At 44.3% G+C, this 72,089-nt stretch overlaps 1 protein-coding gene across 1 annotated transcript; it reads right to left on the reverse strand.

Annotated features, from left to right (window-relative positions):
* Positions 1-2,221: 2,221 nt before the first annotated feature.
* CYP4X1 (cytochrome P450 family 4 subfamily X member 1) lies at positions 2,222-56,907 on the reverse strand. The gene is made up of 12 exons (XM_002715659.5): positions 56,103-56,907; positions 39,028-39,169; positions 37,870-37,914; positions 36,414-36,541; positions 34,454-34,581; positions 34,205-34,359; positions 17,054-17,160; positions 16,178-16,368; positions 7,285-7,418; positions 6,091-6,155; positions 3,480-3,562; positions 2,222-2,997 (listed from the first exon to the last, which is right to left on the reverse strand). Exons 1-12 carry the CDS (start codon positions 56,277-56,279, stop codon positions 2,802-2,804), a joined length of 1,551 nt encoding a protein of 516 aa, XP_002715705.1. The 5' UTR covers positions 56,280-56,907; the 3' UTR covers positions 2,222-2,801.
* Positions 56,908-72,089: the final 15,182 nt, after the last annotated feature.

Genomic DNA, 72,089 nt, shown 5'->3' on the forward strand with positions numbered 1-72,089 from the left:
CGCTGGTGGGCGAAGTCCTCTGAAGTCCTCCTCTGCACTTAAAAACAAGTCTGCCTGTCTCAGTGGCCTCAGATGAGTGATGAGTCTGGAAATCATTAAGACATGCCTGGTTGGGTTCCCCAGAGGTGGTGGGTACCAGGAAAACATGCAGAAGGTCCTTTATAATATTCTAATGAAGGCTTTCTCAGCCAAGACTCAAAGCCTAGAAACCCTAAAGAAAGGTTTATGTGGGGTCTACGCTGTGTCACAGCAGGTCAAGCTACCCCCTATAGTGCTGGCACCCCACATGGGCACCAGTTCGAGTCCAGGAAGCTCTACTTCCCATCCAGCTCTCTGCTATGGCCTGGGAAGGTGGTAGAAGATGACCCAAGTCCTTGAGTTCCTGCACCCACGTGGGAGACCTACAAGAAGCTCCTGGCTTTGGATCAGCCCAGTTCTGGCAGTTACGGCTGTTTAGGGAGTGAATCAGTAGATGAAAGATCTGTGTGTGTGTGTGTGTGTGTGTGTGTCTGTAACTCTGCCTTTCAAATAAAATAATTAAATCCTTTAAAAAAGGATAAAGATTTATGTATCTTACTTCATAAACATTTAAAAGTTCCATATGGTAAAAGCCATCATATGGGCTGGTGCTGTGGGCAGTAGGTTAAACTTTCACCTACAAGGGCTGCCATCCCACATGGGCACCAGTTCAAGTCCTGGCTGTTCTGCTTCCAATCGGTTCCCATCTAAAGTGCCTGGGAAAGCAGCACAAGATGGCCCAAATGCTTAGGCTCCTGCCACCCACGTGGGAGACCCCGATGAAGGTCCTAGCTCTTGGCTTTGGCCTGGCCCAGCACTGGCCGTTCACCTCTCTCTCTCTCTCTCTCTCTCTGCTTCTCTTCTCTCTGTGTAACTGTGACTTTCAAGTAAAATAAATCTTAAAAAAAAATGCAAAACTAATTTTATGAGTAGAATTGATTTAAGGCCGGTGCTGCGGCTCACTAGGCTAATCCTCTGCCTGCAGCGCCGGCACCCCAGGTTCTAGTCCCAGTTGGGGCGCCGGATTCTGTCCCGGTTGCCCCTCTTCCAGGCCAGCTCTCTGCTGTGGCCAGGGAAGTGCAGTGGAGGATGGCCCAAGTGCTTGGGCCCTGCACCCCATGGGAGACCAGGAGGAAGTGCTTGGCTCCTGGCTTTGGATCAGCGTGGTGCACCAGCCGCAGTGGCCATTGGAGGGTGAACCAATGGTAAAGGAAGACCTTTCTTTCTGTCTTTCTCTCTCACTGTCTAACTCTGCCTGTCAAAAAAAAAAAAAAAAAAAAAAAAAAAACAAACCCAAAGAGACAAAACAAAACCAACTTTGGGAGCCAGCTCTGTGGCATAGCGGGTAAAGCTGCCACCTGCAGTGTCGGCATCCCATATGGGTGCTGGTTCGAGTCCCGGCTGCTCCACTTCCAATCCAGCTCTCTGTTATGGCCTGGGAAAGCAGAGGAAGATGGCCCAAGTTCTTCGACCCCTGCACCCGTGTGGGAGACCTGGAAGAGGTTCCTGGATCCTGCCTTTGGATTGGCCCAACTCCATCAGTTGCGGCCATCTGAGGAGTGAACCAGCGGATGGAAGACCTTTTCCCCTCTCTTTCTCTGCCTCTCTTTCTCCCTCTGTGTAACTCTAACTTTCAAATAAATAAATAAATCTTTTAAAAAATAATCAGTGCTTCCCCTTCTCTCGTTAAAAAAAAGGAAAACTGGCATATTTGTAGTTTTTCTTGAAAAAGATCAATGTATTTATTTCTGTAGTAAATGTTTGCAGTTCACCAAAGGAATTTACATATATTTATGTATTAAGAACTGAAATAAAGACAACTTCGTAAATAGAATGAGGAACACTTAAAGTAAAAGAATGGGAAAAATAACAAATAAAAGTTATATATATAAATATTCGAAGATTATTTATTTTATATATTATTATTTATTATTTATTATATATTATATTATTATATACTATTGTATATATTACTTATATACAATATACTTGTATAAAGAATTCATATCAATCCACAAGAAAAAAGAGAATCCAATACAAAAACAAACATAGACAATGTACACACATGAATCACAGAGGAAAAAAAAAGATAAAAATGGCCCAGGAAACAGCCTTTGAAATAATAAAGAACTTAAATATCCACTGGGAAAAATAATGAAGTACATCATAGTACATCCATATTAAAGAATACCATGGAGCCACCTTAAGGAATGAGGTGGGTTTTTATTTAGTGAAAAACCAAGAACAATGCAGATATAATGCCTTTATAAGAACACATACATACATATGTACACATGGAACATTCTGGAAAAAGTCTGAAAGAATGCACACGAAAATATTCTGTTTTAGGAAAAGCATTGGTTTTGGGAGAGACTTGGTCAGAGTATGGAATGTAGGCTTGGTGAAGTGGGATTTTCAGCCTTCTAAGTGCTTTTCTAATATTGCAAATAGTTTACGGTGAACTTACACACCTCCCCCCCCCCCACCTGTGGGACTCTGAAAACTACTTTAAAAGCAACAGAAAATACACTGAAGTCACCTGACAAAGTGCTTGGTATATGGCACTAACAGTAGTCAGACTCCAACAGAAAAAATCCAAAACTCTCCCACAGTCACACGGAAACAGACACGGGCATCACTCCACGTTACTTAAAAGTGTGTTTGCATAACAGGCTGCTCCCAAGGTGCCCTTGCCTCCCCACCCCCACTCTCCCAGGACACTTTGGTTGCCCTGCATTTGCCTGGGCTATTAGCTGTGAATTTAACTTGAAAACAAAATGCATTTAATCACCATACCCTGGGATTGGACATGCAGGGAGTTTCTGCAGGCGCAAGTGGATCCCATTCTTAGGTTTGAGGATGACGTGGTTGGAGGAGGCCAGAGGCGTGGGGGAAGCTGGGGCCACTTTGAACCGGAGCAAAATCAAGGCGATGGCCACCTTCAACTCGAGCATGGCGAACTGCTGCCCGATGCAGTTCCTGCAGAGAGCGGGGGAAGGAAGAGATGTTTGCAGAGGGGATGCTTGTCAGATTCCTTAATAAGTTACCGGAGCAACAAGGGAGAACCCAGCAAAGCGGCGTTTTCATACTCAATGCCGTGGGAACTTCGGGACTTTTGATCAGCACTGTTTCCTGTGAGGCTCCAGTGTGCTGTCCTCCCCACGAGGCAGCACTGAAGCCACTCAGAGAGTGGCTCCTCCCGCACTGAGCCGGTGGTGAGCAACCACATCCACCCCTGGGTCACTGCTGAGGCCAGCTACACGGTGTGTGGCAGGGAAAGGATGTCCTTTGCGACTTCAGCTGACCCTATAAGGGGCTCGGATAGGCACTGAGTCCATCTCACGGTCAGGGGAGAAGGTGGGGTTCCAGGGCAGAGTTTAGAGGACAGAGAGGCTGAAGGGAGCATGCTGGTCCCTAACCAGACACTTCTGTGTATTCTGAACAGCTTCAGGCGTTCTCACCGTGAACCAGCTGAGAATGGCAAGAAGGCATGAGGATGTCTCTGAGCAGAATTCTCCTTAGAGAACCTCGAAGGGTCGAACACCTGAAATGACAGCAGAGCGCCACCGCCAACTCCCAGACAGCACTGAACACATTTCTTCAGCGACTACCTAGTGCTGACCAACAGACGTACAATATGGATCATGTGTGAAGTTTAAAGTGTTCTGGTAAACACATTTTTTAAAATAAAAGGCAAAACTGGGGCTGGCGCTGTGACATTGTGGATAAAGTCGCCGCCTGTGATGCCGGCATCCCATATGGGCACCAGTTCAAGACCCGGCTGCTCCACTTCCTATCCAGCTCTCTGCTGTGGCCTGGGAAAGCAGTAGAAGATGGCCCAAGTCCTTGGGCCCTGCACCCACGTGGGAGACCTGGAAGAAGCTCCTGGCTCCTGGCTTCAGATCAGCGCAGCTCCAGCTGTCGCAGCCAATTGGGGAGTGAACCATCAGATGGAAGATCTCTCTCTCTCTCTCTCTCTCTCTCTCTGCCTCTCCTCCTCTCTCTGTGTAACTGTGACTTTCGAGTAAAATAAATAAATCTTTTTTAAAAAAGGCAAAACTAATTTTATGAGTAGAATTGATTTAACCAAAACTTGTTCTGACATGCAATCAAAATAAATAGTTATTGAGGAGGTATTTCACTTTTTGTCTGGTGTTGTGTCTTCAGAATTCAGTGCATCCGTTACACGGACAGCACATCTCAGCTCCGAGAAGGCACATTTCAAGTGCTCAGCAACAGTTTTGGCTAACCGCCGCTCCACTGGACACCGCGCCTCCTGACCTGCAGACCCTGGCTGGCCTCCTAATGGGCTTGTCTGCTATTCAGACTAAGTAGGAGGGAGGCAAAAAGCCTGCCGTGGTAACTGGTCTGGTCTTCACCTTGGAGGTGAGAGTGCATCCACTTGGAAGTGAGGCTGAGATGAGTGGGAGGTCAGTTGTTACTGGGACAAGTGTAACAGAGCTTGACCTCACAGGCCTCTGTGAAAGAAGGCTGGGAGTGTTTCGAGGTTCAGGAACTCAAGTAAATTAAAATCATATTGTTGTGAAACTCACAGGAAAAAAGAAAAAAGGAAGAGGAGGAAGTGTGGACTATCTTCTCAGACTTGTTCTATGAAATACATGAAATCTGTTCTCTTTATAGTAATAAAAATAAAAAAAGAAACAGTACCTCTTGGAAGTAAAGATAAGAAACTAAGAGTGTGCTGAGCCAATTTCCCTGTGGGACCAGCACACTGAAGGCGCCAAACTCTAAGAAGCTGCCATGGAGATGTGAGAAGCGCCTCAAGTACTTTTCGTGTTTGCCACCAAGCTAGACTTTAACTGGATGTCAAATTTGTAGTCTACATGCGCCCACTTGACAGATATTTCTTCTTCTGATGAATGTAATAGCTAAACTTCAGGTGACTTTCCTGCTGTTGAACTAAATAAGTATTTCAAAAAAATGATAAAGCAATAGGCAATGTGTAGTAAGAAACAAACAAACACTGAATCGAAGATCTCAGGCTTGCTTCAATCTTTTTTTGCCTGTCTAGATGTTCTCTCCTTTCTCCCTCCCTCTTCAGGGCTCCAGGAAGCTGGCGCCCATGGCTTCCTGTTGGGTTTGGTCAGTAAGAGGCATTGACAGGGCATCTGGAGAGAGGGAGAGTTGAGGGCTTCTGTTCCCCGGGCTCCTTGCCACTGGCTGCATCAGTGTGATCGTGTCTCTCCACAGCTTTCCCCAGAAGCACCCTCCTTCCAGGCTCTGTACCCTTCCCTCCCATGCCTGCCAGGCCACAAGGACCAAGCACTTCTGGTAGGGATTTGCTCCACTTTTCCTCAAACCCATTCATATCTTTGTTAATAGTTCCTTTATAAAATATTCAAACTGCCCAACTTGAGCACGTCATGGATTTCTGCCTGGGAATCTTTTCCATCCAGCAAAAGCGAGTTACCTGGAGTACACAATTAACAGATCACAATCTGACATCCAGCTAAGGGCAGGACCACAGACTGTGGGGGCTGAGAACAGACTGTGTGGCATCAGTGGACCTGTTCATTCAAAGGTAAAGACAGAACAGGAACAGAAGAGGATAACTTCATTTGAGTGCAAAAGGTTTTAAAAATTATCTATCTATCTATCTATCTATCTATCTATCTACCTATCTACCTATCTAATCTAGGCATCCATCTATTTATTTATTTTGAAAGGCAGAGACAGAGAATCTTCTATCTGCTGGTTCACTCCCCAAACACCTGCAACAGCTGGGGCTGGGCCAGGCTGAAGCCAGGAGCCAGGAACTCAATTTGAATCTCCTATGTAGGTGGCAGGGATCCTTGCTGCTTCCCAGGGTGTCCAACAGCAGGAAGCTGGATCCGAAATGGAGCTGGGACTTGAACTTCAACCAGGGATATGGGAATATGCCCCATATGATCTTTTATTGGTTTGTGCTTATTTTTGTTTTCTTTGTATCATTTGCCTTAACTGAGGGGCCACTTGCAGGCTCGCTTGCCAGAAGGTGAACAGCACAAAACTCGCTCTTCGAAGTGTGTGTGCGTGTATGTGTGTGTGTGTGTGTGTGTGAGAGAGCCACACCTTTGGGTTCTTCCAGACAGCAGGGTTGTGGTGAAGACCCCAGATGCTGAGGACCACGATCATTCCTGAGAAAGGAGGGAAAGAAAAGAGGTTTGCACTGGCATCTTAGTTTTCAAAACAGCGATTTAATTGGATTACATGGTTCCACTTTAAGGAGCAGTTGGTGCCATGTCAGAATCATAAACTATGCTTATGGCTTCTATTATCTTTGGAAATTACTTAAATCTCTGTTATGGCCTCTAAATCTCCCCCTGAGACAGTTTGGGTGCAAAGAACCAGAGTTGAATTCCATCATGTGGCTCCAATGGCAAGTTCCTGTCACTGCTGTTGATACGTGGACGGTATGAAATTTCTGGAAATGTCCATGTGGTTCAGCATGGAAGGGAGGAGAATGTGAGGATTACTGGGCTAACAGAAGCTGTTCTGATGAAGTGAGTCTGGGTCTGTCAACGGAGTTGCAGTGACAGCGGCAGCTGTCGGCTACAACAGCACTGTTGGCTGTTTCCTAAGGCCGGCATCAGCGGACCACTGCTCAGACACCTGTGCCGTTCTGGGCCACCTTAGGTTCCTTGCACCGGCCTCCGACAGCTCTGCCCACATCGGCCAACCTCAACTGCACAGTGTGCTCCCCCAGTGGGTTTCTGGCTCATCACAAATGTTTAAAAGGGTTTCAGAAACTGTCAAACACTGCACATGTGTCTGTTAAGATCACGCTCAAGGGGAAAACCAGGTAAGGTGTTTGAAGGGCTCTGTGTGAACTATGGAGTGGTGCACGCTTGTGAGAGTGACTACGGTGATGAGGACAAAGACCCCACCCTGGTGTACGCCCCTCTTTCTCCTTCCTGGGTCTCCCGGATAGAGATAAACTTGCTCAGCTCCCTCAGCTCCCATGAGGTTTCAAACTTGGTCAGACAACGATGACCTCAGCACCAATGTCCCCCAGGGGAAGAAACGCGGGGCTGGGGTTCCGGGGGTGTGACTTCCGGGCTTAGTTTTGCTGCACCTGGCTATGCGTCTTTGGGAAAGTCATTGCAATTCACATTTTCTGAGCTCTTAAGGTGCCCAAACCTAAGCCAGCTGTCCTCAGGATTATCTTTGACTTCTCTGACAGCTCAGGAACCTTGCAGTGTTTGTCACTGTGGTCCCTAGGAGCCCACTGTCTTCAGGAAGTGCTTAGGAAGAGAGGGCAGAGACCTGCAGGCAGCGCGCGGCCGTCCGGGAAGGTGAGGGGCTTGCTGAGTTCTCTGGAAACGGCCGGGACTGGAGGAAACAGGCGGAACGTCTCGCTGATGCACATTGAGGTGAAGCACAGCTCGTCCAGCTGCTCCCTGGGGGACAGGGAGGGGACTCAGAGGCCACATCCAGTTTGTCAACACGGATCTGTCCTTCTATTTGATCTTTTTTGGGTAAATATCAGCCAGGTGTTAACTCTACTTTGCCATCAGTTTATGTAACAGAATATTAAAACGAGACTCTTTATGCCGCGGGTCAGAGACAGAGGTCCCAGAGAAGAGGATGCAAACAGGTGACAAACATCCTGATTGCAAAGTTAAACTGCCAGCACAGGGTCTCTAAGGCGGTGACTGCACTTCCTAGTTCAGCATCCGGAGCAAGAACGCACAGGGATGGCTGAGGATAGAGGAGAGAGGCTTAAGAATTACAAGAGAAAAAAAACCCTGGAAGAGAGTTGTTGGCATGGTGGAAGCTGTGGAGATTGGAGAGTGCTTCCCCATCTCCATCAAAGGGAGCCTTCAAGAGGATCAATCAGATGGGGAGGTGCTCCCTGGACTGTGGGGAGCTCCGGACGGACACAAGAGGCTGTGGCTCAGAACACAGAGAGAGGCAGGAGACAGCAGCTGAGCCAGGCGGAAAAGCGCAAGTGTGTTCTCGGAACCAAACGGACCAGTGGGAGAGGTCTGGAACCGACCTGAGAAAGATTCTGCTTAAAGCCCAGAACTCCTCCGTCCCGTAACTCACCAGCGGTGAGTTCTCGTGATGGCGTTCCACGAACCCCGGAGAGTCAGGGGAGCAAGGGATCCCCATCAAGTCCTCTGGGCACGGCCACAGTCACACCAGCCCCTGTCTCCTTGCCCCTGCTCCTCCGGGAACCGTGTCAGGACTGGTTTGGAAGAGCAGCTGCTAGGTGGACGAGAAGGTCAGCAAGATTAGCCAAGCAGAAGCCCTCAACCAGCCATGCAGGCTCCCGGGCCCCAGGAAGCACCAAGCAGGGACTGAAGGGGGAGCTCCAAGAGGACGAGTGTTGGAAGGTCTTGTTATGTCTCTGGGCCAGTTCACTGATGTGAGCCCTGTTGTGATGCAAGCGGATGGGAACTCTATGAGATCCACTCAGGATTTTCTCCAGAGACGAAAAGGGCTGGTCCTGTGGCGCACGTCTGAAGTGTTAGCAGAGGAATACAGTCGCTTTTTTTTTTTTTTTTAAATTAGCATCCTGGCTAGTCAGGTTGGTTCACTAAAATGACTGCATTTATCTGGTCTCATTGCTTTATTGTGTTTGTATTTGCTTTTCTGATGACTTATTTTGAATGTAGGCTTTGGTCACGTGGTAATGTGAAATTTTAATTTTGAACTCTTTCCTCTGCAAGCTCAGGATAAGACAGAGTAATTCTACTTGCCCTGCAACTTTGTATAATTAATAAAAACAATTTTTTTCCGTATCAGTCATGGTGCAAGAAAACAAAAAGAAAAGTTGAAAAACTCTTTAGCTTCCTCACTGTTTGGAGTGTGTTGTTTTATTGTTATTGGGGAGCAGAGTGAAGTTTCAGAATTCCATGTACAAATTAAATTATATGTGACTATAAGTGTGTATTACAGAGTAAAAACTCTTCCCTATAATATTATTGGCAGTTCTCTCATTAAAATAAATGGTAGTAAGTAGATCCTCTGGGCTTAGTTTTCTCACCTGACAAGGATTGCTTTATTGTTTTCACATTTAGAACAAGCAGACATGGGACAGTCAATATTTGAGTTGTATAGATATCCACTCTAATCAAGGGTAAAGTATCAAATTCGCATTAGGAGGTGATGTCCAGTGTCTCCAAATTCAGTAAACAATTAAAAAACAATGACTTGTCAAGATGGGAGAATAGGAGGTTCCCCACTTGGAATCCCCTCTAATAATAAATTCGCAGCCATACACAGATGGCGTATCTTGTGAGAGGCACTACCTGATCTGAAAGTCTACTACAAAGCTATGGTAATCAAGACAGCATGGTGCTTTCACAAAACAGACACATGAACCATGGAATAGGACAGAGGCCAGAAGCACATCCACACCTTTGTGGCCACTTAATCTCAACAGAGGTGCCAAGAACACAATGGGTGTTAATCTCTTCAGCGAATGGTGTAGAGAAAACTGGACATCCATGTGTAGAAGGACAGACTGGACCCCGCTCTCACTCCATATACAAAAGCAACTCAAAATGCAGTAAAGACTTAAACATAAGAACTGAAGCAGTGGGGGCCGGCACTGTGGTGTAGCGGGTAAAAGCTGCCGCCTGCAATACCAGCATACAATATGGGCACCAGTTTAAGACCTGGCTGCTCCACTTCTGATCCAGCTCTCTGCTGTGGCCTGGGAAAGCAGTAGAAGATGGCCCAAGTCCTTGGGCCCCTGCACCCATGTGGGAGACCCAGAGGAAGTTCCTGGCTCCTGGCTTTGGATCAGCGCAGCTCCAGCTTTTGTGGCTATCTGGGGAGTGAACCATTGGATGGAAGACCTCTCTCTCTCTCTCTCTGTGCCTCTCCTTCTCTCTCTGTGTAACCAACTTTCAAGTAAATAAATAAATCTTTAAAAACAAACAAACAAAAAATCTGGAGCAGTAAAAACTACTAGCAAAAGAAAAGACATGGGAGAAAATTTCTTGATATTGATCTTGACAAAGATTTTTTTTTGATACAATATCCAAAGCACAGGCAACAAAAGCAAAAATATAGAAATGTACTGATGGTATCAAATTTAAAATCTATGCACAAGGGGCCCAAGCACTTGGGCCATCTTCCCCTGCTTTCACAGGCCATCAGCAGGGAGCTGGATTGGAAGCGGAGCAGCCAGGACTCACTGTTGCCCATATGGGATGCCGGCACTGCAGGCAGATGCTTAATCTTCTATGCCACAGCGCCGGCCCATGGTATCTACTCCTGAGTATAACAACTTACATAGTTTGAGAGAGCGAGAGATGCTTTGGGACTGGTGCTGGTGTGTTCTTGGCATCATTGTTTACTGGATAATGTTTATAGGTTAAAAAAGACAAGATAAACTAATAAAGGGATAATTACAGGAGTAAATCAATTCAAATTCAGATAATCCTTGTGTATATTACCTAAATAGTGGTGTAGATGTGTTTTAATAATTCATTTATCTCATAAATTGGATGACTCTATTGCCTCAATTTTACAAGTTGCTCATGATAGCAAGAAAAAAAATCTATTTACATGAAAACTACTTGCTAGAATTCAGGCCTTCATGGCTTCAGAAAACCAATTGATCCATAGAAAATTTAGATATATTTGTTCTCTTCAGAATATTTAAAGCAATTCATATTGAAGTTTATTTTTATATTTTCATAAAGTATGCTATAAGATTTGAAGTGATAGTTTTCACTGTTAATGCACTGAATCATTTAAAATTCCTAAAATAGAGTTATCTTTTACACTTGCTTACAATGCAGAAACAGGCTTAGATCAGTGAGGGGGTGTAGGTGTGACTCCCCAACAGGGGTGGTGAACCTTTGTCTGCTAATATTTTATAATATCATTCATGGGCCATACAAAATTACTGGCTTAAAAATTAGCTTACTATAGGCTTATTGAATTTCAAATCACACCCGCAGTAGTCTAAGTAGGGCCAGATCAAATGATTTCATGAACATTATAGGGTATGCAGGGTGAATACTCCCCACCCTCACAAGGGATAAGCTATTTTGAGGGAGAAAATTTGTAGTGATGAAATAGTTCTATATCTTGAATGCTATTGTGTTTATACAAGCTAATACATGTGGGAAAGTGAACAATACACACAATTTATGCCACTCTCAGTTCTTTTCGTTTGATATTATTACATATCTATGTGAGACTTAATTAATGAAGCAAAGTGAGTGACGTGTGCACAGTTCCTCTTCATAAACCTTTGCCACTTCCTGTGAGTCTATAATAATTTCAAAGTAGTCTTAAAAATAACGCTTAATTTATAAGACACACTAGTTTAGGGGAAAATGAGGACACCAGACCCCAGAATGTTAATTGATGCATTTTTCTTTATAAGTGAATAATTCTTACTTGATTTTTTTTCAGATTGTTAATTAACAGGGTAATGAGTTATTGTAAGCACAGCTTTTTTGTCTTTCCTAAAAACATAATAATCACATTTGAGATCCTGTATGTTCTTGCAAGTATTAAAAGTCTTCTGAATTAATTAATAAGTCCAATTCAGAAATAAAAAAAGGCTATGTACAGCAAAGGAAACAATTCACAGAGTGAAGAGGTAGCCTACCAAATGGAAAAAATATTTGCCGATCATGTATCTGATAAGGAGTTAATATCAAAGTACATAAGGAACTCATCCATCTGCATAGCAGAAAACAACTGCAGTAACAAATGGCCGAGTGTGGACATCTGGCCTAGCAGTGAAGACTCCCGTAAATGGGGTGCCTGGATTGAGTTCTGGATCTGCCCCTGACTTAAGCTTCCTGCCAGTGTAGACCCTAGGAGGCAGCAAACGATGACCTCCTGGCTCGGGCCCTGGCCTACCCTGCAGCCATTGTGTACATTTAGGGAATGAACCAGTAGATGGCAGCTCTGTTTGTTTGTCTCTCTGCCTCTCAAATAAATAAATAAAATTTTTAAATGAGCAAAGGACCCAGACAGACATTTCTCAAAAGGAAGCATACAAATAGCCACAGATATGTGAACATAGGATCAACATCACTACCCATAGGGACATGCAAATCAAAATCACAGTGAGATATACATTAAAATGTGTTAGGATGACTATTATCTAAAGGAAAAAGATAACAAGTATTGATGAGGATGTGAAGAAAAGGGAACCCTTGCATGCTGTTCATGAGAATGTAAATTAGTGCAGCCTTTGTGGTCAACAGTATTGCACTTCCCCCAAAAATTCATAAATACAGGGTGAGAGGTGTGTGGGGAGTGTTACGTTTCAATATTCTGCATATGGATGTCTAGCTTCCCCAGTACCATTCATTAAGGAGACTGTCTCTCTCCTGCGTTGATGTAGATCATTAGCCAGGATAGATTCATTTCTGGGTTCTCCATCTTGTTCCACTTTGTTTTTATACCAGTATCAGGTGGCTTTGTTTACAAGTATTTTTTGTATGCCTTGATATCTGGTATTACACTGCCCCCAGCTTTGTTCCTTTAACTCAGGATTGTTTTGGCCATTCAGGGACTTTGGTGCTTCCAAAAGAATTTTAGGCTTTCCCCCCCTTGTTTTGTGAAGAATGTCATTAGCATTTTTATGAAGATTAAGTTGGATCTGTAAATTGCTTAAGATAATATGTGCATTTTAATAATATTCTTTCAATACATGAACATGGAGGTTTTGTATTATCTTCAGTTTCTTCCTTAATGTCTTATAACTTTCACTGTAGAGATCTTTCACATCCTTGGTTAAATTGATTTCAAAATATTTTATTTTTGTGTAGTTATTGTGAATGGGATTGTTCTTATAATTTCTTTCTCAGTGAGTTTATCATTGGTGTATAAAAATGCTATTGACTTTTGGCGTGGATTTTGTATCCTGCAAACTTTACTGAATTCATTTACCAACTCAAATCATCCCTTGGCAGAGCCCTTAGGTTTCTCTCTCTGTAGAACCATGTCATCTGCAGGTCGGGATAATGTGGTTTTCTCCTTTTCCATTTGTATGCCTTTCATCTCTCTCTCTTGCCTAAGCGTTCTAATGTAAGACCTGGAACTGTGAAAGCACTAGAAGAAAACTCTGAGATGTTGGTTTAGGCAATGACTTACTGAACAGGATCCCAAAAGCCCAGGCAGCCAAAGTGAAACTAGACAAATGGGACCATATCAAACTAAGAAGCTTCCACACAGCACGGGAGACAATGAGTAGGGGGAAGGGACAACTGATGTAGTGGGAGACAATATTTGCAAGTTATTCATCTGGCAAAGAATTAATATCCAGAATATATAAGGAGCTAAAAAAAGTCAACAACAAAACCCCAAACAATTAACTTAAGAAATGGACAAAGGAGCTGAGTAGACATTTCTGAAAAGATGACACACAAATGGCCAACAAATACATGAAAAAATAGTCAATATTACTAGCCATCAGGGAAATGCAAATCAAAACAACAGTGAGGTATCACCTCATTTTAGTTAGGATGGTTATTATAAAACAATAACAAATGCTAGTGACAATGTGGAGAAAAGAGAACTCTTATGCACTGTTGCTGGGAATGTAATTTAGCATAGCCATTAAGGGGAACAGTATGGAGTTTCCTCAAAAAACCAAACAACAAATCTACCGTATGACCCAGCTATCTCAAAAATGGGTATAGATGTGAAGGAAATGAAATCAGCATACTAGACAGTCACCTGCATTCCCATTTTCACTGCAGTGTCATTCACAATAGCCAAGATATGAAAACAACCAAGGTGTCCATCATCAGGTAGATGGATAAAGAAAACGTGATGTGTGTGTGTGTGTGTGTGTGTAAAGGAATATTATTCAGTCATGAAAAAGAATGAAATTATGACATTTGCAGCAAAATGGATAGATCTGGAGATCATTATGGAAATTGAAATAAGCTATACACAGAAAGATAAATACCATATATTCTCTCTGATATGTGGGAATTAAAAAACAGTAAATCTGAATTTAGGATTGTGATTACAGGAGGTAGGAAGAATGGGATGAAGGATAGAAGCGGGTTGGGTAATAGGTACCAAAACACCATCAAATGAAAAAAAAAACCACCATCAAATGGAAAAGTCCCAGTGTTCCACAGCACAGTGGGGTGGCTGTGACGCATAACCATGTATCATAAAGAATGGGAAGAGAGGAGCTGGTAGGATCTGAACACAGAGGAAAATAAGGAGATGGAAAGACCAGTTGTCTGATTTGATCAGTTTATGCCTATATATTATACTGTGTATAAAATATTGCACTATATATTATAAAATAAAATATTAATTTTAATAAAAATGTAAATATAAAATATTAATAAAATAGTTTAAAAGAAGAATCTAGAATTGCTATTTGATTCAGCAAGCTCTAATCTGGGTATATACTGTAAAGAAATCAAATCATTAGCTCATAAAGACATTAGGACTTCCATGTTCACTGTGGTGTTATTTATTCACAGGAAGCAAGATGAAAATAACCTGTGTCCATGGAAGGACAGACGGACAGACAGACTGCGGTTATGTGCACAATGGGATGCATTCACGCTCAGGAAAAGATTACGCCGTCCATCAGCACCTGACTGGACGTGGAGGCCACAGCGGTGAGGTGAGTCAGATGCGGGGAAGAACACATTATGAGAACTCACTTACCTGTGGAATCTGACAAAAGGGTCAAGAATAAACCAGTCATCGCCTGGGCAGGAGTGTAGGAGGAGTGGGGAGTGTGGACCGGAGGATGCAGAGGAGTAAACAAGTGGGCTGAACAAGTCTGGAGGCCAAATGCGCAGCACGAGGCCTGTGGTTAACACAGTCAACTGCGAGGGATTTCTCTAAATACATGGATTTTAGCTGCTGTCACCACACACAAAACAGGTAACTCTGTAAGGTGATAGATTTGTAAGTTTGCTTCTCTACAGTCATCATTTTACTATCTGCATCCATTGCATAACATCATGTTATATACATTAACATTTATTTCTAAAATTAAGCAAAAAGCAAATATAACAGACTCTATAAGTATGAGTGCATACTTGTTTTCCCTGTCTTTTCTCAGCTTCTTTAAAATTTAAATTGTATAAGAAGTTAATAATAGAACTACTGTGGGATATAGCAATTCCACTCTGGACATATGAAAAGACTTTTTGCATATTATGCAAAACTATTCATGGATTTTAATTTTTTTTCACACCAAAATAAACCTATCTTTTGATTTCATGTTTCGTGAACTTTTGGAAGTACCCTCATCTGTCCAAGAGGGAATGAAATTAGTATGTTGAAGAGATATCTCCACTCTCATGTTCATCATGGAATTATTCAAAAAGTCAAGATATTGAGTCAACCTAAGTGTTCATCATGAGATGAACATGTGAGGGACATACATACACACAATGGAACACTTCTTAATCTTTAAAAAGAAAGATATTCTGTTATTTATGACAACATGGATGAACTTGAAGGATACTATGCTGAGTGAATAAGCCAGGCACAGAAAGACAAAGACCACTTGATCCTCCTTACTTGTGGAACCTTAAAAAGTTGAACTTACAGAACAGTACGATGCTGCTCACCAGGGGCTGGGGTGGGACAACAGATTGGAAAGATGCTGACCAAAGGGTGTAAAATTTCAGTTAGGAGAATATGTTCAAGAGCCCTATTGCATAATATCTGATTATCAATAATTATCAATTATATCAATTATCAATAATTAGTTGTACATTTGAAAATTTCTTGGAGGGTAGATTTTTAACTTCCTTACCACAAAAAATAAGTATGCTGAGGCCATTGATTGATTTCTTCATTCTACATATATGCACTGGACACACACACACACACACACACACACAATTTGTCAGTGAAAAATATGAAAGATGACTGAACACTGAAATGGTGCAGCTGCTTGCACAGCCCTTAGGAGACGAGCCCACCAGTGAAGCTGTAGACGCAGCCTTGGGACCACGTCCTCATTTCCAACACACCAGAGCTCAGGTGATTAGAAAATCAATGACCGTTTGTGGATGAGCGAGCTTCTTTTGCAAGAGACACAGGGATAATTTGAGGCTCTCCAGATACAGAAACATCATCTACCTTTTCTGCTCCCAAGAGCAAGCATCTTCAGGCATGACGGTCACCAAGGTACCAGGAAAAAGACTGTCTCACCAAAAGCAAAATCCCATGTGGATCTTACCAGGTGGTGGAAGACCCGTTCCCCAGGACGTCCCTGATCTCCTCCCGGCATCTTTCCTGGTGCTCAGGGTTCAAAGCCAGGCAGTAGAGAAACCAGGAGAGGCTCGCGGCCGTGGTACTGTGCCCTGCCAATATGAATGTATTCATCTCAGACTGCAGGTCAGCGTCCGAGAAGCTGTCTTCATTCTCGCGCTAGAACAGACAGCAGAGAAATCTGTCTGGAATATTGGTGATAATGTTTGTGGAGGTCCAGTCAAAACAATGGTGCAAGGCAGAAAATTAGTTTCAAGTGAGTTTGTGTATCTATCTGATTACCTCCAAGTCCTGCCAAATCAGCAGTTTAACTTGCATCAGCTCCTTCCCAGTGACAGAGTTCTGGAACTCCATCTTCACCCCAGTCTACATGGAGCCAACTCATCAATTCAAAGAACTAATAAATTTGGTCAACCAGGTTTTTTGGGTATATCGAGACAGAGATTTATTTTAAGGAATTGGATCACATGATTGTGAAATCCGTCAAGGCCAAAAGGCTGGACAAGAAAGAATTGATATTGCAAGTCAGGAAAGAGTTGGTACTGCAAATCAGGGAAGAGTTGGTACTGCAAATCAGGAAAGAGTTGATATTGCAAATCAGGAAACAGTTGGTACTGCAACTCGTATTGCAATCTTTGAGTCCAGAATCTGCAGGGCAGGCCAGTAGGTGGAAACCCAGGAAGGACTTTTCCCTTTCTTTTTTCCAAGTCTGGCTTTAATTCCTTGGGGAGCTGTTCATTATTTTCTTTGTTCTGCTTTTGTCTCCTCCCCATATTCCTACACACTCATCTACCCACAGAATTAACCGGTTACTGGAGCCGACTCACAGTGTTGGAAGTCTTACCTGGGCAGAAAGGACAATATCCAGGAAATCCTGGTACTCCGTCTTCCCAGCGCTAGCCTGCTTCACCCCACCCTGGAGGGATTTCCTTCTGTCTTGGAGGACCTGTTCTGGGTAGGATGATAGTTCTCCATTACCAAAGTGATAAAGAAGTCAGTCAAACTCAAATAAATGAAAAAGAAAGCCGTGGCCCAGGAGTAGCTTCAAATCTTGTCTGAGTTCCAGAGGCCAGAGTAGGTACTAAAACACTTAGTTTTCACAGATGGCTCATTTTCTCACCAAAATGAACAGCTTTTAATCCAAAGCTCCAAAACAAAAACAACAGATGGAAAACATAGGTTATATCACAAGGCAAGCTGATTATGATTACAAATTTATATGCAACTGACCAATCATTCTCTTCTTCCTCAGTCTAATACCTTCATGAAAAAGTTACAAAAAGGCCGGTGCCGCGGCTCAATAGGCTAATCCTCCGCCTTGCAGTGCCAGCACACCGGGTTCTAGTCCCGGTCAGGGTGCCGGATTCTGTCCTAGTTGCCCCTCTTCCAGGCCAGCTCTCTGCTATGGCCAGGGAGTGCAGTGGAGGATGGTCCGAGTGCTTGGGCCCTGCACCCCATGGGAGACCAGGATAAGTACCTGGCTCCTGCCATCGGATCAGCGCGGTGCGCCGGCCGCAGTGCGCCGGCTGCGGTGGCCATTGGAGGGTGAACCAATGGCAAAGGAAGACCTTTCTCTCTGTCTCTCTCTCTCACTGTCCACTCTGCCTGTCAAAAAAATAAAAAATAAAAAAAGAAAAAATTATAAAAAGACATGGAAGACAGGGCAAAATGCCAATACATGTATAATTAAAGGGCTGGAAGAAAAAAGAAATGAACAAAAGTTTGGGACAGAACTAATATTTAAAACATAATCCAAGAAAACCATCTAGAAATAAGACAAAACTAAATACATCTCCAAGCCTGGAAAAATGGAATGGCCAATTCTAATATGTATCCTAGTAAAACTATTAGACAGTAAAGACAAAGAAAAAAAGTTCCTTGGGGCAGGTGTTGTGGCACAGTAGGGTTAAAGCCCTGGCCTGAAGTGTTGGTATCCCCTTCGGGCGCTGGTTTGAGTCCTGGCTGCTTTACTTCCAATCCAGCTCTCTGCTAATGCGCTTGGGAAAGCAGCAGAAGATGGCTCAAGTCCTTGGGCCCTTGTACCCGTGTGGGAGACCCAGAAGAAGATCCTGGCTCCTGCTTCAGATCAGCTCAGTTCCAGCTGTAGTGGCCATTTGGGGAGTGAACCAGTGGAAGGAAGACCTCTGTCTCTGTCTCTACCTCTCTCTGTAACTCTGTCTTTCAAATAAATAAAATAAATCTTTAAAAAAAGAATTTCCTCAGACTCCAGACAAAAAGACCAAATGACTTGTAAGGGTAAAAAAAAAAAATTGGGCTACAGACACAGAAACACAAATATCACATGTTTTCTCTCATATGTGGAAGCTAAAATTGTTGATCTATATTTAGAAGAAAGATGAAATGAATTTACATAGAAGAAAGAAAGATATCAGGGAGTTCCTCACACACACACACACACCCCACAAAGGACAAGGAAAAGAGACAGGAACAGAAGAAATATGTGAAGTAGTAAATGACTGACAGCTTTCCACAATTATTTTTAAAGATTATTTTATTTATTTGAAAGACAGAGTTACAGAGAGAGGTAGAGACAGGGAGAGAGAGGTTTTCCATCCACTGGTTCACTCCCCAGATGGCTGCAATGGCTGGAGCTGCGCTGACTGAAGCCAGGATCCAGGAGCTTCTTCCAGGTCTCCCACATGGGTGCAGGGCCCAAGGTCTTGAGCCATCCTCTACTGCTTTCCCAGGCCACAGCAGAGAGCTGGATTGGAAGAGGAACAGCTGGGACTAGAACCAGCGCCCATGTAAGATGCTGGTGTTTTAGGCCAGGGCTTTAACTCGCTGCGCCACAGCACCGGCCCCAGCTTTCCACAATTAATGGTAACCGCATTAACGCACAATGCCATAGTGCTGGCCCCTGCTGAATCTTTTTCTGGTTTTGGAATTTAGGTGATGTTGGCCTCATGGAAGGAGTTTGGGAGGGCTCCTTCCCTTTTAATTGTTCAGAATAATTAGAAAAGAATTGGAATTAGTTCTTTAAAGGTTTGCTAGAATTCAGCAGTGAAGGCATCCAGTTCTGGATGGCAGGCTCTTTATTACTGATTCAGTCTCCATCTTGGTTATTTATTTATTTAGGTTTTCTATGTCTTCATGATTCAGTTTTGGTGATTGGCGATTGTACGTGTTCAGAAATCTATCCCTTTCTTCTAGATTTTCCAATTTGCTTGCATATAGCTGTTTGTAACAAGTCCTGATGATTATGGTATATAAATTTTGTTTTTTTATTCAAACAGCTCTTCATTTTTTGTTTTTTGTTTTTTTTTTTAAATTTTTTTTTGGTTTCAATTTTGTTTATTTCCTCTCTGATTTTATTTTTTTCCTCTACTAATTTTGGGTTTGGCTTGTTCTTGTTTTCCTAGGTCCTTGAGACACATTGCTAGATCATTTATTTGATACCTCTCCAATTTTTTGATGTAAGCACTAATTGCTATAAAATTCCACCTTAACACTGCTTTGCTACATTCCATAGTTTTGATATATTGTATTTTTATCATCATTCTTTTCTAGGAACTTTTTGATTTCTTCTGTGACACACTGTTCATTCAGGAGCATGTTGTTCAGTCTCTGTTTGGTCATTTGATAGTATCCCATAAATCTCAAACACGGTATTCAGTTTTTCTATTTTCTTCTTCTTCCTTTTTTTTTTTTTTTGTCTCACTGAGATAGTTCCAAGGATTACTCCTTTAGCCTGCATCAGTCTGTTATTAAAGCTTTCCATTGTATTTAATATTTGACTAATTTAATTCTTCATTTCTTTTTTTAAAAAAGATTTATTTTATTTACTAGAAAGTCAGAGTTACGGGGGAGGGGGGAGAGAGAGAGAGAGAGAGAGAATCTTTCATCCACTACTTCACTTGCAAGGTTAGGCCAGGCTAAAGCCAGTAGCTAGAAGCACCATCTTAGTCTCCATGTGTGTGGCAGGGACCCAAGTATCTACTGACTCAGGCACATTAGCAGGAAGCTGGGTCAGAAGTGGAGGTGGGACTTTACTCACTCTAAGGGATGTGGGCATCCCAAGTGGTGGCTTAACCTGCTGCACCACAATGCCTGCTCCTAAACTTCCCTCTTAGTAATGCTTTTTCTGTAGCTCATAGATTTTGCTATATTGTTTCCATTTTCATTTATTTCAAGAATTTTTAAAATTCCATTCTTATTTCTTCCTAGATCCATCAGTTGTTCAGATTAAGTTGTTTAATTTCCATATATTTATGTAGTGTCTGAAGTTTCTCTTTTTATTGATTTCTAGAAGCTAGAAAAATACTTTTCTTGTGGCCAGAAAAAATAGTTGATATGATTTCTATTTTCAAAAATACGTTGAGACTTGTTTTTTGTTTTATCATCTGATCGACATTGGAGAATTCCTCAAGTGTTGTGGAGAAGAATGTGTACCCTGCAGCAGCTGGACAGAATGTTCTGTAGATGTCAATTTGGTTCAATTGGTCTAGGGTACAGTTTGTGTTGTTTCTTTGTTGACTTTCTGTCTGGATGATCTATTTTTTTTTTTTTTTTACAGGCAGAGTGGACAGTGAGAGAAAGGTCTTCCTTTTGCCGTTGGTTCACCTTCCAATGGCCGCCGCGGCCAGTGCGCTGTGGCCAGCGCACCGTGCTGATCCGAAGGCAGGAGCCAGGTGCTTCTCCTGGTCTCCCATGGGGTGCAGGGCCCAAGCACCTGGGCCATCCTCCACTGGACTCCCTGGCCACAGCAGAGAGCTGGACTGGAAGAGGGGCAACTGGGACAGAATCCGGCGCCCCGACCGGGACTAGAACCCGGTGTGCCAGCGCCGCAAGGCGGAGGATTAGCCTATTGAGCCGCGGCGCCGGCCTGGATGATCTATTAATTGCTGAAAGTGGAGTGTTAATATTTCCTACTACTACTGTATTGGAGTCTTACCTCCCAAACTCAGTCTATTAATATTTGCTTACATATTTGGACATTCTGATAATTGGTGCATATACATTTATAAATGTAATTTCCTCATGTTGAATTGAACCCTTGATTGTCATATAATGATCTTCTTTGTTTCTTTTCACTACTTTTGATTATAAACTTATTTCATTTGAAAAGTATGTCTATTCCTTCTTTATTTGGGGTTCTGTTTATTTGTTGTACCTTATTCTATTCTTTCAACTTCAGGCTATGCATGTTCTTAAAGGGGAAGAGAGTTTCTTGTAAGCAGCATATATTAGGGTTTTGCTTTTTAATCAGTTCAGTAACTCTTTTAATTGGAGACTTTAATCCATTTACATTCAAGGTAATTGCAATAGTAAAGTCTTACTACTGTAGATTTTTTCCCCCTCCCTCCCTCCCTCCCTCCCTCCCTCCCTCCCTCCCTCCCTTCCTTCCTTCCTTCCTTCCTTCCTTTTCTTCCTTTCTCCCTCTTCTACTTTTCCTTTGTGGTTAATTGATTTTCTTCCTTTTTTTAAATTTATTTATTTATTTTCAAAGATTTATTTTATTTATTTGAAAAGCAGAGTTACAGAGAGAGGTAGAGACACAGAGAGACATCATTCATCCATGGGTTCATTTCCCAAATGGCCGCAATGGCCGGAGCTGTGCAGATCTGAAGCCAGGAGCCAGGAGCCTCCTCTGGTTCTCCCACGTGGGTGCAGGGGCCCAAGGATTTGAGCCATCTTCCACTGCTTTCCCAGGCCACAGCAGGAGTTGGATAGGAAGTGGAGTAGCCAGGACTCAAACTGGTGCCCATATGGGATGCTGGCACTGCAGGCGGTGGCCTTACCTGGTATGCCACGGTGCCCGCCCCATATTTTGAATTTTTGATCTCCCATTTGCATCTTTCCACATCAAGTGTCTTGTAACATAATAATGTAGATATTAGTTTAGTTATTTTGTGTTTCAATCATCATACTAAAGCTGTGCATGGTTTACATACTATGTTTAACAATGAATTTTGCACCTTCTAGCATATTCTTTTTCTTTGCTAGCAACTCTTTCAGTTTAAAGAACTCCTCTTAAAATTTCATGTAAGACAGGACCGGTGGTGGTTAATTATTTTAGTTTTCTGATCTGGGGATGTCTTCATCCCCTCCCCCCCTTTATTTTTTGACAGGCAGAGTTAGACACACACACACACACACAGAGACAGAGACAGAGACATAGAGACAGAGAAGCAGAGAGAAAGGTCTTACTTCTGTTGGTTCACTCCCCAAATGGCCGCTACGGCCTGCGTGCTGCGCCATTCCTCTGGTTCTCCCACGTGGGTGCAGGGGCCCAAGGATTTGAGCCATCTTCCACTGCCTTCCCAGGCCACAGCAGAGAGCTGGATTGGAAGAGGAGCAACCGGGACAGAACCAGTGCCCCAACCGGGACTAGAACCCAGAGTACCAGCACCGCAGGCCGAGGATTAGCCTAGTAAGTCATGGTGCCGGCCTCACCTCCCTTTCATTTCTAAAGGATAGCATCACAGGTGCACTGTTCTTGGCTGACAATGTTTTCTCTCATCACATGAAAGTCTCACCTACTGACATGTAAGATTTTTGCTGAGAAACCTGGAGTCAGGCAAATTGGAGCCCCTTTGTGTGTTACTTGCTTCATTTTTATTACAGCTTTGAGAATCTCTTTGTGTCTAGCCTTCGGTAGCTTGATTATTTTATGTCATGGGGTAGACTTGGCTTATTTGAATCTGAATGGTGACCTCTGACCTTCTCATTTCTGAACAGTTATATCATTCTCCAGTTTTTATTATCTCTTTGGATATTTTTTATATTTTATAAATATATATTTTATATATTATATTTTTTATACCTCTCTGGCATTCTCAAGTTCCTCTTGAACCCCAATAATTCAGATATGTGCCCTTTTGATGCTGTCCTTAAGTTTCTGTAGCATTCTTTGTTCACTGGAATCTCTTCTCCACCAGTGTATTGCATAGTCTTCTCCTCCGGTCACTAATTCTTTCTCCTGTTTGATCTATTCTGCTATTGATGCCTTGGATCATGTTTTCTGTTTTGCTTAGTGAATCCTTCTGTTAAGGGATTTCTGATTGATTTTTTTCTGGTTGATTTTTTTTAACTTTTATTTAATGAATATAAATTTCCAAAGTACAACTTATGGATTACAATGGCTTCCCCCCCATACCATCCCTCCCACCCACAACCCTCCCCTTTCCCACTCCCTCTCCCCTTCCATTCACATCAAGATTCATTTTCAATTATCTTAATATACAGAAGATCAGATTAGTATACATTAAGTAAGGATTTCAACAGTTTGCTCCCACACAGAAACATAAAGTGAAAAATAATAGATGATTTTTTAAAATGATGATGAAATCAGATCAGACCTATTGTCATGTTTAATCCCAGTGAGAGTCAAGTTAGGAATTGATAATTTCTTTTTTTTTTTTTTTTTACAGAAGATCAATTTAGTATGCATTAAGTAAAGATTTCAACAGTTTGCACCCCCATAGAAACACAAAGTGAAATATATTGTTTGAGTACTCGTTATAGCATTAAATCTCAATGTACAGCACATTAAGGACAGAGATCCTACATGAGGAGTAAGTGCACAGTGACTCCTGTTGTTGACTTTACAAATTGACACTCCTGTCTATGGCATCAGTAATCTCCCTATGCTCAGTCATGAGTTTCCAAGGTTATGGAAGCCCTCTGAGTTCTCCGACTCTTATCTTGTTCAGACAAGGTCATAGTCAAAGTGGAGGTTCTCTCCTCCCTTCAGAGAAAGGTACCTCCTTCTTTGAAGACCTGTTCTTTCCACTGGGATCTCACTCACAGAGATCTTTTTGCCAGAGTGTCTTGGCTTTCCATGCCTGAAATACTCTCATGGGCTTTTCAGCCAGATCGGAATGCCTTTAGGGCTGATTCTGAGGCCAGAGTGCTATTTAGGACATCTGCCATTCTATGAGTCTGCTGAGTATCTTGCTTCCCATGTTGGATCACTCTCCCCTTTATTTATTCTATCGGTTAGTGTTAGCAGGTACTAGACTTGTTTATGTGCTCCCTTTGACTCTTAGTCCTTTCATTATGATCAATTGTGAACTGAAATTGATCACTTGGACTAGTGAGATGGCATTGGTACATGCCACCTTGATGGGATTGAATTGGAATCCCCTGGTATGTTTCTAACTCTACCATTTGGGGCAAGTCAGCTTGAGCATGTCCCAAATTATACATCTCTTCCCTCTCTTATTCCCACTCTTATGTTTAACAGGGATCACATTTCAGTTAATTTTCAACACTTAAGAATAACTGTGTGATAATTACAGAATTAAACCAGTCATATTAAGTAGAACAGACAAAAAAAACTACTAAGAGGGATAATGTATTAAGTTGTTCATTAACAGTCAGGGCTATGCTGATCAAGTCACCGTTTCTCATAGTGTCCATTTCACTTCAACAGGTTTCCTTTTTGGTGTTCAGTCAGTTGTCACCGATCAGGGAGAACATATGGTATTTGTCCCTATGGGACTGGCTTACTTCACTCAGCATGATGTGTTCCAGATTCCTCCATTTTGTTGCAAATGACTGGATTTCGTTGTTTCTTGCTGCGGTATAGTATTCTAAAGAGTATATATCCCATAATTTCTTTATCCAGTCTACCGTTGATGGGCATTTAGGTTGGTTCCAGGTCTTGGCTATTGTGAATTGTGCTGCGATAAACATTAGGGTGCAGACCGCTTTTTTGTTTGCCAATTTAAACTCCTTTGGGTAAATTCCAAGGAGTGGGATGGCTGGGTCGAATGGTAGGGTTATAGTCAGGTTTCTGAGGAATCTCCAGACTGACTTCCATAGTGGCTTGACCAGATTGCATTCCCACCAACAGTGGGTTAGTGTCCCTTTTTCCCCACATCCTCGCCAGCATCTGTTGTTGGTAGATTTCTGCATGTGAGCCATTCTAATCGGGGTGAGGTGAAACCTCATTGTGGTTTTGATTTGCATTTCCCTGATTGCTAGCGACCTTGAACATGTTTTCATGTGCCTGTTGGCCATTTGGATTTCCTCTTTTGAAAAATGTCTATTGAGGTCCTTGGCCCATCTCTTAAGTGGGTTGTTGGTTTTGTTTGTGTGGAGTTTCTTGATCTCTTTGTAGATTCTGGTTATTAACCCTTTATCTGTTGCATAGTTTGCAAATATTTTTTCCCATTCTGTCGGTTGTCTCTTCACTCTCCTGACTGTTTCTTTTGCAGTACAGAAACTTCTCAATTTGATGCAATCCCAATAGTTGATTTTGGCTTTAACTGCCTGTGCCTCCCGGGTCTTTTCCAGAAATTCTTTGCCTGTGCCAATATCTTGAAGGGTTTCTCCAATGTTCTCTAATAACTTAATGGTGTCAGGTCGTAGATTTAGGTCTTTAATCCACGTTGAGTGGATTTTTGTGTAAGGTGTAAGGTAGGGGTCTTGCTTCATGCTTCTGCACGTGGAAATCCAGTTTTCCCAGCACCATTTATTGAATAGACTGTTCTTGCTCCAGGAATTGGTTTTAGCTCCTTGATCAAATATAAGTTGGCTGTAGATGTTTGGGTTGATTTCTGGTGTTTCAATTCTGTTCCATTGGTCTATCCATCTGTTTCTGTACCAGTACCATGCTGTTTTGATTACAACTGCCCTGTAGTATGTCCTGAAATCTGGTATTGTGATGCCTCCGGCTTTGTTTTTGTTGTACAAGATTGCTTTAGCTATTCGAGGTCTCTTTTGCCTCCATATGAATTTCAGCATCATTTTTTCTAGATCTGAGAAGAATGTCTTTGGTATCTTGATTGGTATTGCCTTGAATCTATAAATTGCTTTTGGGAGAATGGACATTTTGATGATGTTGATTCTTCCAATCCATGAGCATGGAAGATTTTTCCATTTTTCGGTATCCTCTTCTATTTCTTTCTTTAAGATTTTGTAATTCTCATCGTAGAGATCTTTAACGTCCTTGGTTAAGTTTATTCCAAGGTATTTGATTGTTTTTGTAGCTATTGTGAATGGGATTGATCTTAGCAGTTCATTCTCAGTCATGGCATTGCTTGTGTATACAAAGGCTGTTGATTTTTGTGCACTGATTTTATATCCTGCCACTTTGCCAAACTCCTCTATGAGTTCCAATAGTCTCTTAGTAGAGTTCTTTGGATCCCCTAAGTAAAGAATCATATCGTCTGCAAAGAGGGATAGTTTGACTTCTTCCTTCTCAATTTGTATTCCTTTGATTTCTTTTTCTTGTCTGATGGCTCTGGCTAAAACTTCCAGAATTATGTTAAATAGCAGTGGTGAGAGTGGGCATCCCTGCCTGGTGCCAGATCTCAGTGGAAATGCTTCCAACTTTTCCCCATTCAATATGATGCTGGCCGTGGGTTTTTTATAAATTGCTTTGATTATATTGAGGAATGTTCCTTCTATATCCAATTTGCTTAGAGTTTTCATCATGAAAGGGTGTTGAATTTTATCAAATGCTTTCTCTGCATCTATTGAGATAATCATATGGTTTTTCTTTTGCAGTCTGTTAATGTGGTGAATCACATTGATTGATTTGCGAATGTTGAACCATCCCTGCATACCAGGGATGAATCCCACTTGGTCTGGGTGGATGATTTTCCTGATGTGTTGTTGTACTCTATTGGCCAGAATTTTATTGAGGATTTTTGCGTCTATGTTCATCAGGGATATTGGTCTGTAATTTTCTTTCAGTGCTGCATCTTTCTCTGGCTTAGGGATTAAGGTGATGCTGGCTTCCTAGAAAGAATTTGGGAGGATTTCCTCTTTTTTGATTGTTCTGAATAGTTTGAGAAGAAATGGGATTAGTTCTTCTTTAAATGTCTGGTAGAATTCAGCAGTGAATCCATCTGGTCCTGGGCTTTTCTTTGTTGGGAGGGCCTTTATTACTGTTTCAATTTCTGTTTCAGTTATGGGTCTATTTAGGTTTTCTATGTCTTCATGGTTCAATTTAGGTAGATTGCATGTGTCCAGGAATCTATCCATTTCTGATAGATCTTCCTGTTTGCTGGCATACAGGTCCTTGTAGTAATTTCTGATGATTCTTTTTATTTCTGTGGTGTCTGTTGTTACATTTCCTTTTTCATCTCTGATTTTATTGATTTGGGTCTTTTCTCTTCTTTTTTTAGTTAGTTGGGCCAATGGGGTGTCAATTTTGTTTATTTTTTCAAAAAACCAGCTTCTCGCTTGGCTGATTTTTTGTAATTTTTTTTTTATTCAATCCTGTTGATTTCTTCTCTGATTTTAATTATTTCTCTTCTCCTACTAGATTTGGGTTTGGTTTGCTGCAGTGTTTCTAGGTCCTTGAGATGCGCTGAAAGCTCATTTATTTGGTACCTTTCCAATTTCTTGATATAGGCACCTATTGCTATAAATTTGCCTCTCAATACTGCTTTTGCTGTATCCCATAAGTTTTGATATTTTGTGTTGTTGTCTTCATTTACTTTCAGAAAGTTTTTGATTTTTCTTTTGATTTCTTGAATGACCCAGTGTTCATTCAGGAGCATGTTGTTCAGTCTCCATGTGTTTGCATACTTTCTGGGGTTTCCTGAGTTGCTAATTTCCAGTTTCATTCCGCTGTGGTCTGAGAAGCTGCATGGTATGATTCTAATTCTTTTAAATTTGCTGAGACTTGCTTTATGGCCTAGTATGTGATCAATCCTAGAGAAGGTTCCATGCACTGCTGAGAAGAATGTGAAGTCTTTAGACGTAGGATTGAAAGTTCTGTAGATATCTGTTAGATCCATTTGGGCAATAGTGTCAATTAAATCTGCTGTTTCCTTGTTGATCTTCTGTCCGGATGATCTGTCTATTTCTGAGAGTGGAGTATTGAAGTCCCCCAGTACTATTGTATTGGAATCTAAATCTCCCTTTAAGTCCCTTCACATATCTTTTAAATAGACCGGTGCCCTGTAATTAGGTGCATATACATTTATAATAGTTACATCTTCCTGTTGCATTGAACCCTTAATCATTATATAGTGCCCCTCTTTGTCTCTCTTAACAGTTTTTGTATTAAAGTTTGTTTTGTCTGATATTAATATGGCTACACCTTCTTTTTTTTGGTTTCTGTTGGCATGGAATATCTTTTTCCAACCTTTCACTTTCAGTCTGCATGCCTCTTTGTTAGAGAGATGTGTTTCTTGTAGGCAACAAATAGTTGGGTTGTGTTCTTTGAGCCAATCAGCCAATCGGTGTCTTTTAACTGAAAAGTTAAGACCATTAATGTTTAATGTGACTATTGATACATAGTGACTTTGCCCTGCCATTTTCCCGGAGATATTTTCTAGTATATGCTTTGAGCTTCCCATGCTCTTTTACTGGTAGGTGTTCTTCCTTTCCCTTCTTTCATATTGATGGCCGTGTTTCTGTGTTTCTGAGTGTAGCACATCTTTAAGTATCTTTTGCAGGGCCGGACGAGTGGCCACAAAGTCTTTCAATTTCTGTTTGCTATGAAAGGTCTTTATTTCACCTTCATTCACAAATGAGAGCTTGGCAGGATATAATATTCTGGGCTGGCAATTTTTCTCTCTTAGCACCTGTGCTATGTCTCGCCATTCCCTCCTAGCCTGTAGTGTTTCTGATGAGAAGTCTGCTGTGAGTCTGATTGGAGATCCTCTGAGAGTAATCTGACGGTTCTCTCTTGCACATTTTAGGATCTTTTCTTTATGTTTTACTGTGGTAAGTTTAATTACCACGTGTCGTGGTGAGGATCTCTTTTGGTCATGTTTATTGGGGGTTCTATGAGCTTCCTGAACTAGGATGTCTCTGTCCTTCTCCAAACCTGGAAAGTTTTCTGCTAGTATCTCACTAAAAAGGCCTTCTAATCCTTTCTCTCTCTCCATGCCTTCAGGAACTCCTAGAACTTGAATGTTGGTTTTTTTTTTTTTAATAGTATCCTGTAGATTCCCAACAATATTTTTTAGATTTCTAATTTCCTCTTCTTTTCTTTGGTTTGACTGTATGTTTTCCTGTGCTCTGTCTTCTAAGTCCGATATTCTCTCTTCTGCTTCACCCATTCTGTTTTTATGGCTCTCTAATGTGTTTGTCATTTGATCTATTGAGCTCTTCATTTCATTTTGATTTCTCTTAACTATCACACTTTCCTGTTCTACTAGTTTCTGCGTTTCATTTTGATTCTTCCTTAAAATTTCATTTTCATGAGAGAGATTTTCAATCCTGTCCAATAAGGATTTCTGTAGTTCAAGGATTTGCTTTTGAAAACTTCTAAATGTTCTTATCATAAATTTTTTGAAATCCGTATCTTGCATTTCTTCTATCTCATCATCTTCATAATCTTGGTTTGGGGTGTTTTATTTGGAGGCATCATAGTGTCATCGTTGATCTTGTTCCCTCGATTTCTGTGTTTGTTGCTTGGCCTAGTTAATTCTTCTTTCATCACTGTGCGTTTTTTTTTTTAATTTTTTTTTTTATTTTATACTATGTCCGTATTAAGTGGACTGCCTGCTGTTGGAGGAGCCTTGGAGGCTTGAGATGGGTGTGGCCTGAGAGCTCTGCTTGGTTCTTCCTGGTTACGGGTGTGCAAAGGTGACACCCTCAGGTTATGTGTGGTAAATCTCTCTCTATTTATTTATTTATTTATTTATTTATTTATTTTTTATTTTATTTATTCAGGGGGTAAGTAATACCGCACGGCATGGCTGTGCAGAATTGATGGTATTTAGCTTCCAGTCTCTGGCTTCTACCCAAAGAGTCTGTGTAGGCTCCTCTGGACTCCCACTGGGTTGCCTAGGCTACTGAATTGTAGTGACTCAGTTCCTTAGCTCTCCCCTGTTGATATGTAAATCCAGAGAGGGGGCCTGCTCTTTGTCTCTTGGGAATTCTTCAAGCCTTGCAGCCTTGCAACCTTTGCAAGGCTGGGAGAGAGAGAAACCCCCAAGCTTTTTTTTTCCTTCTTTCCGGTAGTGAGTCTGCTGCACTTTCAGGCCCCCCTCCAGATTCTGACCCCCGTTTCCCCGCCAATGTCTCGGGTTATTGAGCTCACCTCCCCTTCCAGCACCGATGTGTGGACTCGGAGCCCTGGATGTCCCAACTCTCCCCGCTGATGTCTGTGTGACATGCACTCCCCTTCCTGCACTGACGCGCAGACTCTGCGGCACCCGCGGCTCGGCTTCCGCGTGGTGGGCGACCTTGTTCTCCCAGTAGGTCCTCCGATTCACAGCCACTCGATCTAGAAGAGTTTCCTCTGCAATATTTTCCTGGTTCTTTTTTCTGAGGCTACCGTAACTCCCCTTTTATTAAACTAAATTTTCCCGGACTATCGGTGTGCGCCCTCACTATTCCGCCATCTTGGCTCTGCCCCCTTTCTGGTTGATTTTTAAAAATTACTTGTATTTCTTTGTTCAATCTCTGTTAGATAATTAAATTATTTTTCTGTTAGAAAATTAAATCATTTGCTTGTTGAGTTTCCTTAAAACAGCTATTTTGGGGGGCCGGCGCTGTGGTGTAGTGGGTAAAGCTGCCACTTGCAGTGCCGGCATCCCATATGGGCACTGGTTCGAATCCTGGTAGCTTTACTTCCTATCCAGCTCTCTGCTGTGGCCTGGGAAAGCAGTAGAAGATGGCCCAAATGCTTGGGTCCCTGCACCCACATAGGAGACCTGGAAGAACTTCCTGGCTCCTGGCTTTGGATCAGCCTAGCTCCTGTCATTGTAGCCAATTGGGGAGTGAACCAGCGGATGGAAGACCTCTCTCTGCCTCTCCTTCTCTCTCTGTGTAACTCTGACTTTTAAATAAATAAATAACTCTTTAAAAAATTCATCTGAGCACTTATAAATATCAGTTACTATCTTGTTGGTTTCTGGTACCTTATTTTGTTTATTAGCTTCGATCATGATTACCTGAAAGTTGTTGATGCTTGTTGGCACATGATGGCATAAGCACATTTAAAGACTAGGTGCTCCCCCCGCCTCAGTGTTTTAAGTCTGGCTTTATTTGTGGCTGTCCTTCCAGAAAATTAAACCACCTGCTTATTTTCTCTGAGTCAGTGGGTGCTTGGGCTACGTTAGCACTAGATGGCACCCAACAGCTAGATTTGTTGTAAGTGCAACATTGTGTTGTTATGGTTTCAGCCCCAGGGGATACCCAAGCCCAGAGTTTTCACAAGCACACAGTTGATGCATTCAGAACTAACTGGGGAATTATCTATGACAGAAAAGTCTGCACCTGCAAATCCCTTGCTGGGGCGAGGCTAGGCCAAGATTCCTAGTCCTGTGGCCAAAACGACTACAAACTGCATCGCCCCTGAGGCCCACAGCTCAAGACCATTACAGCATGAGGTATCAAAGCCCATACTTTTTGGCTGTCTGCTTTTGAGGTAGACTCACAAGTGAAGCTGGCTGGAATATAAGCATGATCAACTGGCACCACAGGATTCTGCTTGGCCCTAGGGAGGGTCCAGAGGCTCCATTTGCAGGTCCTGACATGTGAGCAAGGACCTTACAAATCTGCTCGGTGTTGGATTTAACTAGCACAGTCCTGTGGTTCTGTGCTGTCAGTCCACTTTTTGGGGAGGAGTGGTAAAGGCAGACCCTGGCCACCCGGGCTGTAGCTCTGCTGGGTCCCACCTGGGTCTCACAACCATGAGGTCCTGTGAAGTCATGGGGATGCACACCAGACTCACATAAAGCTGGTGGTGACACACACCAGACCAGGTCCATCCCAGCAAGACATCCCAGCAAGTATGTGCGTGATGCTGGGGCATCTGGTGGCTCCATTAGTTTTAATTCATTGCCAAAAAATGGAAATACATCCATAGTTATTTCATAATGTGCACTGTCCATGAACATTTTGAAGACCCCTTGCACTTTTTTTTTTTTTTTTTGGACAGGTGGAGTCATAGACAGTGAGAGAGAGAGACAGAGAGAAAGAGAGAGAAAGGTCTTCCTTCCATTGGTTTACTCCCCAAATGGCTGCTATGGCCAGCACTGCACTGATCTGAAGCCAGGAGCAGGGTGATTCCTCCTGGTCTCCCATGTGGGTGCAGGGGCCCAAGCTTGGGCCATCCCCCACTGCCCTCCCGGGCCACAGCAAAGAGCTGGACTGGAAGAGGAGCAACCGGGACTAGAACCCGGTGCCCATATGGGATGCCAGCACCGCAGGCGGAGGATTAACCAAGTGAGCCACAGTGCTGGCCCCAGAAGAACCCTTGCACTTTAATGTTTTTCAGTGCCAGATACTTCTCAAAGTGCTTTTCAAATACAGTCATAATGATGTTACTGTCAAAAATGGACTACTATATTTTATTAGGTATAATATATAGTGTGTCTACACCTGCTAGTAGGTTTTTGTAAGTGCATGTATTGCACACCAATGAAACTGCCTAATGATACATTTCTCAGAATATATTCTGTCATTTAATGACTCACGATTCTATTGGCATAGTCATTGTCACACAAGCCTATAAGATAGGTTCTTTTCTAGCCCCATTTTGCAGATGACACTGAGGCAACGCAGTAATTTGTCAAAAGATATTGCTAGTAGGTGGTAGAGTTGATATGAATTAATTAATTGTTTACTAAGTATTTGCTATTATAGTATTAATGAAAAGCAATGTTGAGTTGCTAAGAAAGCTTACTCTATTTCAATTTTTGCACTTATGCTTCGCAAAGCTATTTTTTTTTTTTTAACAGGCAGAGTGGACAGTGAGAGAGAGACAGAGAGAAAGTTCTTCCTTTGCTGTTGGTTCACCCTCCAATGGCCACCGCGGCCGGCGTGCTACGGCTGGCACACCGCGCTGATCCGAAGGCAGGAGCCAGGTGCTTCTCCTGGTCTCCCATGGGGTGCAGGGCCCAAGCACTTGGGCCATCCTCCACTGCACTCCCTGGCCACAGCAGAGAGCTGGCCTGGAAGAGGAGCAACCAGGACAGAATCCGGTGCCCCGACTGGGACTAGAACCAGAGGTGCTGGCGCTGCAGGCAGAGGATTAGCCTATTGAGCCGCGGTGCCGGCCTTGCAAAACTATTTTTGAGTTAACCTTTTGAATTCATGTCCAAGTTTACTCTGTATCCCTATTCTTTCCTATGTTGTACATTTTGGGTTTGTCATTATTACTGAAATCATGATGCAAAAGCTATGATGATGCAAAAATCCTATATGCTCACCTGACATATTTATATTAATAATGCTTATAAATAATAATATATAGAAAAACTAACTGCTACTATAATGTAGCGAAATCTCATAAGGGATTCAAATTGTGCTTCATTTGAGCAGCATCTACACAAAAACTTCTCTAAGAACAAGAATTCTGGGGTGGGAGTGGGTTTTTGGGCTAGTGGTTAGGACGCCGGTTTGGATAACAGAGTCCCATATCACAGGGCCTGGGTTTGAGCCCAGATCTGTTCCCTCTTTCCACTTCCCGCCAATGTGCACTCCGGGAAGCATCAGGTGATGGCTCCTGAACCTGGGTCCCTGACACTGACATGGGAGACCTGGACTCAGCCTGGCCCAGACCTGACTTGTTGTGGCATTTGGAGAGGTAGGCAGCAGATTGAAGATTCTCTCTCTCTCTCTCTGTTACTCAGTCTGTCTCTCAAGTAAATAAATGAAAAATTCTGTGTCAAGTGCTTTACTTGGCAGTCAAGGCAGTTAGAACACTGGTTAGGATGCCTGTACCCCGCATGGGCGTGAGTCCTGGTTTGATGCTTGGCTCTGGCTCCTGAGCCCAGCTTCCTGGTAATGTGAACGCTAGGATTCTGTGGTGAAGACTCCAGCAGCTGGGCTCCTGCCACCCCTGTTGGGGGCTTGGGCTGAATGTCCAGCTTCTGGCTTTGCATCCCAACACCCTACTCCAACCCAGTGCAGATGTCTGGGGAGTGAACCTGTATATGAGTGCTCCATCTCTGTCTTTCTCTCCGTCTCTCAGAGGAGCAAATAGCAGTACCAAAACCAACAGAAGTTTTTTCAGTTTTCATCATGAGGCTTATCCTCCTTGATAGACACAAGACCATCAGGACAGGGTGTGGACTTGGACAACCCATACCCAACCACACCCAAGAAATACCTGTGTACTGACGCAGCACTTGGCTCAACTTCTGGAAGTGATAGCCCTGAGGGCTGAATTTGAAAATTATGTCATGGTGATGCAAGCAGTTGTAGAAACGGTGAGATAGGATTTTGTCCAGTTCAAACATTGCTTTTACATAAGGATCATGGGTGCTAGAAGAGAAAGAGAAAGGTGGGACAGTGTGTTAACAAATGACCTAGATAATATTGAACAAATTTTTTATTTTTTTGCTTTCTGGTCACTGACCTGTTTGTCTGGCAGTTGGTCTCCTTGCTAAAAGCACATTTCATGATTATGTCCAGGGCCATCAAGTTGATGTGCTCATGGACCTCCACGGCTGTGTCCTGAGCACCGCCAATCTTCTCCCACTTACCCTGGCACAGAAGGTCAAAGTCAACATCATCATCAACACCATCAACAGTCTTCCTTGTGGTGAGGACTCCTCCCTGACCCTGCACTCAGGATCCAAGGGAGACAAGCTTGACCCCACGCTAACTGAAGGTCAGGTTAGTCAGCTGTGTGCCTACCTCGTTCATGTGCTCAGCTGAACGACAAAGAGCATGCAGCAAATTGCAGATCTCGTAGACGGCTGAGTTCAGGATTGTGGCCTTCGGGCATTACCATCACCCTGTCCATTAGAACCCACCATCTCTGATTCAAGGCCTAAAATTACAACAGGTCTCTCCAGGACGTCCTCCATTTTCAATCCCCAAATTGCTAGCTACACACCACTACTCTCAACCACTATAACCACACTCAAACTTGGGACAATAAAAAAAGAAAACACTTTAGATTCATTTTTAGGAGACAGAGAAGCTGGGAAAAGAAGCGGCTGTAGGGAGTTGGCTCCCAGCAGGGCACACTGTGTCCACTTAACGTCCTCACAAAAAGAGACCTAGCCACGTGGCCTGAAATGCTTTGCTTTACTTTTAAAAAAACCATTGCAAGGTCCCCAGTTGAAATGTACTTGCCATTGTACAAATACACTGTACTTTCTGTAAAAATCAAAATAAATTGGCATGTTTCAGCTCAGTTCAAGCTACATTTGTTGAGCACCTATGGGTGCTAAGCTAGCTGTTGAGGACTTGGAGACCACAAATAAAAAGCAAAGGGGGTTTTACAAACTTTGGCCTAAGTGTCAGTTGTCCAGTCCAGTGACTTGCATCTGCTTTAGCTAAGTTTTATGGGGGTCCAAATGGTGAATTTAGAAGAAGGGCAAGCAAGGGTATCTTGAGGCACCCCAGACCCTTCGGCAGGAAAGGGACTGTGAGAGGCTCTCGGGAAATGTGAGGCTGGGAATCAGGCACGGCTCCTGGAAATGCAGATAAAACTGAAACCCATCCCTGGCCGATTTTAGGTTGTGTTGAACACTGAACAGCACCAGACCTGGAGGAAGATGCTTGCCCCCCTCTGCAGCCTCTACTTCCTGCTCTCTAGGTCTCAACCTCCAGAACCCACACAGATATTTTCACCACAATCCTGGTAGACTTCCGGTTAAACTTGCTTTCGTGAACTTGACTGAGAACCCAACCCGGGGGCAGGTGACAGTGCTTCCTCTAGGAGCAGGCACGCGTTTCTCAGAGGAGGGGGAACTTTGGGTTTATTCTGTGGTGCTTGAAGTGCTTACAGTGGAACTATCAATGAAGTATTTGTCTGCTTTTAAGATACATACAATTTTAGAATTAAAATCTTTGTACACACAGAGATTTGGAACAGAGTCAATTTACAAATCAGGGACTGTGACAGGGTGATTCCTGCACAGCACCCCCCTGCCCTTCCAGGGAAGCCCACATCTGCCCCTCTCATTCGGACATGCACCCTCCGCTTGGCCCTTCATGCTCCCTGGGCAAATCCATTCCAGCCTCCGGAGCTGTCTTCATGCCGACTCACTCTGGCTAGAATCTGTATTACCTACATGCTCAAGCCCAGCTTACGCTTCCTGGTAAGGTTAGTGTCCTTTGGGTTCCGAAGCTGCAGTGGCTTTTCCTAGGCTCTTTACCTGTCATTTACACCACTTTCTGGTTTACTGCCAGAGTATCTCAAAACATATTAAAAATAAATCTTTTTTAAATCACTCCAAGAATGTAGCAAAGGAGTATACAATAGACACGTATTGTCCAGTGGCTACTTCTACACTGATTAATTTCTATACATTGATGTTTGATTTTCACTGTCTGTTAAACACGCGTCTTGTACGGTCACTTACCAGCATGGTGTTCACAGAGCGAGCCATCACCGCAACGTAGGTTTTCAGGATGTTAGAGTGGAAGCCCGGAGTCAGAAGGCGGCGATGCTGGAACCACGTGGGCCCATCTAGGTTCCCGAGTCCTCTTCCTTGAGAAACAGAAGGCACAAAACCTCTTGCCATTTTATTAGGTAGATGAAGAAGGAGCGATGAGGACACAGACAGCACGGACGGCTGTGAGTTGCAGACAGCAGCGCGGTGCTCACATATTGGGACGGCTGTTTCTACTCTTGCAGAGTGAGTTTCCAAGTGTGAGTGATGAGAGTGCCAGTACTGAAACCACCAAGTACTACCACATCATAATCGGGTGAGGTACTTACCCTTCTGAGGCTTGGTTGTCTCAACAACGAAATACGGTAATAAGTGCCTGCTTCACTGGTGCTATGCAGAGTACATGAAGGTGTATACATAAGGTGCCAGTGCTCCCTAGCTCACAGTCAAAATACAACAAACGTTCATCGCCTGTCCACTTCAAACTGTCCCACTAACCCTGCCGTGAATGTGGGTGCCCAAGGAATTAGAGTCCCCCCAGAGAGCCCCTCCTTGAGTCCTGCTCTGTGAATGGCACAAAGTGGAAACATGGCTAATGCGGTACAATCCTTCTAGTATAAGAGTGGTCATTAAAAATCTGATTTTAAAGGACTTTGCAGTTTATTAACACACAACTGACACTATACTCTTCTGTGTGCTTATGACGCGCCAGGCTCGCGATGTGTGGTCTGGTGCTGGTACAATGCCGGATCCTACAGCAAGTGCTGAAACAGGTGTTTCTCTTAATCCTCACCATGGCCTAGATATGGGACGCTCATCTTAATTTTCAAAGATGAGGAAACTCAGAGAGAGAGAGAGAGAGAGAGAATGACTTTTCCAAGATCACATTCAACTGTCTCCTGGGATGGGCAGGATTGAAATTCAAGTGGCTCTGAATCCAACACCCATATTCTTTCATTTAATTCCCTTCTTGTCTGACATAAATCCCAACTATGTGACTGAGGAGTTTAATTTATTTGCTCATAGTGCATTGCCAACTGTCCTGTAGAACAAGATTATTCTCTTTCGCCTACAGAAATAACAGAACCCCAAAAAGAAAGGAAAAGATCCAAGACAACAAGAGAGAAGGAAGGGTAAAAAAAGAAAGAGGGAGTGAGGCTGTCATTTGGAAGGAGGAGGACAGACTCACAGATAAGCTGCCTTGAGAACGAGACTTTGGGGGAGAGAAACGGACGGGGAAGCTTTCCAGGAACTCGAGTTGGCTTAAGGCTGCTCTGAGCCTCCTTTCCCGCTCCCGTAACTTTTGGGACAGCCGTACCTTGCTCCTAATGAAATGAATGCAGACTTGAGTTTCTTTGGCATGCTCCATTATGGGAAGGGGGTTCCCAGGGGCAGTGGGTTACACCTCTCATTTACACATACGTACCAAGACATGGAGTCATGAACTTGGACAGGTACTGGGACTTGGGATCTGCAGAGTCAAGCAGAAGAAACAACAGGTGGCATTAGACGGAGTGCAAGTCAGCAGCTGAGGTTGGGAAAGGGCTTCTTCACGCGCCTGCACCCAGCACAAAGCGTGGGCTCATGGAGCCCAGTGTTCACACCCCCAGGAGAGACCGCAAATCTGGGCCAGGTGCTGGAAAACAGCAAGCCCGGGAGGCAGATGGCTACACGAACCTCAACTCTTCCCTGGTCCACACTTCCTCCAGCAGGACCAGAGATCGCCTGAGGGTTGCAAAGTTCCTAGAGTAGGCATCGGGATAATGTGCACCTGTCTTGGAAGGCAGATTAATTATTAGGTCAGGGGCTGGCAGAGAGCAGAGAAGAAGGCACAAATGCCTGTTGGAGTCCTTCTCATTCTAACATGGAGGTGGGTCACAGTTCCTGTCCTTAGGAGGCAGACTCCTGAGCAATCAGGTTGAGGGCACTGGGAAACATGGAGGCACCAAGGGAAAGCCTGCATCTTTTGTTAGGTTTAATTAGTGGCACGAGTGCAATGGTGCCGGAAAGAAGATTAAGAGCATGAGACCTCCGTTTTGCAAAGTTGACCAAGCAAACACTGGATGTTTTAGTTTTGTGTTAGGGAATAATTCACAGTGGGAGCCTTGAGAAAGGACTGGGCTGGGGAGGTCGCTGACTCACATCCTAAAGGAAATGTCATTGAAAGAAAATACGCAGAAAAGCAAAAACAAAACCTGGGTTACAATCGAAAGGTTAGAGTGATGAATGAATAATCCAGCATTCAGATCTATCTGGCTCTGGGGAGGCAGGGCTCCTTCTGCTGTCCCCTGAAGACTTGTGCTCAACAGAGGGCACGGAGTGAGGGGGTGTTGCTGACACTGAAGTCACAAACCAAGGCAAAGGAAGCCCTGGGCCGGTGTGGAAATGCCAGCTGGGCTTTAATATACGCTGGGGGGTGGGAGAAGATGGGAACCACCTCCTCGTGGAAAGGAAACCCTCCCCATACTTGCCCCAGGGTCTCTTGCAGGCCTAAGACAAGCCTTTGCGACTGGATCCTGCCTACAAGTTGTGTGCACGTCACTCCCGGGAAGACCAGGTCTTGGATACTGGCCCCTTTGCTTACCTGTCCTGCTCAGAACCGTCTCTGCATACTCTGGGTCATAGATAAAGAGACAAGCCTGGAAGGGCCCCACCCAGCAAGGGAAAGCACAAGGGTACTTGTCCATGAACTCTTCCAGCTGCTCCATGTTCTCGTCCTGAAGAAACTGCGGTGAAGAAAAAGTAAAGGGAATCAGAGAACCTGCCAGGTGGGCCTCGTCCCCGCTCACAGCCGCGTGCCGGGTGGAAGGCCCGCCTAGGGTCCCACGGGCAGACGAGCCCTGGCCCCTGGTCTGGAAGTGGGTGAACAAGTTTGCTCTGGGATTTCGAATGTCAGGGCATCATTTTCCGGACAAGGTCAGTGCACATATCCTCCAGTGTAAATATCTGTTGTCCCCGCAGGGCCAAGTCACTCTCAACGTCAGTTCTCCCAACCCTCTCTGCCTCACCTGCCAACTTCACACACTTACTGGAAGTGGAGTCTGAAGGCTGAGCACTTGGCTGTGTGGGAAGCCGCTGTTGGCATCCTGAGCACAACCCAGCAACCAGCTTACCATTCCTTCTCCCTGCTACTCCATTTATTGATCAGTGATTCTTAAGACCTAGGAGGGAATGCTTCTCTCTAAAAACTTGCCATTTCTTTGGGGCTGGTGCTGTGGTGCAGTGGGTAAAACTGCCACCTGCAGTGCTGGCATCCCATACGGGCACCGTTCAAGTCCCGGCTGCTCCATTTCTCATCTAGCTCTCTGCTATGGCCTGAGAAAGCAGTAGAGGATGGCGCAAATGCTTGGGCTGCTGCACCTGTGTGGGAGAACCAGCAGAAGCTCCATGTTCCTGGCTTCAGATTGGCCCAGCTCTGGCCACTGTGGCCATTTGGGGAGTGAACCAGTAGATAGAAGACCTCTCTCTCTCTGTAATTATGTCTTTCAAATAAATAAAATAAAACTTAAAAAAATGCTAGTTGTATCCATAAGGCAAATCCAATTCCTTTTTCCTACAGCAGTGGAAAACCCATTTTGAAGGTGTGTGAAGCTTGAAGTAAACTCAGATACACAACTCTCAGTTTCTGATCCTTAGACGTCAGAGTGCAAATACTACCTCCAGAGAAGACCTTTCTTCTTTTATAAGCAGTTTACCAATGGCTCATTGCCAAGATCTCTTGAAATCACTGATGTGATTCTTGGATGATGTGGGAGCCACTGTGTATGTTTGGGTGTGCCTGCCCACACTGGTGGCAGGACTGTGCCAGAGAAGGAGAACACAGACTTTCAATTCCTCTATTCCCACCATGAACTCTAGTCCATGCAGGGTTCTCCAGAGAGTACAGGGTCTCTAGCAGATCAAGACACTTGCACTGTGGTTTCTGAAATGCTGCTGATGTTCTCACAATAAAGCCAGTGACAAGTGCCCAGTGATGACCGAGAGTGGTCATTCCTAGCTGCTCTGGTTTGAACATAATTTGGCTTCTGAACTCATATAGAAACCTGTAAGTCATAAGCTAATGATACTAAGAGATTGGAAACTGGCTTCAATTACGGTGTTTGGGAGATGGGAGGCCCTTAGCTCATTGGGGGTGTGCCCTCCAGAGGTAGGCTTTTTTTTTTTTTTTTTTTTGACAGGCAGAGTGGACAGTGAGAGAGAGAGAGAGAAAGGTCTTCCTTTTTCCGTTGCTTCACCCCTCAATGGCCGCCGTGGCTGGCGCGCTGCAGCCGGCACACTGCGCTGATCCGATGGCAGGAGCCAGGTGCTTCTCCTGGTCTCCCATGTGGGTGCAGGGCCCAAGCACTTGGGCCATCCTCCACTGCACTCCCGGGCCACAGCAGAGAGCTGGCCTGGAAGAGGGGCAACCGGGACAGAATCCAGCACCCCAACCAGGACTAGAACCTGGGGTAACAGCGCCACAGGTGGAGGATTAGCCTATTGAGCCGCGGCGCCAGCCCAGAGGTAGTTCTTAGGACAGAGTTGTTTATAAAACTGAGATAGAACCAAGATGGTGGCTGGGTAAGCAGCTCCAGTGACCCCCTCCCTGCAAAGACACCACTGTGAGCAAGCGATATGCTGCCCCTGTCAGGAGCTACAGAGGCCAAGTGACAGACCATGGTGTCTTGTGATCAAAGGGAAAGTCCACTGAAGAGAGCAAGAATGAAGGAGTTGCCTGTGGTGCCCCTACCACATAGAGACAGCGCTCACTGAATCCCAGTGCCAGACCCACTGTGGAAACACAGCTGGACTAAGCTCCCTGCCCACCCCGGCCCCTGGCCCGTTTCTGTGGAGTGAATATTTGGAGTCTCCCCAACCAGGTGACTTTTGCTACCCTTCCCCGAGTCACCAGCACAAGACCAAACTCCAGCCATGCAGAGAGGCCAGGAGAGGAAACAGGATAATTCCTTGGAGCTCAGATCCCAACCTACTGCACTGAGAACCACCACCTGATAAAGCCCAAAGACCTCTAGCCCCTGGCCTGTGCTCACATCTAGACCTGCACAGTGCATAGCTTCCAGACTAAGCCTCTAGATTTGCCCCTTGTGCTCCAGGGGGTCACACTTATTTAGCATGGTCACTGCTGGTCTCTTGTGGGCATTGTGTACAAGCCAGGTGACTCTGTAGACAGCGGTGACTGCGGGACCCAGGTGCAATGAAAAGACTGATTTTATTACTCTTCTCCAGCCCAGGCAGACAGAAGGGGCCAGAGGACCGTGTCTTGGGACTCAGTGCTAGGCTGGTAAAGCCCAACACTGGGAAGAGTCTAATGATTTCCATCTCAAGGCAGGTGCCTGTGCACTTTCTCTCGATCAGAAAGAGACCTGCACCCTAATGGACAGGCTCTCTTTAGGCTGGAGTGCACCCCAAGATTGCACAGGGCCTGGTGACTGTGAGTCCCACGTATGACCAACCTAGGACTTGCCTAAGTAGCTAAAAGGTTGCCTGCAACCAACCTTCTTACAATCTTGGTTAGAATGCAAGCAATCATAGGACTGTTTTGGAAATCAGTCCCAGGCTGGCAAAACCAAGCCCTGGGCAGATCCCAATGGTCCATGTTCTCAGGCCACTGACTGCAGGCAGGGCCTCTGGATCTTCTTCAGTATCCCTCAGCGTTCTGTAATTCTAGTTGGGCAGTCTTATACCCAGCCAACAACACAAGCGGATGACAGGTGTGGTGGGCAATGCACCTGCCTCGGCAGCAGACAGACCAAAGCAGAGTGAGCTTTGTTGCTACCTCCAGGCTGCTCTAGTGCTGCTGGGCTGAGGGCTCAAGATGTGATCTGGCATCATGGCCTTTGTGGACACAGGACAAGGTGTCTGGACCAGGAAGAGGCTCATAGGATGAACTACTCCCTTTTAAGCACTTTCCCAGTTTATGCTGGACAATATATAAACTGAAAATTTGGGAAAAATTTAAGATTGAATCAGTAAAAATACAACAGTGGATCTGGGGCAATTGCAGCTTAGGGTGCTATTTAGGGCCGAGACAGGGGACATATCTACAGGCTCAGAGAAAATGACCAGATTGCTTGAGTTTCTAGAAGGACATACATAAATGAAGCCCAATTACCATAGCTTAGTCTTCAGTGCCCAGATGATGTTGTATAGCAACAAATACCAGGAACTTCCAGGGAAACATGAACTCACCTAAAGCAAAATAAGGTTCTAGAAACCAGCTGTCTAGGGATTGAAATTTCCAAATTATCTGATGAAGATTTCCAAATAGCTGTTTTAAGGAAATTCAACATCATTCAAAAGAGCACAGAGAAATGATTCAATATTGTAATAAATTTGGTAGACAGATGGAATTAATTAAACAAAAATCAAGCAGAAATCCCTCTGCTGAAAGTGAAATTAAAAATGTAATAGAAGGCATCAATAGTAGGGGGCCAATAGTGTGGTGCATCAGCTTAAATTGTCATCTGTGATGCTGGTATCCCATATACATGCTGTTTGTATCCCATATATGTGCTGGTTCAAATCCCAGCTCCTCTACTTCCTATCCAGACAAGGATACAACAAAAGAAGAAAACCATCAGTTAATATCTATGATAAGCATAAGTGCAAAGATGCTCATCAAAATACCAAGAAACTGAATCCAAAATCACTTTAAAAAGATCATTCACCATGATCAAGTGGGATGAAATAATGGCTCAACATATATATGCAAGTCAATTAATGTGGTAATATGAAGAACAAAAAAAAATCATATGATCATCTCCATAGATGAAAAAAAGGCATTTGACAGAATTCAACATCCATTCATGATTAAAACTCTTACTGAATTAGTTATAAAAGGAATGTACCTCAACATGATAAAGGCAGCATATAAGAAGCCAACAGATAACATCATATTTAATGGGGGAAAAGCTGGAGGTTTTCCTTCTAAGACTGGAACGACAAGGCTGCCCACTTTCAGCACTTCTAATTGACATAATACTAGAACTCCTAGGTAGAGAAATTAGGTGAAAGAAAAAAATAAAGGACATCCAAGTTGGAAAGGAGGAAGCGATGTTGTCACAGTTTGCTTATGATGTGATCTAATATTCAGAAAATCCCAAAGACACCACCAAAAAGCTGTTAGAACTAATACATTCAAGAAAGCTGCAGGACATAGTCAATGTCCAAAAAGTAGCATCATTGTACACCAATGGTGAATCATCTGTGAAAGAAATCACAAGGGGCCAGTGCTGTGGCATAGTGGGTAAAGCTGCCACCTGCAGTGCTGGCATTCCATAAGGGCACCAGTTCGAGTCCCGGCTGCTCCACTTCCAATCCAGCTCTCTGCTATGGCCTGGGAAAGCAGTAGAAGATGGCCTAAGTCCTTTGGCCCCTGCACCTGCATGGGAGACCTGGAAGAAGCTCCTGGCTCCTGGCTTCAGATCAGCTCAGCTCTGGCTGTTGCAGCCAATTGGGGAGTGAACCAGTGGATGGAAGACCTCTCTCTCTCTTTCTATGCCTCTCCTTCTCTCTATATATAACTCTGATTTTCAAATACATAAATAAATCTTCAAAAAAATGTTAAAAAGAGAAATCAAGAAAGCAATTCCACTTTCAATAGCCCTCCAAATACAACATATAGGAATAGATTTAAGCAAAAAGTGAAATATTTGTATAATGAAAATTATAAATCATTGATGAAAGAAATTAAAAGGCATCCCATGTTCATGGACTAGAAGAATCAATATCCTTAAAATGTTCATACTCCTGAAAGCTGTTTGCAAGTTCAATACAATTCCTATCAAATTATAATGACAATTTCTACAGAAGTTAAAAAAAAACTATTAAAAATTGTGTGGAGGGGGCCAGCAGTGTGGCATAGTGGGTATAGCTGCTACATGCAGTGCTGGTATCCCATATGAGCACCAGTTCGAGTCCCAGCTGCTCCACTTCCAATCCAGCTCTCTGCTATGGCCTGGGAAACCAGTAGAAGATGGCCCAAGTCCTTGGGCCCCTGCACCCACATGGGAAGACCTGGAGGAAGCTTTTGGATCCTGGCTTCAGATCGGTGCAGCTCCAGCTGTTGTGGCCATCTGGGGAGTGAACAAGCAGATGGGAGACCTCTCTTTCTGCCACTCCTTCTATCTCTGTGTAATTCTTTCAAATAAATAAATGAACTCTAAAAAAGATTTGTGGCCGGCGCCACGGCTCAATAGGCTAATCCTCCGCCTAGCGGCGCCGGCACTCCGGGTTCTAGTCCCGGTCGGGGCACCGGATTCTGTCCCGGTTGCCCCTCTTCCAGGCCAGCTCTCTGCTGTGGCCCAGGAGTGCAGTGGAGGATGGCCCAGGTGCTTAGGCCCTGCACCCCATGGGAGACCAGGAAAAGCACCTGGCTCCTGCCTTTGGATCAGCACGGTGCACTGGCCGCAGCGCACCAGCTGCGGCGGCCATTGGAGGGTGAACCAACGGCAAAGGAAGACCTTTCTCTCTGTGTGTCTCTCTCTCTCACTGTCCACTCTGTTTAAAAAAAAGAAGATTTGTGTGGAATCCCCAAAAACTCTGAATTTTTGAAGCAATTTTGAGGGAAAAAAAAAGCAAAGCAGGAGGCATTACATTATCTGATTTTAAAATATATTATAAAGCTGGCCAGTGCTGTGGCTCACTCGGCTAACCCTCCTCCTGCGGCGCCAGCACACTGGGTTCCAGTCCCAATTGGGGCGCCAGATTCTGTCCCGGTGCTCCTCTTCCAGTCCAGCTCTCTGCTATAGCCTGAGAAGACAGTGGAGGATGGCCCAAGTGCTTGGGCCCTGCACCTGCATGGGAGACCAGTAGGAAGTACCTGTTCTGGCTTCGGATTGGTGTAGCACGCCGGCCACAGCATGCTGGCTGTAGTGGCCATTTGGGGGGTGAACCAATGGAAAAGGAAGACCTTTCTCTCTGTCTCTCTCTCACTGTCTAACTCTGCCTATAAAAAAAAAAAAAGCTACAGTAATTAAAACAGCAATGATGTTTGCATAAAAATAGATTCATAGACAAATGAAAAAGAATAGAGACCCTAGAAGTAAATCTACACACCAACAGCCAATCTATCTTGGTAAAGTTGCTAAGAGCATGTACTGGAAACAGAAAAGTCTTTTTAATAAATGGTGCTCGGAAAATCAGATATTCACATGCAAAGGAATGAAGCTAAACTCCTACCCATCACCATATACAAAAATCAATTAAAATGAATTAAAGATGTAATACGAGACCCGAATCTTTGAAACTATCAGAGGAAATCACAGTGAAAACAGTTGAGGACGTTGGAATGGGCAAGGATTTTCTAAGTCATACCCCACAAGCACAGGAAATACAAGCAAATATTTGTACATCAAATATCTGGAAGCTACTAGCTGACAAAAGACTAATGTCCTGAATTGATCAGGAACAGCAAAAGCACAGCCAATCCAATTAAGAAATAGGCAAAGGAAGCCGGCGCCGCAGCTCACTAGGCTAATCCTCCACCTAGCGGCGCCGGCACACCGGGTTCTAGTCCCGGTCGGGGTGCCGGATTCTGTCCCGGTTGCCCCTCTTCCAGGCCAGCCCTCTGCTGTGGCCAGGGAGTGCAGTGGAGGATGGCCCAGGTGCTTGGGCCCTGCACCCCATGGGAGACCAGGAAAAGCACCTGGCTCCTGGCTCCTGCCATCGGATCAGCGCGGTGCGCCGGCCGCAGCGCGCCGGCCGCGGCGGCCATTGGAGGGTGAACCAACGGCAAAGGAAGACCTTTCTCTCTGTCTCTCTCTCTCACTGTCCACTCTGCCTGTCAAAAAAAAAAAAAAAAAAAAAAAAAAGAAATAGGCAAAGGACCTGAATAGAAACTTCTCAAAAGAAAAAAATGGAAATGGCCAATAAATATATGAAAAAATGCTCAATATCACTAGCCTTCAATGAAATGCAAATCAACATCATAATGAGATATCACCTGACTGTTGACAGAGTGGATATTATAAAAAAGACAGAAAGTAACAAATGCTGGTGAGGATGTGGAGAAAGGAGAAGTCTTATACACTGTTGGCAGGAATATAAATTAATAGAGTCACCATGGAAGAGAGTATAAATACTTCTTAAAAATCTAGATATAAGGGACAGCATTGTGGTGCAACAGGTTAAGCCAGTGCTTGCAACATTGACATCCCACATCAAAGCACCAATTTGAGTTCTGGCTGCTCTGTTTCTAATTCAGCCTCCTGCTAATGTGTCTGGGAAGGCAAATGATGGCCCAAGTGCTTAGGCCTCTGCCACACACATGGAGACGCGGATGGAGTTCTTGACTCCTGGCTTTAGCCTGGCCCAGCCTTGGCCCTAGCAGCTACTTGGGGAGTGAACCAGTGGATGGGAGATCTATGTATCTATGTTTCTCTCTCTTTATCTTCCTCTGTCACTCTGCCTTTCCAATAAATAAATAAATAAATAAATATTTTTAAAAATCTAGAAATAGAATTATCATATGAGCCATCAATGTCACCATGGTAGCAAAATGGATGGAACTGGAGATCAGTTGAGTGAAATAAACCAGACATAGAAAGACAAATACTGCACATTTTCTATCATGTGTGGGAGCTGAAAAACAAAACAAAACTCAATCTGAACACAGGATGTCAATTACTAGAGACTGGGAAGTTTGGGGGGGGTAGTTGGAATTTTGATAAAAAAAAGTATGGAAAGCTGAGTACAGTTCATCAACTGTGATAAATATATCATACTAACATGAGATACTGAAAATAGGGGAAGATGGATGTGGTTTATAGATTGTGACAAATATGTAATAGTAACGTAAGATGATAACAACAAGGAAAGGTGAGGGTAGGGTATATGGGAACTCTTTGTACTACTTCATAATTGTTTACTAACTTTAAAGATATTCTGAAATAAAATGTAAAAATGTATAATCCAATTCAAAATAGACAGTATATATAAACAGACATTTCCCAAAGGAAGACATACAAACAGCCAATTGGTAAATGGAAAAATGCTCAACATCACTAATAGTCATGGAAATGCAAATCAAAACCATGGTGAGATTCCATTTCATCCTCACTAGAGTGGCTATAATCAAAGAGACCCAAAGTAACCAGTATTGACAAGAAGCTGGAGAAACTAGACCCCTCATATGTTACTGTGGAGAATGTAATATAGTGCAGCCGTTTTGGAAAACAGTCTGGAAGCTCCCCTAAAGAGTTAGGCATGGAGTTACCATTTCACCAAATAACTCCCACTAAGTATGCACACCTAAGAGAAATAAAAACTAATGCCCACACAAAACTTGTTCATGTAAATAGTTAAAAAGTAGAAATAATCCAAATGTCCATCAGCTGATAAATAAAATGATATATCCATACAATGGAATAATAATCAGCCATACAACAAGGCATGAAGTACCTTCACCTATATTCTTTTTTTTTTAGATTTATTAATAAAATAAATTTATTAGAAAGTCAGAGTTACACAAAGAGAGGAGAGAGAGAGAGAGAGGGAGAGAGAGAGAGAGAGAGAGAGAGAGAGAGAGAGGACTTCCATCCCATGGTTCACTCCCCAATTGGCCACAATGGCTGGAGCTGCACGGATCCAAAGCCAGGAGCCAGGAGCCAGAAGCTTCTTCCAGGTCTCCCACAGGGGTCAGGGGCCAAGGACTTGGGCCATCTTCTACTGCTTTCCCAGGCCATAGCAGAGCTGGTTTGGAAGTGGAGCAACCGAGTCTCCAACGGCGCCCATATGGGATGCTGGCACTTTAGGCCAGGGCATTAACCTGCTGCATCACAGCGTGGGCCCCTTCACCTACATTCTTAACCTGAGGGCTTTTCCTGGCCATTGTAGCCTGTGTTGCTGCATCGATGATGCTAGCCTACAGTGCTGGGGATTTAACAGCATCCAGAATCTGTCTTCAACAGGAGACTGAAAGGAATTGGTGTAAAATTGTCCCCATTCCCTTATACTTCAGGCAAGATGATTCTGAAGTATAGACACTGGCTTTCCCAGTGGGATTAATCTCCAGTTATCCATAGGGTGAGATAAGATTGAGGACAACCCTCCCCTACCTATCCCACCTGCTCCACCCTCTATCAAAGTTCTCTGCTGTCATCTTGTGGGGAATCTCACAGGAGTCCCAAAAATAGAGTCACAGATCACTGCTTACCTGACCAGCAGAAGGAGGTGAACTGTGGAAACTCCACAGAGATGCCTAGAGTCAAAAACTACCGCTATCCACAAAGTGAAAGTAAAGAAAAATGGAGTCACTCATGCTAAGCCAGAGACTGATGACATCACTTATGTCAAGCTCAGTGCTTGCCAAGAAGGATGCTCCTCATCAGACTGAACAGACATCCCTGGGTGACGAGGCCAAGGCAACTTCAGCTGGCTGACAAGGTCACAGCAGAAGGTCTGTCTCAGCAAGGCATGAGGAGGACAGCTGTGGTCCTCTTGGTGGTTTTAGGTTTGATGGGAACTACACTCTGCATAAGCAAGCTGGAGCTTCCTGGTGGGCCTGCTAATGATTGCTGTATTCCTAATTTTACGGAAGAGCACTTAGTCTCATAACCTCCAAAATGTCCATTGCCTTGTAGAATTTTAATCAAGCAGAATGTTAGTGTAGAAGAAAGGGTTAATGCCTTATGCAAGGTTGAGCTGTTTGTAGAAAAGAATTAAAAGGCAACAGGCTTTCTGGTATATACTTCCCACTAGAATAAAGATAGATGCTAATAAAGCTTTAATTCACTATATGCTACAAGTACTACAATGGTTAGGATGTCAAAACTGTAGAATATATCTAAGTAAGCCTTTAAATAAGTGCAATAAAGAAATTAAAGAATTACAGAAAAATTGCAAAGAGGGGATACATTTTAAAAAGGGTCTGCTTTGGGCATGGAAGCCATGACACGGTGGCAAAAAACAATCTAAATGAAAGATCCTGGTGAACAAGACCCCAGCAGAAGGAACAGGCCATCAAGGAGAGAGGCGCCTTTCTCTGAAGGCAGGAAGGAACCTCCACTGTGATACGGCCTTGACTAAACAAGTTCAGAGTTGGTGAACTCAAGGGGCTTCCATAGCCTAGACAGCTCATAGCAAGAGTCTTGGGTGATTGCTGACGTCATAAATAAGAGTGCCAATTGTTAAATCAACAACGGGAGTCACTGGGTACATGCTTCCCACGTAGGATCTCTGTCCTTAATGTGTTTTACTATGAAACTTAAAAACAACACTACTAGTCGAACAATACCCTATACCTTGTGCGGTTGTGTGAGTGCAGCCTGTTGAAATCCTTGCTTAGTATATACTAAGTTGATCTTCAGTATATGAAGGTAATTGAAAATGAAACTCAATGAAGGGTGGGATGGGAGAGGGAGTGGGAGAGGGGAGGGCCACAGGAGGGAGGGAGGTTGGGGGGGAAGCCACAACAATACAAAAGTTGCACTTTGTAAATTCACATTTATTAAATAAAAAAATAACTATATAACAAACAAAAAAAGAAAAAGAAAAAAATAACTTAATACTTTACCCTTTTAGTATTTTTTATGTCCTACTTAAAATTATTGGTTGAACTCTGTAATTAATACACAATTACTCTTAGGTGTTTAATTAATGCTATAACTAGTACTCAAATAGTATTTTATACTTTGTGTTTCTGTGTGGGTGCAAACTGTTGAAATCTTTACTTAATATATGTTAAATTGATCTTCTGTATATAAAGATAATTGAAAATTAATCTTGATGTGAAGGGAAGGGGAGAGGGAGTGGGAGAGGGGAGTGTTGTGGGTGGGAAGGAAGTTACGGGCTGGGGGGAGCTATTGTAATCCATAAGCTGTACTTTGGAAATTTATGTTCATTAAATAAAATAAAATATAAAAAGGGTCTGCTTTGAACTTGGGGTTTCTAGTAAAGATTAGATTAGGAAGGTACTATTCTAGCTTATGTAGCCAATTTCTGCATAGTTCAGCAGCACTCGAGGCCTTGGCTTGTGTGGGTAGCCTGTTATCTTGCACCTGTCTGTGATTGTAACCCATGCTCTGAGTATGCCCTTGAAAATAAAAAAAATTGTAATTAGAAAAAATGGACAACAGGATTTTCATTGTAAGAAGAAAAAATCATTGTGTGGCTTATAATATAAAAATAAAGTCTGGTGCTCAAAAGCCAGAGCCATGCCATCAGCCTTGCTGTGAGTGTCTCTCATTTCTTCATGCGCCGACACCTCTCACACCTTGGGGCCCCTGAACTGGCTGGAGCTGGTCTCCAGCACCTGGGAAGTCTGATAATGTGTGTGCTATGGATGATAACCTCGAGTCACCTTCCTACTTGCATAGTGATTGGATGCACCCTGAGAATGAGCTGGAGGCACCCTGTCCTAGGCATTGGATTGGTGGCACCTGGGAAACTCTGAGAGGGAGTACAACTGATTGGTGACACCCAGACCTCTACTGGAGACTCCCTCTTCAGAGTGACAAGGATAAAAGGAAAGCCTTTTCCACGGCTCTCCATCCTCTCGAGGATCATGGCCCGGTGTGTGTGAACCTCTGGATCTCCACACGTCCAGAAATGAAGAGGCAGCCCATTGCAGATGGATCTATAACAGCACAAGCCAACAACGGATCAAGGGCCCCGTGTGTGTGAACCTCTGGATCTCCTCGCACTTGGAGCTGCAGAGCCAGCTCGCTGGCCCCCTTCTAAGTGACACAAGGTGACTATGGGATCAAAACTCCAGCAGAGATGCCACCTCCCCACCTCACCTGGACCCCTTATCAGCCTGCTGCCAGGCCTGACCGCAGAGCTGGACCACGCCTCTCAGCAGGGGACCTCCAACTCCTTGCCTTGCCATCTGCCTGGGAACTCCAAGCCCACTGCCCAGAGTGACAGCCATCCCACAACTCCCTGCCTATAAGTGACTGATCTGAGATCTGTCTCTGCTGAGACGTTGGGCTCTGGACCTTGAACACTGACTCTTTTTTGTGACCGTGATGTGATCCTTGAAAAATGCAGCCTTTATAAATGACATTAGCCATGTGTAATGTAATATGAATATGCTTTGATCCTATGATTAAGGTAATGATACATACCTTGCTGTACATATACTATTATAATTGGGTAGCCCTCAAAGTTACTTTAACACTGTATACTGTGATCTGTGGATTAATGAATAAGCTCAAGTAGTATTATTGATGTTGATATTAGTGGTATTAGTGTTGAGATTTAGTTCCAGTAATTCTTTAGTATTGCCGTTAATGGAATAGTGTTATAATAGTTGAGTTACATTGTTAAGTGTTAGTAGTTGAGTCAAGTGCTAGTAGTTAAGTATTGTTATAATAGGAAAACTGACAGTGATAAGTACATTGATACTGAAGAGTATGTTAACATGGATACTGATAAGTGTACTGACCTTAATGAGCCTATTGATAACAATGTGATAAAATCCCTGGTGTGTGAGCAGTAAAGTCTTTCATTGTAAAGGCCGTCTTGTGTCCTTGTGTTCCTGTCTTCCTCAGGCTCTTACACATTGCCCTTAAGCCCTGTCGAGCTGCGTGACAGCAGGTGCTCGCGACACATCTTCAAAATAAAGTGTGTGCCCCCGATTCCTTGTCCCAGGATCTTATTCTTGGGAAACCTGAACTAGGACAACAATTTTCAAAAAGTATCAGAATTGAAAATGAAATTCCAGATTGCAAAGGCAGTCCAGCCACTGTCAGACACAATGAACAAAGCACCATACCTCGGCACAACGTAACTAAACTTCACAAGGCAAAGTGAATCCCTTAAAGTAGCCAGAGAGAGTGAGAGGAAAAGGTCACATCACAAGAATTAGAGTCAGACAGGTAGGACTGGTGAAGAGGACTAAGGATTAAGAATCAGAATGGGGCCGGCACTGTGGCTCACTAGGCTAATCCTCTGCCTGCAGCACCAGCACCCGGGTCCTAGTCCCGGTTGGGGCACTGGTTCTGTCCTGGTTGCTCCTCTTCCAGTCTAGCTCTCTACTGTGGCCCAGGAAGGCAGTGGAGGATGGCCCAAGTGCTTGGGCCCTGCACCCGCATGGGAGACCAGGAGGAAGCACCTGGCTGCTAGCTTCGGATCGGTGCAGTGTGCTGGGCGTGGCATGGCGGCCATTTGGGGGGTGAACCAATGGAAAAGGAAGACCTTTCACTCTGTCTCTCTCTCTCACTGTCTTACTCTGCCTGTCAAAAAAAAAAAAAAAATCTTTCTCTGTGTCTCTCCCCTTCACTGTCTGTAATTCTACCTCTCACATAAATAAATAAATAAATAAATAAAATAAAATATATTTTAAAAAAAGAATCAGAATGGAAGACACCAAAGGCTGAGTCCTGGAATAGTCACAGATGTTATCTTGAAAACAGCCCACAGCCTGGGAGCTCCCATATCTTCCTCAGCCATGGCTGAGCCTTGGGTCACCTGGGGTATGGTAGGTATAAAATGGAGTTTCCAGTTGGTCTGGAATCACATATTCTGCCCTTCCTATTACAGGCCTGAGGCCAAGGAAAGGCAGCTTTGTAAAATTCTCTAGGTGCCTTCCAACAAGTGTTCTGAATAACAGGTTTCTGATTGCTTTATGGATTAGATGAGACTTCTCAAGACTCTGAGGAAAAGAGAGAAAATCCACCAAATGCCTACTAGAGATCAAGCAGGACAAAAATTGGTCAGTTGAGACTGAGTGAGTGAGTGAAATTTGTGGATTTCTATGTCTTTTATTTGAAATATTGTTGGCTCTGTAATTAAGCATTTCATCTCCTGGGTTTCAAGAAACTTTTTTCTGGAGTTGGGTATCTTTGTCCCTGTGAGAGGAGAGGTCTGCTCAACTGAGACAGGGCGGAGGCAGAGGAGAGAAGCAAGACTCAGGCCTTCGAGGTCATCCCAGATAGACCAAGGGATTGGAAGATGATTGTCCAGGGGATGTTGACAACACTTCCCCCTGTTCAGTGCTCTGGAGAGGGGGTTGCAGAGCAGTCCGATGTTTGGCCAAAGGAGCCAGACAGTGGCCGGTGGCATTGCATATTGGCCATTTTCCACGAAAGTTTCTTTTAGTTGCTCTCACCACAACAAAAAGAAAGAGGAAAAAGAAGGGTAGTTACCTGAGGTGATTTTTATGCTAATTAATGTGATTGTGAAGGGTGATTTCACTACCTTGATGTGTGTCAAGATAAGTACATCAAAACATCCTGCTGTACATTTCACTTATATACAATTAAAAGGAAACAAAAACAAACCAGAAGCATCAGAATTTTCAGCAGCTGTCCTGAAAATTAGAGATAATGAAACAAAGTTTTCAAAGTTTTGAGAGTAAAATGTTTCCAAAGCACACTTCTATACCCAGCCAAACTGTCATTCTTGTTTGCAATTAGAATGAAGGCATTTTTAGCCATTCAAGAACTCAAAAACTTCACCTAACATTCTTTCACTCACTCCCAAGAAACTATTCCTAAAAATGATACAATAAATCAGAGACAACATGGAATAGTTTCCAGGAGACAGGAGATCTGACACAGGGTAGCATCAACGGGATTGCCTAAAACAGCATCTGTGTACTGGGCCTGAAAAGCAACCAGTCCAGATTGGAACAGGGACAGAGGTCCATGGGAGAAATGCCTCTGGAAAAATATAGGTACTGATAGGTCATTTGGTATGTTTGAGTACTTAGAAATATGTTGGAGACGTATTTGACAGATCTACTAAATTGTTATGGGAGGGGTTGGCGCTGTGGCGCAGCGGGTTAAAGCCCTGACCTGAAGTGCCAACATCCCATATGGGTACTGGTTCTAATCCCAGCTGCTCCTCTTCCAATCCAGCTCTCTGCTATGGCCTGGGAAAGCAGTAGAAGATGGCCCAAGTCCTTGCGCCCCTGCACCCATGTAGGAGACCTGGAAGAAGCTCCTGGCTCCTGGCTCCTGGCTTCAGATTGGCGCAGCTCTGGCCATTGTGGCCATCTGGGGAGTGAACCAGCTGATTGAAGACCTCTCTCTCTCTCTCTCTACCTCTCTCTGTAACACTGTCTTTCAAATAAATAAAGTAAATCTTATAAAAAAATGTTATGGGAAACTGAACTGGGGAAATTCCCTTAGTTTAAACAAGCACCAGAGTTGAGTGGAGGATCAGAGCAGTTTATTAACATCAATGGGGCTAGTGGAATTGCTTCCTAAGACTGAGCCTTGAACCCAGGTGTTTTAGTGTTTACAGGTTCATCAGCACTATACCTTAACTGGCACAGCACTGGTGGGTTTAATTGCAGCCTGCTTTCATAACTGTCACCCAAAGGCATACTTGAGGCACCTGAATCGCTGCAGCTGACTGAGGTGCAGCTGTGGTATTTCTCAGAAAGCCTCTGCCTGAAAGCACCCCCCCTTTTGGGTATCTGGTTGTTGTCTTATTTCCTCTTAAAAGCATTTGGAAAAATGTGTGATAAGTATTGAAAAAACTACACAGATGAGAAAAGGAGGAAGCTACCACCATGGGATGCGGAGAAGTTCTGTAAGAAAAGGAACAAAATCAAAGAGGACTCTTTAGATCAGCAATAAGTTCAATTTACATAATAAAATTAAATTAAATACTTGTTTTTCTGTTTAATCAAAAAAGTTATAATGTGACTACACTGGGACAGTGGGAGATGATGTTTAAATATGATTGCCTGTCACAAAGAAGTTCATAGATGTCTAAAATCAATAAATAATTAATAAATTAACTATTAATCTAATTTATTAATTAATCATTAATTTAATGATCAATTAAATTAAATTAATGTAATGATTAATTAATAAATACAGTACAGTAACATCATTTTACAAGTAAGGATTTACATACCAGAAGAAACATATAAAAGAGTTGAAAGTGGTTACTCTTTGGAGGAAGGACCAGGAAGCCAGGGGTGGGGGTGGGGTGGAGCTGGGGTGGGGGTGGGGCTGGGATGGAAGCACCTGCCCTACACCACCCATCCTTGGGATTCCGCTCAGCCCTGCAGACTTGCTGTGGTCCCTTAGGGATCCTCCAAGGCTCCCGTGTCCCTCTCAGAAGCACCCCTTACCCTGTAGTTTTCGTTTTCTCTTTGTGGTCAATGTCTGCACCTGCCTTGGGCTTCTGGAAGGCAGGGACCCATTGTCTCTCGCAATCCTAGCACCTACCACATAATTACCATTCAAAGCGGCTTATATGAATAAAATAATGCATCCAAGTGGCTGTGGATTTAAAGAACGGAGATACCAAATGGTAACGGTCTCTTCATCCTGCTTTATACATTTCAATCCAATATTAGCTGGGGCTGCCCCCTACTTCACAAGAATCTTAAGTTAATTTTCTCCAGTTAAAATAGACTAAGGGTGCCAACTATCACGTCCAATTTAACATATTTCCTGCAATTAAAAAGCATTATTTAGAAAAACACACGATTTTAAAGCAATACACATGGCAGGCTTTTGACCTCCAAGAGCCTGGAAGAGTCAATTAGAGCCAGACCTGGGCTTTGTCAACATCCAGGCTATTAAACCGCCCATGTCCACCCCCACAACTTCCTCTCCGGTGAGTGACATTTCCCTGTAGCCCTGCGACAAAGAGCCCTGGAGAGATGCTGCGAGCCGCTGCAGGGCAGGACCGAGGGTCCGGAGACACGGCAGGAGGTGGCCACCCCTCTGCCCGCCGCCCACCCCCTTCATCTACCTGCTGGTGCCCGTGAAACCAGTGTGCCGGGGGCGCGGGGAAGGAGCGCAGGTCCCGCTGCAGCCGCTGTCTCCGCAGGTGGAGCTTGATGGCCTGCAGCAGCCCCAGAGCCAGGCAGAACACGAAGGCCAGGTACAAGGACCGCACCCAGCGCGTCTCGAGCCAGGAGGCCTCCATCGCCGCCGCAGCCTCCGGGAGCCGGGGATGGTGTGCCTTTTCCGCTGCGGGCGCTCGGGGATCGCCCGCTGCGCCGCCTGCCTGGGCCTCCGGGAAGCTCCTGGCTGCGGGGCGGCCGGGGCGCGAGCGCTGGGCAGGGCGGCCCCGGCCCGGGAGAGGAGGCAACCGCGCGCTCCCGGCCGCGCGCTGGCTTTCAGCCGGCCCTCCTACACCCTCTGGCGTCGTGGGAGTATCGGTGTGACACCTCTCAATCACCCGGGCAGCTCGGTTTAGATTCCAACATAATGGTCAGGCTGTCACAAAGTAATACACACAAAAGCCGTCTTCCCCACTCCGGAATTCTATTAAAAGGCACAGGGCTGGGGATGAGCAGGTATTACAAGCTGACAACCATTTAGTGCGCTGGAAAACGCCTTCCAGGCTCTCTCGCCCTGATGTGCAGCGGGGCCGGCGCCGGCCCCAGCCTATTCCAAGCTGCCCCGTGGCGTGGCGGGTGGTAGCGGCAGGCAGTGGCGCTGAGCGCGGGGCCGGGAGGAGGTGGGTAGTATTTCCACCACACAGATGCAGTCAGGGCCTGCTGCCTCATCTATGGATCCCCAGGGGATTACAATGTTACTAATGACAGCAGTTCATAAAGCCAAGCCTGTGCCCCTCTGAGTCCAAGGTCCTTTGTGACTGCTCAGGTTCCTGGTCCCTGAAGCCAGCTCTGGATAGAAGAGAGAGAAACAACCTCAAAAGCACAGAGAGTGGCAAAACGTAGCAACGCAGCTGACCCGCGTAGATTTGGTTTGTTGCACAGTAATTAAAGGAGCAACCAGATAATTACTTTTAAAATACCTTCCTCAACCACCAGATATTATCTTCCTTTATCCACTCAGGGTTCTAGAAATATCAGATGTCTCACTTGCTTCCTAAACTGTTGTTGAAGTGCCTTTCATTCAGAAATACAGACCTCCTATTCTGCAAGAATCCCTCTTTTCAATGTATTTGTGTCTTTTTCACTCCTGGGTTCTTCACTCTGACCTAATGGGCACAGGCTCACTCAGGGTCCACCTGTAACTGTGACTACTACTGAAACTGACGTAGGGACTCGAGGAAGGGAGTTAGGTAGACATAGGTGAGCTGGAATTTTTGCCAGCCCTGCGTTGTACTTTTATCCCTTGACTTGTCGACCTAATCTGCCTACCTTCCCAGGATGCACTTGCATCTCATGGGGGACCAGGGAGGAGACACCAAGTTGGCCATCTGGAAGTTAGAGTCCAGGTGGAGATGCCATGAAAAAGATTCCAGAAAGCTTCACACGTACCCTGTTTGTTTATTCAACCAAGACACCACCCTCTCTCCAGGTGAAAGAGACTGAGGGTGGGGGAGGGGCCTTCTTTTGCCCTTGCTCATGCTTGGGGACCCTTCTCGCTCCCTTTCCCTCTCCCTCCTCATAGGCAACTGTCTGGCCCACTCGGGATGGGTGTTTCCCTGTGGGGCAATCCACACACCGGAATGTGTGTTCACTGTCTGTCTTTTCAGTAAGTCCTGCTCTCACTGCGCGTTGAATGGATGCTCTGCTTGGGATTCGTACCTCTATGGGGGCAAGAACCTGGATTAAAGCTCAGGATACCTAGGCCAGAAACAAAGCAAGTTCCCCCAGACAGAAGCTGCTGATACTTCATGTGTGCAGCTGTGTGCACTTGACTCTCCATATCCATGGGTTCTGCAGGCATAGATTCCGTCAATCTCACGTGGAAAGCATTTGGGGAAAAATTGCTTCTGTCCTCAACATATATAGACTAGTTTTTCCTGTCATTATCCCCTAAATAATATCATAACAATTTACATTGCATTTTCACCATTTTAGGTGTTCTAAGTAATGTAGAGGTGATTTCAACACACGGGGGGAGTATGTGTAGGTTCTTGCAAACACTATGCTATTTTATTTAAGGGACTTGCGCATCCTGAGTTTGGTGTCCAAGGGAATATCCGGAAAACAATCCCCCAGGTATATGGAGGGAGAACTGTAAATAGGAGTGATGAGTTTCTAGTATTTGTTACTTTAAATGCTGAACTGGGGTCTAACAGACCTGACTTCCCACACTGCTGTCTCCCACTCTCAGTCTTCGTTTGAGGCGTTGCCCACTGTTCGTTCATTCACGCATGCTGAAACAGGCAGATGCTAGGTGCAATGATATCTCTGGCTCTGGGATGGTGTCATGTGGATAGGACCTACCTCGGGTCCTGCTCCGTGGGTATGGCTGATGCCGGGGTTTTCAGCACTGAAAACTGTAGTCCCAGCTCCGGGAGCTGTTAAAGGGATCTTGCCCCAGCCCTACAAGGTGAACACAAACTATTCTAGGGATCGTTTGCTGGCAGGTGTGGGTTTAGAGCCCTGGAATGAAGGTAGGTTCTTCCCTAAGGCCCAAAGGGTAGGATCCAGTGGTGTCAGTCATTCTGGAGATGTGTGTGGGCAGCCAGTGGTGGCCTGAAGCACAGGAACCTAGGTAGGACCCTCCAGGTTCCACAGGTGAGTGTGAGCAACTTCGGGGATTGCAACATCGACAATCACAGTGCCTGAGCTGCAGGGCACCATGAGGACTGCTCCCAATTCCTAGCAGGCATGCAGGGATGATGCTGGCATTTGTGCCCTGGGCACACAGCACTCTGTGCTAAGAGCTGCAGAGGGCACTTCCTCAGGGCCTGCCCTCTGTGCTTGTGTATGGTCTACTGGGGGTGCCCAGCCCAAAGAAGCCCAAGGGAGCTTCCCTAGATTGCTCAGAGTGAGAAAGCACAGCTCTTGCGAGTGCCCAGGCATCCTGCAGCTGCAGAACGCACAGGAGCCTACTCTCTGCCCTGCAAAGCATGCGTGCTCTGCCTCTGAGGCTGCTGCTGCTGCTGGGGCTGCCCGCTGTCCCCTAAGACAGAAGGGAGTTTCGCAGTGGCTGCCCCACAGCACACTTGCACTGATGTCTCAGAGGTAGAGGTATGCAATGTGAATTCCTTATTTATTTATTTATTTATTTATTTATTTATTGGAACAAAGGAGTCACTTGGACCCCAGCTGGCTTTCCAGACTAGATCCAAGGTCAGAGAGGAGGTGGGATTCCTCATATTAGGGCTGCTGGTCTGCAGCAGTGGCAGGGGTCATGGTGCTTTCTGCCTATCTTTTCCCAGAAAGATGATGTCCCCCATCTCCCCAGCAAACTATTCATCAGATCAAGGGTTAATATCTATATTATATAAAGATCTAAAATACAGGGGCCAGCTCTGTGGCATAGAAGGTGGAGCTGCCGTCTGCAGTGCCCGCATCCCATGTGTGTCCTGGTTCAAGACCCAGCTGTTTCACTTCCAATCCAGCTCTCTGCTACGGCCTGGGAAAGCAGTGGAAAACAGCCCAAGTCCTTGGGCCCTTGCACCTGTGTGGGAGACCCAGAGGGAGCTCCTGGTTCCTGGCTTTGGGTTGGCTCAGCTCCGTTGGCCAGTGGATGGAAGATCTCTCTCTCTCTCTCTCTCTCTCTCTCTCTCTCTTTCTCTTTCTCTCTGCCTCTGCCTCTCTATGACTTTGCCTAGTCATAGTCATAGTCAAGTAAATAAATTAATTTTGTTTAAAAACCTCAGCAATAATGACAACAGCAAATTAATTCATTAAAGAAATAGGCAAAGGTTCCAAATAGACATTTCATAAAAGGGGAAATACACTTGGCCAAAAATAAGTGAAAAATGCTCAGTACCACTAGCCATCAGGAAAATGTAAATCAAAGCCATGAGAAATGATTAGCTTACTCCACTGAAAATGCCTATTGTCAAAAATACCGGTGAGGATGTGGAGGAAAGGGAACCTTTACATGCAAATTAGTACAGCCATTATGGAGAACCATATGGAGTTTCCCCAAAAAACAGAACAGGTCTGTAACATGACCAAGCTACCCCACTTCTGTGGATGAATCTGAAGGAAATGAAATCAGCATGTGGAAGAGCTATCTGCACTTCCATGTTAATTTCAGCCCTAGTCACAATAGCCAAGACACGGAATCAGCCAAGGTATCCATCATCAGGCAGAGAGATAAAGAATACGTGGCATATACACACAATGGAATATTATTTAGCCATAAAACAGAATGAAGTCCTGACATCTGCAGCAAAATGGGTGGAACTGGAGTTCACTGCGTTAATAGAAATTACCGAGACACAGAAAGATGAATACTACCAGTTCTCCCTCATATGTGAATGTGAATGTTAAAAGGATACAACAGATATGATTTTAAAATATTGGTTCCTAAGGCCTGGGAAGTTGTGGGAAGATGGGAAGGGGAGGGTTAATGGGTGCCAAATAGCAATTGGGTGAAGATAACGAGTTTCAGAGCCCCAGAGCCCAGCAGGGTGACTGTAGTTCATGGCAGTGTATTATATTCTGTGCAAAGAACTGGGAGAGGGGAATGATAGGCTTCAGAATCAAAGAAAAGAAATGGAAAGGTTAGTTACTTGGCTTGATTGGTTTATATTGTGTATATGTATTCAAATATTGCATTGTATCCCATAAAAGTGTACAAGTATTACATCACGATAAAAGAATTGGTCAAGATTTGAATCCAGTCTAACTTGAAGTCCTGAGACCTTAACATTTATGACCATCAGTTGAAGATAGTGGCAAGAGTAGAACTAGGGAGACCAGTTCTGATTCTAGGACAATATTTAGGTTATGCAGAATGGGGGCTCGGATTGGAGAGTGCACTGGGACGGAGGCCAGAAGGGGTATGAGAGATAGTGTGGTATGTTTTTCATGAGAGTTGGTGGCTAGATACTGGCACGGTCGGGAAGAAGTCCAGGATGGTCCCTATGATTCTATTCATTGTGATGGGAAAAGCAAGAAGAATCAGTGTCCTCCAGCCCCAGGCCTGTTTCTAGCGCCTGTTTCGTGTGTACTCTCTGTTCCCAGTGTGTTCCTCTAGCCTCACCTTTGCTTCAGATGCTTCTCTGCCTGCCTAGCCCATGAACAACTAAAGCCCAGATTTTTTTTTGGGGGGGGCAAGAAGAGTGGACAGTGAGAGAGAGAGACAGAGAGAAAGGTCTTCCTTTGCCATTGGTTCACCCCACAATGGCCGCTGTGTCCTGCGCACGCTGATCCAAAGCCAGGAGCCAGGTACTTCTCCTGGTCTCCCCTGGGGTGCAGGGCCCAAGCACTTGGGCCATCCTCCACTGCACTCCCTGGCCACAGCAGAGAGCTGGACTGGAAGAGGGGCAACCAGGACAGAATCCGGCGCCCCAACCGGGACTAGAACCCGGTGTGCCGGCGCCGCAGGCGGAGGATTAGCCTAGTGAGCCGCGGCGCTGGCCAAAAGCCCAGATTTTAAACCCATCATTGGACAATTCACTTGTCTTCACTTGTGTGATTCATTCTGTAACCAACAATCCTATGCTGCCTCTTGATGTCTTGCTCTTTGTATATTCAATTTATCTCTCTAATTAGCCTGTAAAACTCCATAGTGGTTCACTTTTTCATTTCTTGGATTCGCTTGGAGACTGCCTCTGGCCTGGAAACACAACAGACGTTTCATAAATTGTTATTTAACTCATTGAACCATGAAGACCTGCTGGGGGTAGGGGGGATTTAAGAAAGGGCAACATAGAGCAATGACCTACAAGACAAGTGGGTCATGGAGAAATGGAGACATTCCAGGTCAAGGGGTCTATTTGCAAAAGGAATAAATACAAACCATGAGGTGGGAAGATGGGTGAAGAAAGGAAAAATAAAGATGGGTACTTTTAAGACAGGAAGTCTGGTGCTTGCTCAGAAGGGAGAAGATGCTAATAGGAAGATGGAAGATGCTGACAGATGGAGCAAGAGGAAAAATAGGGCCGGGGGCAGCTGAAGGATGTGAGGCATTGAGCAGAATGGATAAATTTGACGGGCTGGTGCTGGACAATTTCATGGTTAGCTGTAGATATTTTTATGGAAGCAGCATGGCTGGGGAGTGATTACCTAGTTCTGCACCTAATTAACACAGTGGTTGTGCTTTTGAAGGGCGTCAGTTGGGAAAACCAACACATTAAAAGTGCAAGAGGAGAACTGGGGAGGAGGAAGCAGGCAGACGAGATTTCTGATGCCAGATAACCTCAATTAGAGGATCCTGAGGCAACTCCTGCCCCACAGGGGCAGGGACACTGTGCCCAACTACAGCAGGGTGTAGGGGGTACAGCTAACTACACAGGATGCAGTGGGTATGGGTGACAAAGGACACAGGAAACCTTTCCAGTCACAGGCTTGATGGGAAGCAGACCTCATTATGGTTAATGAAACACTGGCATCTCCTCCCTTAGTGCTTGGCCTCTTTCGGACGCCAGCCAAACCGTATTTTGCAGCTATTCAACCATGCAGAATGTGCTGTTTAGTTTCACGCATGTTAAGATCAAGGCATCAGAGGTTCTCAGGAAGCGGCACTGATGTTTTTAAACTTATAAAACAAATCTAATTGCTGGCTTTGCAGCCAGTGCGATCGTTTGGCTGTTTCCTCCTGAGCCCCAATGTCTAATTTAATTGCTGACACGTTTGTAGCTGTGCCTGCTCACGTGCTAGGGCTCTCCCAACTGCACTTACTGTCCCCACTCGACCCGTGAGCAAGTAGCGACCTGAAACACTAACTAAGCCGGTGCTGGTCACACAGGACATCCCAAGGGCATCCTGTGCAGGCACAGCTGGGGGAACCCCAAGACCCCTTGCCTACCCGTTCTCAGTGTGAAAACAAAGGATTTCTTTTTCTTTTTAAAGATTTATTTATTTATTTGAAAGTCAGAGTTACACAGAGAGAGAGGAGAGAGAGAGAGAGAGAGAGAGAGAGAAAGAGATTGGTCTTCCATCTGTTGGTTCACTCCCCAATCGGCCACAATGACCGGAGCTGCGCAAATCTGAAGCCAGGAGCCACAAGCTTCTTCTGGGTCTCCCACGCAGGTGCAGGGACCCAAGGACTTGAGAAATCTCCACTGCTTTCGCAGGCCATAGCAGAGAGCTGAATCGGAAGTGAAGCAGCCGGGTCTTGAACCGGCACCCATATGGATGCCAGCGCTTCAGGCCAGGGCGTTAATCTGCTTTGTGCGCCACAGTGCCAGCCCAAGGATTTTTTCCATATAATGAGCTAGAAAGTTGCCAATGTTTGTCAAAATTAACCCATATTCATTTATTGAGGAAATGTTAATGTGTTTACTCTGGTGAGAGGTAAAATAGGCAAACCGATGTAATTTATACATCTTGAAGTGTTCAGTGTCACCAAATTCAGATTTTCTAAATGCTTATCTTCATAATCACTATTCATATTTCCTTAAATTACTTAAATTCTTGAACCTTAAAGAAGAGTTGCCTACTCTAACTGAAATTAATTCAGGATTGAACTTAAAATTAGAAAAATATACTTGTCTCTCCATTCTTTAGAGCATGATTTAAGTTTCTCTGTGGACAACACAAAGAGTTGTTTTTAATTTGTGTAGACACCACGAAAGTCTACTAGTAAAATAATATCCATTTTCATAAACTGAAACACTGTAATAACAAGCAGGGAAACTTACAGCTTTAAAGGAAGACTTGCACTATGTGCCTCCAGAATATGAGCCCAAATAAACTCTTTTCCCTTAGAAAGGTAGACAGTGCAGGTATTTCCTTGTAGAAAAGAGAAACTGACTACTATAAAGGAGACTTCAAAAAGGTTGCAGAAAAATGGAATTAAAAGGTCAGTTCATTTTGGTGCAAATATTTTTGAAATCTGTGTGGTTTTTCATAATACACATTTTCCATTGTATTTCAGAAATGTGTCATTTTTAATCTCCAATTTTATTTATTTGAGTTTTCCCCTTTTTTCCTTGTTAGTCTGACAAGAGGTTTATCTATTTTATCTTCTCAAAAAACTTTTATATTTTTTTCAGTTTCAAGTTCATCTCATTTATGTGCTAATCCTTATTATTTCTCACCTCCTGATGATTTGGGGTTTGGTTTGTTGTTTTTCCTAAGTATTCAAGATGTATCATTATATCTTGGATTTGAGACATTTCTTTTTCTTTCATGTAGGCACTTAGTGCTATAAACTTCCCTGTTACTACTGCTTTTGCTGTATCCCACAGGTTTTGATATATTGTGTTTTCATTTTCATTTATTTCAAGAAAATTTTTGATTTCCTTTTTAAATTCTTCAGTGATCCATTGATCATTCAGTAGCATGATGTTTAATTTCCAAGTATTTATGAATGCTCTCTTGTTCTTCTTACCTTTGACTTCTAGTTTTAGTCCTTTATGGTCTGAGAAGATAGGTAGTATGATTTCAATATTTTTAAATTTGCTGAAACTTGACTTGTGGCCCAATATGTGGCCTATCCTAGAAAAAGTTCCATGTACCGATGAGAAGAATGTGTATTCTGTACTGTTGGGTGAAACGCCCTGTAAGTGGCTGTTAGGTCCACTTGCTGGATAGTAGGTTCAATTCTGATGTGTCTGTACTGATTTTCTGTCTGGATGACCTCTCCACTAGTAAGTGTGGTACTGTGTTGAAGTCACCCACTATTATTGCTTTGGAGTCTATAAACATTCAAGCAGGAAGCAACTCCAATACCTTCAAGCCATTCCAAAATATTGAACAGGATGGAATTCTGCCAAATGCTTTTTATGAGGCCAGCATTACTTTGAAACTAAAACCAACAAAGACACGACATGGAAAGAAAACTACAGACTTATATCCTTAATGAACACAGATGCAGAGATCCTCAGCAAAATACTAGCAAACAAATAAAAAACCACAGCAAAAGGATAATCTATCACAGTCAAGTGGGATTTATCCCAGGAATGCAAGGGTGGTTCAACATTCACAAATCAATAAACATCATAAATCACATCTATAGAATGAAGAACAAAAATCATACGGTCATCTCAATAGATGCAGAGAAAGCATTTGATAAGATTCAACACTACTTCAAGATAAAAACCCTCCACAAATTAGGTATAGAAGGAATAGTTCTCAAAATTATGAAGGCTCTATAACACAAACCAACAACTAGTGGCTAAAAGCATTTCCCTTCAGAACCAAAACAAGACAAGGACATCTACTTTTGCCACTCTTACTCAGTATGATACTGGAAGTGTTAGTGAGAGCAGTTAGGGAGGAGAACTAAAGAACATCAAAATGGAAAAAAAAGTGAAATTGTCCATGTTTGCAGATGACATGATGTTGTACATGGAAAAGCCTAGTTGATAAATCAATTCAGTAAAATTGCAGGTTACCAAGAAAATACAAAAAAGTAGTATTTTTGTATGCTAATGATGAATTCACAGAAAGAAAGAAATTCCTTCCATGATAGCCACCACAAAGTAAAATATTTAAGAATAGGCCGGTGCCGCGGCTCAATAGGCTAATCCTCTGCCTGGGGCGCCAGCACACCAGGTTCCAGTCCTGGTTGGGGCGCCAGATTCTGTCCCGGTTGCCCCTCTTCCAGGTCAGCTCTCTGCTGTGGCCTGGGAGTGCAGCGGAGGATGGCCCAAGTCCTTGGGCCCTGCACCCGCATGGGAGACCAGGAGGAAGCACCTGGCTCCTGGCTTTGGATCAGCATGGTGCACCGGCCGCAGCGGCCATTGTGGGGTGAGCCAACAGAAAAGGAAGACCTTTCTCTCTGTCTCTCTCTCTCACTGTCCACCTCTGCCTGTCAAAAAAAAAAAAAATAAATATAACCAAAGAAGTAAAATATCTCTACAGTGAAAATTATCAAACATTGATGAAAGAAATCATAAAGGATACAAAAAATGTAAAGATATTTCTTGCCCATGGATTGGAAGAATCAGTATCATTGAGATGTCTATACTATGTAAAGCAATCTATAGATTCAATGCAATCCCTATCAAAATAAGAATGACATTCTTTTCAGAATTATAAAAAGAACTCCTAAAATTCATAAGGAATCATGAAAGATGCAGAATACTCAAAGCAATCCTGACCAAGAAAACACAAGCTGGAGGCATCACAACACCTGACTTCAAAGCATACTGCACAGCTATAGTAATTAAAACAGTATGGTACTGACATAAAAACGACACATAGATCAATGGAAAATAATAGAAAGCCCAGAAATTAGTCCACATACATGCAGCCAATTGATTTTTTTAAAAAATATTTCTTTAATTATTTGAAAGGCAGAGATAGAGAGAGAGAGAGAGAGAGGAAGTTCTTCCACCTGCTGGTTTATTCTTCAAATGGCCTCTCAGCTGGACTGGTTGTTTTTTTTTGTTGTTGTTGAATTTTTTAAGTTGCTGATATATTTGGGCTATTAATTCTTTGTCAGAGAGGTGGTTCGCAATATTTTTCCCATTCTGTTGGATGTCTCTTCAGTCTATTGATCTTTCCTTTGCTGTGCAAAAGCTTCTGAGTTTGATATAGTACCATTTGTTTAGTTCTACTTTTGTTGCCTATGATTTGGGGGTCTTGTTCAAGAAGTTTTCCCCTACACCAGTGTCTGAAAGTGTCTTCTCTACATTTTCTTTCAGCAATTTCATAGTCTTGGGTCTTTTTTTTTTTTTTTTTTGACAGGCAGAGTGGACAGTGAGAGAGAGAGAGAGAGAGAGAGACAGAGAGAAAGGTCTTCCTTTTGCCGTTGGTTCACCCTCCAATGGCCGCCACGGCCTGCGCCCCACGCTGATTCGAAGGCAGGAGCCAGGTACTTCTCCTGGTCTCCCATGAGGGTGCAGGGCCCAAGGACATTGGGCCATCCTCCACTGCACTCCTGGGCCATAGCAGATGCTGGCCTGGAAGAGGGGCAACCGGGACAGAATCTGGCGCCCCGACCGGGACTAGAACCCGGTGTGCCGGCACCGCAAGGCGGAGGATTAGCCTATTGAGCCATGGCACCGGCTAAAATGTACACTTTAAAAATAGTATTTTACAGGCCCGTGCTGTGGCTCAACAGGCTAATCCTTCACCTGCGGCGCCGGCACACCGGGTTCTAGTCCCGGCCGGGGTGCCGGATTCTGTCCTGGTTGCTCCTCTTCCAGTCCAGCTCTCTGCTGTGGCCCGGGGGGCAGTGAAGGATGGCCCAAGTCCTTGGGCCCTGCACCCCATTGGAGACCAGGAGAAGCACCTGGCTCCTGCCTTCGGATCAGCGTGGTGCGCTGGCTGCGGCGGCCATTGGAGGGTGAACCAACAGCAAAAGGAAGACCTTTCTCTCTGTCTCTCTCTCTCACTGTCCACTCTGCCTGTCAAAAATAAATAAATAAATAAAATAATGAAGCGTACATTTTGCTTATGCAATGTCACTTAAATCTAATTTTAAATTTCAATTTTAATTCATAAAAAGTAAGAGAAGAAAATTCTTACCTTAAAACAAATACATATTTTCCATGAACTTTTTGAAGATCCTCTGTATACATGGATTTCAAAATATTTTGCAACAAAGAAACTTATTTTTTTAAAGATTTATTTATTTATTTGGAAAGCAGAAATACAAAGACACACACACACACACAGATCTTCCATTCTCTGGTGCATTCTTCAAATGGTCACAATAGCTGGGGCTTGGCCAGGCTGAAGCCAGGAGCCAGGAGCTTCTTCTGGATCTCCCACATGGGTGCAGGGCCCAAGGACTTGAACCATATTCTGCTGCTTTCCCAGGAACATTAGCAGGGAGTCGGCTCAGAAGCGGAGCAGATGGGTCACAAACTGGCCACCCGAATGGGATGCCGGTGCTGGAGACAGCAGCTTTACACCTTACACCACAGCACCAGCCCCAAGAAACTTATCTACTTATTCTACTGCTTCACAAACTTTTGAAGTACCCTCATATAAACGTATATGCTTTCAATAAATAAATCCACAGAGAGCTAGAGGTACTGTTCTTTTTGTCATGAAGCTTTTGGTCTCCCAGAAGAGGGACATTTTAAACTCATATTGTCCATTTAATGGTTTAGTGAGTAAATTAACCCCTTATCAAATCTCTTTAAACACTTTAGTTATGATGTTTTCACAATCTGTGAATGAACCAGACGGGACAGCTCACCATTGAGAAAATAGTAGGGTGCTCTTTCTCCTAGAATGAAACTCAAAGCTGGTAATTACATTACTTTGTGTTAAAGAACTGATAGACTCCAATATGTTTAAATTAATAGGAAAAAAGAAAGATGTTTAAATGTGTAAAATTGAGGCAAGAAGCAAAATTAGGTAAATGACTTAAAATTTTTTTGTTATCGCTAGAAACATTAGGAGTCACTTTGGACAAATTTGACTTATTTTAAAAATATGTATTTGTTTGAAATTCAAACTTTCAGAAAGAGAGAGACAGAGAGAAAGAGAGATCTTCCATTCCCTGGTTTACTCCCCAAGTGGCCACAATAGCCAAGGCTGGACCAGGCCAAAGCCAGCAGCATGGAGCTTCTTCTGGGTCTCCCACTTGGGTGCAGATGGTACTGGTGAATGGCATGGTTCTTGTCTTTGTGCAAGAAAGAATTCAGGCATGGGACAGAGAGTAGTGGGAGGTAAAATAGCAAGGTTTATTAGGGAAGGGACATCTGTAAGAATGGATGGGCACCTTTCCAGACAGAACCTGAGGGAAAGTGCCCAGTCCCTCGGACTGGGTAGGGGAGGAGCGAGGTTACATAGTTGAGTGAAGAGATTACAGCTGGGCAGGCCAGGTGGGCGGCTCAGCATAGAGGCAGAGGGCTGAGCGTGCAGTCCGGTTGAGGCCGGGGGTTTTTAAGGAGATGGGTCTTTGTCTTCACACATCTCCTCCTAAATCAAAGGATTTTATGGATGTAAATATTAAGAAGCTCCTATCTGAGTTTTCCCCTGAAGGTATCAGACAGGAGGAAGCCTAGCTGGTGCCTTCCTGAGTTTAGAGGAAAGGTGAGCAAGCACCCCTGGAGAATGGGGATCCAGAGCAGGGTATTTGAAATGCAGATACTGGGCTGCATCTGGGAGATTGTGGAAGATTGCCAGGCAGAAGGGGCGGGACCCCTACCTATCAGGTTATCAGGTAGAAGGGGCAGGGCAGGATGTGAACACTGGGCTGCCTCTGAAATGGATGACTTTGAGATACAGATGCATATGCTGGACATAGATGTCTTCTCTTCAGGCCTTTATGTCACACACACATAAGCTCATATCTGACTTCCTACCTAACATTCCCCCCTCAAGAGGGAATACCCAAAATTCTTCTTTGGGATTATGGATAGAGTTCCATTTTTTGTAGCTTCTTCAAAGCTGGCATGTGGGCGTCAAGGAGGATTTGGGTATTTCCTCTTGCCATCTGTCTTATGGTGTGCAACAGTGGCCTTGGAAAGACTGCCCTGCTCGGTCCAGAGGGCTGCTCAGGTCGTCCAGTGAAATGGGCTGGAAGCCTTGTCTCACGATAATTTGGAGTTCGACAGCTTTTATTCTGCTAGAGATAAAACGGACAAGGGCAGTATAAAACACACGATCCAAAGAGAAGCAGCAAGATTACAGAAGTTATTGGGCCAAGGAGAGGAAATAGCCAGGATTTCCATGACCAGATGTCAGGCCAGAAATCCCAGCCCTGCTTGGCCTGGTCCTGGAGGTGCTTGGCTTTGTCCAGGAAAAGTATGAATTTGGGTTTGCACCTGTCCAGTCTGACCCAGAGACAACATTCTTCCTGTAACATGGCACAGACACCTCCTGGAGCAGCAGTTAGCATCTCTAATATTTCTTTCTTTCATAATCTTTTGTGACTTCTGCACACCTTCTTCAATTTACTTGAAACATTCCATCATTTCCATTCCAGTCTAGAGTAAACTAGCCATCAGGACAAAGTCATTCTTACAAACCATGTCCTTTCCTTATTTAAAAAAAAACCTCTTTCCTTCTTAACCTTCCTTACCAAGAACACTGTTTCCTTCTTAATCTTTCTTACCAAGTGCACGTTTCTATACTTGTGATGTTTTCCATAGAGTCTGGTTGGCTCTTTCTACCTTACCAGAAGACTGAGGTCTCCCTGCAGAGTAAAGGTGCCAGGTTATTCCTAGGGCCTTACAAATCCCTTATGTATCTGGGAGATGAAGGAAGGCCCATTGTCACTTTGTAAAGATTGTGGGAGACCAAAGCGTGGAAACTTTCCTTCAGGAGAGTTCTGGCCACTTCCTGAGCTCTTTCAGTTCTGAGCTCTGGTTAAGTGATCAGTTCTGCTAACTGAGCAGAAGTTCCTGGGGGCAGAGCACACTTGTAGCTCTATCTCTTCACATGGTATGTCAGAAGACAGGGGATGGCATATGGCAATAATAGGAATCTGGCCATCCTCATGTGCAGAGAAAGTCACTCGAGTTCCCAACTTACTTAGGGGGTCCCTTCCCAATAGGGGTGTGGGACACTCAGCCATTACTAAGAACTGGTGGGAAAATAAGGTCTTCCCCCAAAGGCAACATAAAAGGGGTATGAATCTTCTTAGGGAAGGCACCCCCTTGACTCCCATTACTTGGCTGGACTGTGAGGAGAGTTGCCCGGAATACGAGACAAGTACAGAGTAGGCGGCCCCTGTGTCTAAGAGAAAATTTACAGCCCTACCTGCCACATCAACTGTGACCCTAGGCTCTGCCCCCTTGATGGCGATGGTTGCTTCGTGAGCCAGAAGAGCGAAGGGCTCCTTCAGTTTAGGGCCAACAGGTTTTGTGATTCTGATCTGGGGTCCTTCGACTCTCAGGGCAGTCTCGCTTCCAGTGGCCAGGCTTTTTGCAGAGTGGACAGGACTTCTTTGGAAGCCGGCCGCTGCTATGACAGCCTCTAGCCCAGTGCCCTGGCTGCCCGCAGCGAAAGCAGTTACCACTTGGAGGTGGGCCGGCCTTGCTGGGTCCCTTTGATGGCAGATTACTGCACAAAGCAGCTGTCAACTGGGCCTGCCACCTATCCTTATGCTGTTCCTTCCATTTGTCTCGATCCTCCTCCTGGTCTCTGTTAAAATAAACAGCAGAAGCAGCCTTGATAATGTCAGCCAAGGGGGTGCTTGGTCCCATCCCTAATTTCTGAAGCTTTCTTCTAATATCAGGGCAGCTTGAGTTAGGAATCTGTCCCCTAATATGGCATTTCCTACAGCAGAGTCAGGATCTAAATCAGTATACTTATCAAGACCCTCTTTGACCTTTCTAGAAAGGCAGCTGGACTTTCCTGCGGCCCCTGTTCTATCATTGGTAGCTTGTTAAAGTTCTTTGGTCTTGCCTTACTGGCTGCCCTTAGACCTGCTAAAAGACAAGCCAGCATGTGGTCCCTACTTTTTCTTCCCTCAGGGGTATTATAGTTCCATGAAGGTTCCTTAATTGGGATTGCTGCCTCCGCGATTGGGTGTCCCTCATCCTGCCTATGCAAGGCGTTTGCATAATCATTGGCAGGCTGCGACACCATTTGCTTTTCCCCATGAGTTAGGGTAGTGTTTAGAAGGAATACTACGTCCTGCCAAGTGTCCTGCCAAGTAAGCTCAAACATGCCGGTAATCTTATACCAACCATCCCTCTAGCCACCTGTTGGGGCCCTCAGTGAAGCTTCCCATTTCTGCTTTCATCTCATTTAAATCCTGCATTTTAAAGGGGACCCGTATTTTGGTGGGGCCATTGGGTCCTATCGTTTCCTGTAAGGGAAACATTCCTGCACCCTCTACGCTCCTGCCCCGGCTCACGCCTGTGCTCCAGCTCCAGCTTGTGCTCAGCCTTGGGCTCAGCCTTGGGCTCATCCTTGGCCTTGGGCTCGGCCTCGGGTTCGGCCTCAGGCTCAGCTTCAGGCTGGGGCTCCAGCTAGGGCTCAGCAGAACCTCTGGGCAAGGTGGGGCTGTTGGCTCCAGAGGAGGCTGAGGGAGTGGTGGCCCCAGGGCA

Source organism: Oryctolagus cuniculus, chromosome 7 (assembly GCF_964237555.1).
Source record: "Oryctolagus cuniculus chromosome 7, mOryCun1.1, whole genome shotgun sequence".
NCBI classification, from domain to species: domain Eukaryota; kingdom Metazoa; phylum Chordata; class Mammalia; order Lagomorpha; family Leporidae; genus Oryctolagus; species Oryctolagus cuniculus.

Excerpts from the sequence above, each read along its gene's own strand:
- CYP4X1 (XM_002715659.5), bottom strand. The coding sequence starts at position 56,279 with ATGGAGGCCTCCTGGCTCGAGACGCGCTGGGTGCGGTCCTTGTACCTG. Across the intron at positions 36,542-37,869 it reads GTTCATGACTCCATGTCTTG|GAAGAGGACTCGGGAACCTA; the intron begins GTACGTATGTGT and ends CTGTTTCTCAAG. Across the intron at positions 34,360-34,453 it reads ACCAACTGCCAGACAAACAG|CACCCATGATCCTTATGTAA; the intron begins GTCAGTGACCAG and ends TTTCTCTTCTAG.